The 71,201-nt window shown below is 37.2% G+C and overlaps 5 protein-coding genes and 1 long non-coding RNA gene across 10 annotated transcripts; 5 read left to right on the top strand and 1 right to left on the bottom strand.

The window, feature by feature from the left end:
- Positions 1–28: 28 nt before the first annotated feature.
- Positions 29–5,892, top strand: LOC127442556 (peroxiredoxin-1). Of its 3 annotated transcripts, XM_051700682.1 has the most exons (7): positions 29–85; positions 2,079–2,119; positions 2,316–2,424; positions 2,698–2,851; positions 3,086–3,208; positions 3,399–3,529; positions 5,468–5,892. In XM_051700682.1, the coding sequence occupies exons 3-7, from the start codon at positions 2,319–2,321 to the stop codon at positions 5,551–5,553; spliced, it is 600 nt and encodes a 199-aa protein (XP_051556642.1). In that variant the 5' UTR covers positions 29–85; positions 2,079–2,119; positions 2,316–2,318; the 3' UTR covers positions 5,554–5,892. The 3 variants fall into 3 exon arrangements, with proteins under 3 accessions (XP_051556642.1, XP_051556641.1, XP_051556643.1); XM_051700681.1 differs by lacking the exon at positions 2,079–2,119 and having other exon boundaries at positions 30–85; XM_051700683.1 differs by lacking the exon at positions 29–85 and having other exon boundaries at positions 2,077–2,119.
- Positions 5,893–14,049: 8,157 nt separating this feature from the next.
- On the top strand, positions 14,050–17,509 carry LOC127442641 (uncharacterized). Its single transcript, XR_007897505.1, has 4 exons — positions 14,050–14,070; positions 16,059–16,085; positions 16,169–16,232; positions 16,740–17,509. It is a non-coding gene; the product is annotated as an uncharacterized LOC127442641 (long non-coding RNA).
- Positions 17,510–17,634: 125 nt separating this feature from the next.
- Positions 17,635–25,395, bottom strand: aldh9a1b (aldehyde dehydrogenase 9 family, member A1b). Its single transcript, XM_051700816.1, has 12 exons — positions 25,340–25,395; positions 24,844–25,046; positions 24,492–24,637; positions 24,249–24,378; positions 23,885–24,019; positions 23,432–23,628; positions 23,039–23,179; positions 19,764–19,952; positions 19,548–19,635; positions 19,216–19,357; positions 18,983–19,095; positions 17,635–18,907 (listed from the first exon to the last, which is right to left on the bottom strand). The coding sequence occupies exons 1-12, from the start codon at positions 25,378–25,380 to the stop codon at positions 18,813–18,815; spliced, it is 1,620 nt and encodes a 539-aa protein (XP_051556776.1). The 5' UTR covers positions 25,381–25,395; the 3' UTR covers positions 17,635–18,812.
- A 1,495-nt stretch (positions 25,396–26,890) lies between these two features.
- Positions 26,891–37,804, top strand: LOC127442551 (uridine-cytidine kinase 2-B-like). Of its 3 annotated transcripts, none has more exons than XM_051700663.1 (7): positions 26,891–27,007; positions 28,130–28,289; positions 30,172–30,268; positions 30,440–30,582; positions 30,788–30,885; positions 36,535–36,583; positions 36,735–37,804. In XM_051700663.1, the coding sequence occupies exons 1-7, from the start codon at positions 26,927–26,929 to the stop codon at positions 36,767–36,769; spliced, it is 663 nt and encodes a 220-aa protein (XP_051556623.1). In that variant the 5' UTR covers positions 26,891–26,926; the 3' UTR covers positions 36,770–37,804. The 3 variants fall into 3 exon arrangements, with proteins under 3 accessions (XP_051556623.1, XP_051556622.1, XP_051556621.1); XM_051700662.1 differs by having other exon boundaries at positions 36,726–37,804; XM_051700661.1 differs by having other exon boundaries at positions 36,703–37,804.
- Positions 37,805–37,888: 84 nt separating this feature from the next.
- On the top strand, positions 37,889–40,934 carry czib (CXXC motif containing zinc binding protein). The gene is made up of 8 exons (XM_051700665.1): positions 37,889–37,958; positions 38,035–38,118; positions 38,607–38,663; positions 38,854–38,935; positions 39,603–39,634; positions 40,333–40,410; positions 40,505–40,570; positions 40,655–40,934. Exons 1-8 carry the CDS (start codon positions 37,923–37,925, stop codon positions 40,730–40,732), a joined length of 513 nt encoding a protein of 170 aa, XP_051556625.1. The 5' UTR covers positions 37,889–37,922; the 3' UTR covers positions 40,733–40,934.
- Positions 40,935–42,085: 1,151 nt separating this feature from the next.
- On the top strand, positions 42,086–70,404 carry scp2a (sterol carrier protein 2a). The gene is made up of 16 exons (XM_051700538.1): positions 42,086–42,219; positions 43,630–43,684; positions 44,338–44,409; positions 44,520–44,651; positions 44,895–44,959; positions 45,037–45,163; positions 45,452–45,515; positions 45,740–45,826; positions 49,572–49,722; positions 50,043–50,190; positions 51,332–51,439; positions 61,824–61,977; positions 62,653–62,749; positions 63,616–63,745; positions 63,857–63,936; positions 68,785–70,404. The coding sequence occupies exons 1-16, from the start codon at positions 42,163–42,165 to the stop codon at positions 68,878–68,880; spliced, it is 1,623 nt and encodes a 540-aa protein (XP_051556498.1). The 5' UTR covers positions 42,086–42,162; the 3' UTR covers positions 68,881–70,404.
- The last annotated feature ends 797 nt before the right edge of the window (positions 70,405–71,201 follow it).

The following is a 71,201-nucleotide window of genomic DNA, read 5'->3' as shown; positions in this document are numbered from 1 at the left end:
TTTGGGGAAGCCTTATTTAAACGCCAACCACCAACGTGAGTTCAGTTCACTCATTCATTGACAGAAATCGGATACAGAACGGAAGGTATGCACTTTTGCAAACTTTTACATGTCTTTTTTTTATGAAAATGAGATGTGGAGGAAATATATATTTCGGAAATGTATATGTAGTTTCAGTCTGAATCTTTAGTTTTAAAAATGGAAAAGTGATTTAACACTTGGATGGTAACAGACATTTCTGATGTGTCAGTATTGACTTTATTTAAATGTGAATGGAAAATGCATTGTGAAATGTGACGCTGAGAACTGTTTTTCTCTTGCTACTTGTTGCACTTGAAAGTGTCCATGAAATGCGCGTTCAAGTTCATCTGATTTGATTGAACTTAAACTGAATCATGTGGTATAAGAACAAACTGAAGAGACTATATAGAAATATATACGTCAATACTAAGTTTAATAAACATGCCTTATAAATTGCGTTTCGTCAAAATTGCGCTAAAATACACAGTTTATTAATTTTCCAGTCCTGGCTTTGTTTTTTGCTTTTACACGCGTATTACGGAAGTTTGCTTGAGATCAAATGTTGCTAATTGAGGAAATATCGACGAAACGAAAGAAAAGGACTGTCGTAGTTTCCAGAGAACTAACTGTCAAATTCAATTCTATTCTATTCCTAAATGGTAATCAAGCATCATGTAGATTATAGTATTTTGAATTTACTCTTTTATGTACTGTATATACTATTAATAGCCTACTCATAGAGTTTCTTCCTCTGAAATGTGACATTAAAGGAATATTCTGGGCTCAATACAAGTTAGCTCAATCGACAGCATTTGTGGCATAACGTTGATTACCACAAAGAATAATTTCGACTCGTCCCTCCTTTTCTTTAAAAAAAGCAAAAAACTAGGTTACAGTGAGGCACTTACAATGGAAGTGAATGGGGCCCATTTTTGGTGGGTTTAAACAAAGAAATGTGAAGCTTATAATTTTATAAAAGCACTTACATTAATTCTTCTGTTAAAACTCATGTATTATTTGAGATGTAAAGTTGTTTAAATCATCATTTTTACAGTTAGTTTAAGGTTTTATGGTTTGTTGACATATTGTCATGACAACAAAGTTGTAAAATTGATTATAACTTTACACGGAAAAGGTACACTGTAAAAAAAAAATCCCGTTGTTTAAAAAACAAAAAAAAACAAAAAAAAAAACGCAGCTGTGGTTGCAGAATAATTTAGTAGAAAAATACAGTAAAAATGTAAAACAACAACCTGTAAATTTTACCGTTTAATACTGTTGTTTTTACGGTATATTTTACGGTACAGTACCATTGTTTATATTATTAAATAATAAACTTGATATTTTAACCTTCTGAAACTGTAAAAATCTGCTTTTTACTTTATAAGCTATTGTTAATCACTGTAGTAAATGACATGAAGTTCATCAATAGTGTCTCTTCCAGGAGTAATGACCAATAAACATGTAGAGACAGTGCTCAATGTCACTCACATAAACACTAAACACCATCAGGGTAACACATGTGAAATTAAAATAATGTAATAAACATTAACTAAACTACATCAAATATAACACAGAACACCCCAAAGTACATAACTGATATTAAAAATAAGAAGAAACAGGACTATTCCTATAAAATATAATGAAATATGATGGGTCACACAGGGAATTCGGGGAACGCCCGATTATTGTTTTTTTACTGTAATTTTAACAATAATTTACAGTAAAAAGTACATGTACTCTCTTGTTAAACAATTTAAATTTTAACCATTAATTATATGGGAAAATCATACTTTTTATTTTTAAACAACATTTTACCGTAAAACTACATGTATTGTCTTTTTAAATATATTTAAAAAAAATTAAGTATATATTACGGTAACTACTCGTTAACCAATTTACGTTTTTTTTACTGAAGCTTTTTTTTTTACAGTCTTTTACCGTTAAAATTCGGACATTTTTTACAGTGTAAGTAAGCGATATTATAGATTTGATTTACTCTAAAATCATGTTAACACACATATTGTTTATGTCTTGTGGTTATACTTTTGAAACAGAGTATTTTAACGTTTGCGGATTGGCCCCATTCACTTCCATTGTAAGTGACTCACCCCAGATTTTTGCTTTTTTTTTTTTTAAGAAAAGGTTTTACTTGTATTGAACCTGGAATTTTCCTTTAAACTTTTTTTGTTTGTTTGTTTTTTTTGTTTTTTTTACAAATTTCCTATAATACACGTTTCCTTTCCATATTGTTTTCTAAAATGAAATATATTTTCTTCTTTTCACTTTTGCAGAGAATGGCAGCTGGAAAAGCACATATTGGGAAGCTTGCTCCAGACTTCACAGCCAAAGCTGTGATGCCAGATGGACAGTTTAAAGATCTCAAGTTGTCTGACTACAGAGGTATGATCTGAACACCAGTGCAATGAAGAAGAGATGTCGATATACAAGCACAATGTCCTTTAATATATGATGCATGCCAAGTTAGTAAATTCTTTCAATATGTATTTAGAATGAAAATGTTAATTATATTGTGTAGAACTCTGAAAGAGGACATACTGTAGACCAGAAACTCTTGATCACACAATATAGACAATAATATTTTATTAGGAGTGTACCCAACATTTTAGGAGTGTCCCTAGGCCCCTGTGATAACTGCTTTGCTCTTGTTTGTAGGGAAGTATGTAGTGTTATTCTTCTACCCACTGGACTTCACTTTTGTGTGCCCCACTGAGATCATCGCCTTCAGTGATGCCGTCGAAGAGTTCAAGAAAATCAACTGTGAGGTCATTGGTGCCTCTGTTGATTCACACTTCTGTCATCTTGCCTGGTGAGCAAAGATAAAGATAAATAAAACTTGTCAGACTTAAACTCTTTAAATGTGATAAACTCTATTCTTAATAGTGAATGTTGTACAGTTGCCTAAAAAAACAATGGTCTTGAGTGCCACATTTTCAAATGTTTCTAGGTACAGTTGCATATTGCAGTGCTAAGCTGTGTACAGACAGTGTCCATTTGATATTTATGAATTTAACACTGAATAACATATGTGTGATCATAATAGGATAAACACCCCTCGGAAGCAAGGCGGTTTAGGACATATGAATGTCCCATTGGTGGCAGATTCCCTTCGCTCCATATCTCAAGATTATGGTGTACTTAAGGAAGATGAGGGTATTGCCTACAGGTATGGGCGACTGAATCCAGTATTAGTTTTTCTAGAACCATATATCATATACATTTTTTCTATTACTTCATAGTGATGAGTTTTGAATTAGAATAAAACAACACAGCTCTCTCTCTTAAATCGCTGTTGATTTCTGCTTTTTTTATGAGATGTTGCTTGATTCATTTAGTTTAATTTCTTCCTAACTCAGAGGTCTTTTCATCATTGATGACAAAGGCATTCTGAGGCAAATAACCATCAATGACCTGCCAGTGGGCCGATCCATTGATGAAACTCTGCGCTTGGTTCAAGCATTTCAGTTCACCGACAAACATGGAGAAGGTACAGCACATTTTCTAATCCCTAGACACAAGTGATATCATGATATCAGTTGGCAATACTTTTTGATTTTACAATACATACTACATATCATATGTACAGTTGAAGCCAGAAGTTTACATACACTTAGGTTGAAGTCATTAAAACTCATTTTTTTAACCACTCATCAGATTTAATATTAGCAAACTATAGTTTTGGCTAGTCGTTTAGGACATCTACTTTGTGCATGACACATGTAATTTTTCCAACAATTGTTTACAGACAGATCATTTCACTTTTAATTGACTATATCACAATTCCAGTGGGTCAGAAGTTTACATACACTAAGTTAACTGTGCCTTTTTAAGCAGCTTGGAAAATTCCAGAAATGTCAAGCCTTTAGCCAATTAACTTCTGATAGGAGGTGTCCTGAATTGGAGGTGTACCTGTGGATGTATTTTAATGTCTACCTTAAAACTCAGTGCCTCTTTGCTTGACATCATGGGAAAATCAAAAGAAATCAGCCAAGACCTCGGAAAAAACATTGTGGACCTCCACAAGTCTGGTTCATCCTTGGGAGCAATTTTCAAATGCCTGAAGGTATCACATTCTTCTGTATAAACAATAGTGTGCAAGAATAAACACCATGGGACCACACAGACATCATACCGCTCAGAAAGGAGATGCATTCTGTCTCCTAGAGATGAATGTACTTTGGTGTGAAAAGTGCAAATCAATCCCAGAACAACAGAAAATTGCCTTGTGAAGATGCTGGAGGAAAAAGGTAGACAAGTATCTATATCCACAGTAAAATGTGTCCTAAATCGACATAACCTGAAAGGCTGCTCAGCAAGGAAGAACCCACAGACTACAGTTTGCAAGTGCACATGGGAACAAAGATCTTACTTTTTGGAGAAATGTCCTCTGGTCTAATGAATTTTTTTTTTTTACTGTTTGGCCATAATGACCATCATTATGTTTAGAGGAAAAAGGGTGAGACTTGCAAGCCAAAGAATACCATCCCAACCGTGAAGCATGGGGGTGGCAGCATCATGTTGTGGGGGTGCTTTGCTGCAGGAGGGACCGGTACACTTCACAAAACAGATGGCATCATGAGGAAGGAAAATTATGTGGATATATTTAAGAAACATCTCAAGACATCAGCCAGGAAGTTAAAGCTCGGTCACAAATGGGTTTTCCAAATGGACAATGACCCCAAGCATACCTCCAAAGTTGTGTCAAAATGGCTTAAGGAAAACAAAGTCAAGGTATTGGAGTGGCCATCACAAAGACCTGACCTCAATTCGATAGAAAATTTGTGGGCAGAACTGAAAAAGCGTGTGCGAGCAAGGAGGCCTACAAACCTGACTCAGTTACACCAGTTCTGTCTGGAGGAATGGGCCAAAATTCCAGCAACTTATTGTGAGAAGCTTGTGAAAGGCTACCCAAAACATTTGACCCAAGTTAAACAATTTAAAGGCAATGCTACCAAATAATAACAAAGTGTATGTAAACTTCTGACCCACTGGGAATGTGATGAAAGAAATAAAATCTGAAATAAATAATTCTCTCTACTATTATTCTGACATTTCACATTCTTAAAATAGATTTGTGATCCTAACTGAACTAAGACAGGGAATGTTTTCTACGATTAAATGTCAGGAATTGTGAAAAACTGTATTTAAATGTATTTGGCTAAGGTGTATGTAAACTTCTGACTTCAACTGTACCATGTTATATCAAGGAGGTAGGGAGAAAAGTGTGCACATTTCAGCTTAGAAACCACTGCTACCATCTATGGCAGGGTCTAAGAGGGGGGGAGGGCCCTGCTACCCTGGTCTGATGAAGAGACAGGCACTTGACCACCCTAAAGATCCACCCCAACCCCCAGATCGCATCCTAATTATTTTATTAACCCAGTAAAAAACTCTGCCTTTTTTTGTTGCTTACTCCTTTCCCTAGTTTGCCCAGCTGGATGGAAGCCCGGAAAGGACACAATTAAGCCTGACGTCCAGAAAAGTAAAGACTTCTTCTCCAAACAAAATTAAATGCACAATACTGTGCAGCATAGTCTAAAAGGCCCTGTGCCAGGACTATCTATAGTACAAGAGTAACATAAGGTACTACTGGTTAGTCTAGAACATCTGTGTAGGAATGGTGTTAATTGTTATTTATATTGTTATATATATATATTGTGAGAAGGGAAGACATTAGGACCAAAGTGTATCATGGTCAAAACCAAATGTTTTGTAACATTTGAGTTAGTACGTACAAAGTGCGTTCCTTTTGTTGTGGAAAGAAATGTTTTATAGTGGGGACCAGCTTATTTGTATTGTATTGTCATCAAAATGCTTGCATTTCAAACAATAAACCATTTTTAAGCAATATTTTGCCTTTTTTGAATGAAAATTATTTTATTGTACAATTCAATTAATGTTGTAGGATTTCATGAATTGGAGTTGCTTTGTTTTTAATAGCACGGCAGAGAATAGATCCTTTTCACAGACTGTGATGATGCGTTTCAGCCTTTAGTAGCTTAAATCTAGCATTTAAATCTTTTTATTTTAATTATTTAGTGTAAATTTTATAACATTATGCTTTGTGCTATATTAAACTGGAATTGGTTTAATAATTTAGTTACCACAGCTTTGATGATGTTTCCAATACAGTTGCTGAGGAAGTGACTGTAAATTTGGCATCTTACTAATTTTGACTGTCATAATCCACCACAGCAAATGGGTAAGCAAAAATTATATTTGCTGTGGTCTCCCATTCACCGATATACAAATATACCCTGCAATAGTTTACTTCCTCATTTCAAACCCGGAAATGTTAAAAGGGTCTATACTGATGTAAAAAAGGAAAATCTTTATATGGATAAAAATAATTTTCATATCCGTTCCGGAGCGGAACTTCAATAAATTGCCCTTGAAGGTCTCTGCGCTGTTCTGTCTTTTCTGAGCGCTGAAGTAAATCAATTATTGTTAATTCACACATTTAATTCCGTTATTCATTTTATCTGACTCCAATTTTATATTAATCTGACTCCAATTTTAAGTTGACCTCTATTATTAATTTCTGATCATTCTTTTAATTTAAAATTTTTAGGTTATTTATTACTCTAAATCCTCTTCTATTAATTGTCCTTTTGATCTTTGGAGACTTACGCCGGCCATTATTAAATTACGTAAACCTCCCGAAAATGGATAGCCAGTTCCGTTCTTAGTCAGCGGTTGTAGGGTTAACTAATATCGTCTGGTTTGGCTTTTCTCATAACCAGACGATATTGCCGCTTAGTCATGTACATACAACTTGCAAAGACGGGCGGTGAGCAGTGACAGATTCTTTAAATGGCTTTCTCCTGAGTGGTTTCTCCTATATTAAAGCTCCAGTATGGTCTACTCTGGTCTATTGAAATTCAAATCCTACCCGGCTGTCCTAGGTGGTTGTCCTACCTGGTTGTCCTAGGTGGTTGTCCTACCTGGTTGTCCTGAGTGGTTTAAATTCAAACTGAGAGTCTTTAAATGGCTTCCTCCTATGTTAAAGCTCCAGTAATGATTTCAGAGGAATTCAGAATAAATCAAATAATAACAATTTATTTGTCAGGTAGGATATAAAACATTGTTGCAGAAATTCAAATCAAAGCCAATTTCACATGATCAGAATAAACAAGCATTACTAAAAATAAAAGACAAGTCAAAGAAACATACCTGACAAAACTACATGCAGCGGTACAGCATGGGAGATCTGTATACAGATTCCCAGAGCTTCGTGCCAACTTTCCTTAAGTATCTAGACAGAATAAACATTGTGTACCAAATGGTATTATCCTATGGACAATGAGGATTTGGGGGTGAATGGGTTCTTGACTTCCTGGGGTTTAATCTTGTTAACATACAGGAGATCATTTCAATTGTAGGTCAAGGAGAGGGAGACACCTCCAGAATTATGCAGTATTTGGCAAAGACCTTATAACTTTGTTACCATTCGTTTTATCAACATGGGAAAGAGACCACTATACCAGTCGCACAGAGACCTCTTAAATGATATCAAACACATACAGTTGCATTCTTTGTTTTCATGTTATTTGTTATATTTTTTACATATAAATCTTTTGTCTTTTGTGTTGGTCCAGAGCTGATGAAGGTGAGAAGGGGGAGAGAGAAGGGGGGGCAGCAAGGTGATTTGCAATTTATCACACGTGGTGATATTCAGGTGTAGATTTCAGCTTTTGTGAGAGAGTTCTATGATGTTGATTCTCGCAGAGTTCTTTGACTTTTACCGGAAATGGTGCCTTTTGGTTGTAGACATTCTGGTGCCAGCCTTACACTGACATTTTTTTTCATCAGTCCATAAGATTTATTCTAGAATAGATTTTTTTTTTTTTTTATATCCAAATCCATATTGATTGCTCAATTGGAAACATTTTAGTCTCGGATCACGCCCTGGTGAGTTTAAAGGTGTTGCCATATACAGAGAAAAAGAAATCATATAGTTGGTGCCTTAATGTGTCCCTTTTGCAAAATCCTGATTTCCAACAAATGTTAAAGACTGAAATCAGTGTTTATATGGAGACCAACTGGTCCTCAGAATCCTCTTGGGAGGCACTTAAGGCGGTTCTTAGGGGTCGGATCATACAGTATGCCTCATCCATTAAAATATCCAAGGCACAAGAACTTGTGGAGTTGGAAGGGAATATTAAAAGTGCCGAGGCAGAGCTGAAGCGCCGAATGTCGTCTGATGGCCTCAGAGAATTGACCCGATTGAAATATAGATATAATACTATTTTGTCACGGAAAGTGGAGTTTTGGTTATTCAGGGCAAGACAGTTATACTTTGAGTCGGGGGACAAAGCAGGGAAGCTTTTGGTTAGATATATTAAGCAGAGAGAGTCTCTTTCTATCATTCCCTCAGTGAAATCTGCTTGTGGTGATATATTTACCTCGGCTATTGATATTAATAATGCCTTTAAAGAGTTTTATTTTGATCTCTATAGTTCCAGGTCTTCATCCACTGATGAAGATATTAGGAACTTTGTGGAACCATTAGATCTTCCTAAACTGACAACTGAGCAAAAAAACTCTCTTGATTCTGAGATAACCTTGGAGGAGCTTGACGAGGTAATTAAAGCCTTGCCTACAGGCAAGTGGGGCCTGACGGCTTTTCCTCTGAGTTTTTCAAATCTTTTGCTACAGAACTGGCTCCACTTTTGTTAGAAGTTTATACTGATTCATTAAAGAATGGAAAGCTTCCGCCAACCATGACACAAGCCCGGATCAGTCTGATTTTAAAAAAGGACAAAGATCCAAGCGAGTGTAAAAGTTACCGCCCAATTTCCCTGATCCAATTAGATGTAAAAATTTTGTCCAAAATTCTGGCTAATCGATTAAGTAAAGTTATGACATCACTTATACATATAGATCAGGTGGGATTTATTCGGGGCTGTAGCTCTTCTGATAACATCAGGCGGCTTATCAATATTATGTGGTCAGTAGCGAATGATCAATCTCCGGTTGCTGCCATCTCTCTTGACGCCAAAAAGGCATTTGATATGGTAGAATGGGATTATCTTTTTAAGATTTTGGAAATGTATGGGTTCGGGAGTACATTTATTGGTTGGATTAAGTTACTTTATAGACACCCTGTAGCAGCGGTACAAACAAATGGGTTAATTTCAGATTATTTTACTTTGGATAGAGGCACCCGGCAGGGTTGCCCTCTTTCCCCATTATTGTTCTGTCTTGCCCTGGAACCATTAGCAGCCGCGATAAGAAAAGAGGATGATTTTCCAGGGGTGACGGCGGGAGGTGTGGCGCATAAGCTTCTGCTTTATGCAGATGATATTTTGTTATTCGTCTCTGACCCCACTAGATCTATGCCTTGCCTCCACAGAATTATTAACTCCTTTTCCAAATTCTCAGGATACAGAGTCAATTGGTCTAAATCCGAAGCTTTGGCTTTGATAGCGTACTGTCCAGTAATGGCCTTCCAGCCGGGTGCCTTCCAGTGGCCCAAACAGGGAATTAAGTATTTGGGAATTTTATTCCCAGCAAATTTGTCTGATTTAGTCAGAGTTAATTTTGATTCCTTAATAAAAAGGTTTTCGAACGATGTGGGCAGGTGGGCTTCGTTACACTTATCGATGATTGGGAAGGTTAATGTTATTAAAATGAATTATATTCCAAAATTCAACTACCTGCTACAGTCTCTCCCTGTAGATGTCCCCCTCTCTTATTTCAAGCAATTTGATAGCATAGTGAAGTCCTTCATTTGGAATGGTAAACGTCCCACGTTAAATTTCAGTAAATTACATAGGCCGATTGACAAAGGTGGATTAGGCCTACCCAAGATTTTGTTTTATTATTATGCATTCAGTCTTAGACATTTGGTTCATTTGTCGCTTCCACCTGAGAGAGCTTCTCCCTGGTTTTGTATTGAAAAGGAAGTTATTGCCCCATCTCGCCACTGCAAAGCCTTTCGATTAAACTAGCTGGAGAGGTTAAGTCGCACCCCGTTATTTTGCATTTACACTCGATATGGACAAAAGTGTCCAGAGTGTTTAATTCTGATATTTATTTAAACGTAGCCTCGAGCATATGGCTGAACCCTAAACTATGTATTAATAAGTCCCCTTTCTGTTGGTCAGATTGGATTGTGAGGGGGGTTAATACACTTGGTGACCTGTATGAGGGTGGGGTAATGAGATCTTTTGAAAATTTGATTCAACATTTTGGGATTCCCAGATCTCAATTTTGTAAGTATTTACAGCTGCGCCACCTGCTCTGCTCTATTTTTGGGAGTGGCATACACCCCCCTAGAGCAGCAGATACTCTGGAAGTTGTGATTGCTGCTTTTGGGAAGGGTCATGAGGCATCAGTGTATTACTCCCTGTTAATTCAGAGTCTGGGGGACGAAGCTTTAAATTCTCTCAAAAGATTATGGGAGGAAGATTTAAATTTGTTATTGGAAGAGGGAGAGTGGGCTAGGATCCTAAAAAACATCAGGTCTGCATCTAAAGATGCAAGGGTTCGCCTCATGCAATTTAAGATTTTACATAGATTTTATTGGACCCCCTCTAGATTGTACAGGATTGGTCTTAAAGACTCACCCACCTGCTGGCGATGCCAGTCAGAAGACAGGGACATAACCCATGTTTTTTGGGGTTGTATTAAAATTCAGGAATTTTGGTTGAGGATCCAGTGTTTTGTGTGTGACGTCCTGGACACTTAGTTTTCATTTTGCCCCAGACTTTGTATTTTGGGTGATGGAGGGGTCCTGAATATAGGAGATATATATGAAAAGCTGGGTACTAACCAGCGTGATGATTGGCAGACAGCTAATCCTTAGGGGTTGGAAGTCAGCTGATGCACCCTCATTTCGTGAGTGGGGCACCGAGTTGGGTAAAGTGGCAGCTTTCGAAGAGATGACTTCCAGACGGCAGGGGAATCTGTCGAGTTATGGCAGAAAATGGGGCAGTTATTTGTCTCATTTGGAGAGGTCCTAGAGGGGAGCAGTGGAGGGAGACAATTGTATTTATTTATTTATTTATTTTAATTTTTAATTTTTTCTTCTTCTTTCACTATATGTTGAACTTTGTCTTTTTTTTTTCTTTTTTTTTTAATGTACGATTTGTGTGTCTGTTTATATGTGGGTATTTATTTTATATTTGTGATGGCGGGGAGTGGGTGGGTGGGTGTTATAAATGGTTTTAAGTTGATTCCTAATGTATAATTTTGTGGTTAAATTTATTCTTGTCTGTCTTGGAATCAATAAAAAATGTTAATAACAAAAAAAAAAAAGGGTCTATACTGTCCAATGTAATTACAACACTGGCTAATTAAAGGGTAAATTCACCCCAAAATGTAAATTCTCTCATCATTTTCTCACCCTCATGCCATCTAAGATGTGTATGATGTTCTTTCTTCTGCAGAACACAAATGACGATGTTTAGAAGAATATTTCAGCTCTGTAGGTCCATTCAGTGCAAGTGAATGGTGACCAGAATTTTCAAGATCCAAAATGGAGATAAAGTCAACTTAAATTTAATCTATGTGACTCCAGTGGTTTAATCAATGTCTTCTAAAGTGATCCAGTTGGTTTTAGGTGAGAACAGACTCCTTTTCACTGTACATCTTGACAGCAGTCTCCTTGGCGATCATGATTTCATGCTTGATTACAGTTGCTATAACACCATCTAGTGCAGAAACTGCAATGGCAAGATGTAAAGAGTTATATTTTGGTCTGTTCTCACCCAAACCCAACTGGATCCCTTCAGAAGACATTGATTAAACCACTGGAGTCTTAAAGGTGCACTCAGTAATTCTTTTCCTCATTAAAAAAAGTTTAACACCTAATGACATGAATTGTAATTTTGCAATGTTTATAGGAAATCATGAGCACTCACATTAAAATGAAGACTCCAGTCATATCAGTAACCTTATAAAGTCTGTTTTATTCTACTTGGAGAGGGTCCGCACACGGGGCTGCCATTAGAATTACATGACTGAATACTACTCGCTTAATCTCAGTAACCATCCTGTTATTTGACACTTTCACTCACTGATTGAAGTAATCATGGCTGACTGTGAATGCTAAATTTCTTCAATGGCATCTGTAACTGAAAACTATTGATTTTAAATTATGCTGCATCCAAGCCGTGAGGTTATAAGTCCAAGATGACACAAAGACATAAAGTGCACCTTTAAAGATTACTTTTATGCTGACTTTATCTCGTTTTTGGAGCTTTTGGAGTTCTGGTCACCACTCATTTGCAATACATGGACCTACAGAGCTGAGATATTCTTCTAAATATCTTCGTTTGTGTTCAGCAGAAGAAAGAAAGTCATACACATCTGAAATGGCATGAGGGTGAGTAAATAATGAGAGAATTTTCATTTTTGGTGTGAAATATGCCTTTAATATTAATGTTTGAGGTAGTTATTAATATAGAAAAGATTGACACATTTCTCCTATTTTCTGGTCAAATGCGAACTGTGCTAATATCTGTTATTGTGAGGTTATAGCGCCACGCCACCTCGGGAGTCTGTTCGTCTGTGGACTCGAGTTTGCCGCCAAATGTGCGTGACTGTGACAGATCATAGATGTCGCTTCTGGCGCGAGCGTTCCTCAATACAACGTTCAGAAATTTACCTCAGAAAGTTATCGACTTATTATTTGCACCGTACCTTGCAACTACAGTAATAAACGCTCATATTTATCACATAATACTTTGCCTTACATAAACATCGAGACATCAATTAAATTAGTAACCTATTTTACTTTATACTGGTGCCTGAAGCGTCATAAAGTGGGTCATTTCAGTGTCTGGCTAACTCAGACATGCCAACCAGACAAAACAAACGAACAAATGAGTGCTGAGGTGATATACAAAGTCAATAAATACACACTACAGTGTGAACCTTATAGCAAGTCCTGTCATTACTCAAATACACAACTCTGAAATGCATTAGAGATATTTCGATCTGTTTGTGGTTGACTGGTTTCAGTTTAGTTAACGTTAAAATTTCAGTTATTGTTACTACGGTTATTTGTATCAGAATACTAGCTGAGACTACTGTTAAATAATACGAATATCTTTCTAAAACAGTGTCTGAAGCTTAGAATAGGATACATTATGGTAATCTGGTAATCTTTATTGAGTACCGTACAACCACAGTACTTTTTGTAACGGTATTTATTGTAATATTTAAATTGAAATGTTTTTTAAAACCCACTAATAGTCATTTTATTTGTCTTAAGCACAACACTCATTTTGTCATTGTAAATGTTACTCTAAATTTACACAATATTGCGATTCTTTATGTACAGAAATATAGTTTACAGTGAAAGACTGGACATGTGACTGGTTGATGTTCATTGTGTATTTCACTGATGTTCTTCACACAGTGGACCAGTTTATTTCAGCAGGAGCCGAAGACTGAGGCTCAGTCACTAGTCTTCATCAAACATTGAAGTCTTCATTGGTTGTAGCAGTTTCCTCCATCACCTATCTGCGTGGGATATTTCCAGAGGACTCCTACAGATTCAGATACCTGGAAGGTGATACACATGGATGCATAACCTGGCTGAGTCATTTTTTTCTCCCTCGAAATGTTCAGATTGCCTTATACATTTAATTAACTTATCAAAGATGCAGCATAAAAACATACTGAAATGTGTTTATTAGAGCAATTTGTGAAGCACTTCAGCAGGTGTCTTCCCAATAGTCTTGAAGACAAAATCATATGTCATGTGGCTTAAAAACAGCATTTCTTTAAAGACTGCCCTTTCATTTCCAACAGTGCATTATGTTGTAGTTTTTTTCTGTAAGGTGAGAAAGTGAAAGAAAATATATTGTTACTATATGGCAACACTGTACCATACAGGGTTAAAATGCATTATACAAAATGAATCACATCTATACATTTGTCCTTCAAGGCTGATGGGATGTTTAGATGCTTTGGAGAAGATATATGTAAGACACATGCATCATATTTGGATATAAACCTTTAATCACTACTAATCAAGTTCTTCATATTTTACAGCTTCAGATTGTGCTTATTGGGGTCAGTATGCATAAATACATGTTATTTATTTGTATCTGTCTTGTAAATACACATTATATATAATGGTAACACTTTACAATAAGGTTCCATTCGTTAACATTAGTTAATGCATTAGGTATCATGAACAAACAATGAACAATTTATTTTATACCGGATTTATTAATCTTTGTTAATGTAAGTTACGAGAAATACAATTGTTCATTGTTTGTTCATAGTCCATTAACTAATATTAACTAATACAGCTTTTGATTAAAAAAAAATGTACATTCATATTAATAAGTGCTGTAAAAGTATTGATCATTGTTAGTTCATGTTAACTAATGTTGTGAACTAATGTTAACAAATGGCACCTTATTGTAAAGTGTTACCTACGTACAGGTGCATCTCAATAAATTAGAATGTCATGGAAAAGTTCATTTATTTCAGTAATTCAACTCAAATTGTTAAACTCGTGTATTAAATAAATTCAATGCACACAGACTGAAGTAGTTTGAGTCTTTGGTTCTTTTAATTGTGATGATTTTGGCTCACATTTAACAAAAACCCACCAATTCACTATCTCAAAAAATTAGAATACATCATAAGACCTTAAAAAAAAACATTTTTAGTGAATTGTTGGCCTTCTGGAAAGTATGTTCATGTACTGTATATGTACTCAATACTTGATAGGGGCTCCTTTTGCTTTAATTACTGCCTCAATTCGGCGTGGCATGGAGGTGATCAGTTTGTGGCACTGCTGAGGTGGTATGGAAGCCCAGGTTTCTTTGACAGTGGCCTTCAGCTCATCTGCATTTTTTGGTCTCTTGTTTCTCATTTTCCTCTTGACAATACCCCATAGATTCTCTATGGGGTTCAGGTCTGGTGAGTTTGCTGGCCAGTCAAGCACACCAACACCATGGTCATTTAACCAACTTTTGGTGCTTTTGGCAGTGTGGGCAGGTGCCAAATCCTGCTGGAAAATGAAATCAGCATCTTTAAAAAGCTGGTCAGCAGAAGGAAGCATGAAGTGCTCCAAGATTTCTTGGTAAACGGGTGCAGTGACTTTGGTTTTCAAAAAACACAATGGACCAACACCAGCAGATGACATTGCACACCAGATCATCACAGACTGTGGAAACTTAACACTGGACTTCAAGCAACTTGGGCTATGAGCTTCTCCACCCTTCCTCCAGACTCTAGGACCTTGGTTTCCAAATGAAATACAAAACTTGCTCTCATCTGAAAAGAGGACTTTGGACCACTGGGCAACAGTCCAGTTCTTCTTCTCCTTAGCCCAGGTAAGACGCCTCTGATGTTGTCTGTGGTTCAGGAGTGGCTTAACAAGAGGAATACGACAACTGCAGCCAAATTCCTTGACACGTCTGTGTGTGGTGGCTCTTGATGCCTTGACCCCAGCCTCAGTCCATTCCTTGTGAAGTTCACCCAAATTCTTGAATCGATTTTGCTTGACAATCCTCATAAGGCTGCGGTTCTCTCGGTTGGTTGTGCATCTTTTTCTTCCACACTTTTTCCTTCCACTCAACTTTCTGTTAACATGCTTGGATACAGCACTCTGTGAACAGCCAGCTTCTTTGGCAATGAATGTTTGTGGCTTACCCTCATTGTGAAGGGTGTCAATGATTGTCTTCTGGACAACTGTCAGATCAGTAGTCTTCCCCATGATTGTGTAGCCTAGTAAACCAAACTGAGTGACCATTTTGAAGGCTTAGGAAACCTTTGCAGGTCTTTTGAGTTGATTAGCTGATTGGCATGTCACCATATTCTAATTTTTTGAGATTGTGAATTGGTGGGTTTTTGTTAAATGTGAGCCAAAATCATCACAATTAAAAGAACCAAAGACTTAAACTACTTCAGTCTGTGTGCATTGAGTTTATTTAATACACGAGTTTCACAATTTGAGTTGAATTACTGAAATAAATGAACTTTTCCACGACATTCTAATTTATTGAGATGCACCTGTATATAATGTATGACTCTTGGATTTACAGGCGCACGCAAACCCAGATAACAGCAATGTGAGTTTACAGTTCTATGTAACTTTAATATGACTGTTCTTAACCTCAAATGTTTTGTAACTTATGTGTTTCTCTTGTCTTAGCATGTGATTGAGTCCTCAGCAAGTTCAGGTACTCAGAGCAGGGACTGGAGAAAGACATCCTGAGGTATTATTCTTAAAGCTGTCATGCATTATTTGTGCATTAAGGCCTATTCAAACCAAGCACGAACAGACCTGATATTTCAAGCTTGTTGATGAGTATATAGTGTATCTGTAGAATAGATTTCCTATAGTTTGCATTTCTTGTATGTCTTCAATTGGTGACTGCAAAATGACATACTGTTGGAGGCAATAACATGAGTTAAAACATTCAGGTCTGAGAAGACTTTACTCATCATTTCATATAATCATTCTCAATAAAGTATTATTTTGCATGGATTCCCCAGAATTGTTCATTTTTACTTTCTTAATACATGTTCATAATCTTATTGTACACTTTTTTATCAGTACACATTATTTAAAAGAAAAAGTGTTTGGAATCTTTCATCAAAATGTAATAACATAATAATGTGTCACTACATAATAATAATTTTAAATGAGCTGCGAATGCGCTTTCAAGTTGACTAAGTGCGACGATAGGCAACATTGTCCTCGCCTCTCTTCTTCATTTAAGGAATGAGAATGTTGAAGTAAAAGTGACCATGGACGACACTAAGAATGCTTCAATCCTCCTGATCAGGAAGCTGTTCCCCCTCATGGAGAATCTCGAGGCTCTGCCCGATGCCGTTTACCTCAGTATGAAACTCTACTACAGTGATGATGGTAAAACAAACATCTGCCACTTTGAGCAAACACAGCTGCCTGCACATCCTTCTGCAATATGTTGAGATTCATAGTGGAGGTTTATGTAAAGTTTATTGGAGAGTTAGAAATAGTACTAAATAGCTGTAGTGGCAAAAGCTAAACGTTGAACCTAAAAACTATAATTAGTACTTCAGAAGCTATCCAATGTTAACCTTTTGTGATCAGGATATTGATAAATGGAGGATGTGGCTTTTGTTTCTCTCGCAATTTGAAAAAAATGAGTGACACCCCCTGAATATGAGCCGCCAGGATTTAAGGCAGGTGTATATGTCAATCTGTGGTTTGAGGGAACTGCAGTGCACTTCAGAGTGGGTGATGTGCAGTCTCGCTTACACACCATGAAGCTGCGTGTGGCGGCAGCACAGAGTCGTCTAGGGAAGCTACAGGAGGGCGGTCAGCTGAGCTAGAACAGCAGAAAAGGTGCAAAGCAGAGAAAATTTGATTTTAATTATAGCAGTTATATAGAATAAGCTTTGATATTTGATCAATCGACTTGATTCAGATCATAGAGGTCTTTCCCCTTTTTTGTGACAGGTGACCAGAGACTGCTGTGACCATGATCTGCCATTTGAGGATGGTATGTATTTTATCTAAAGGTTTTCCTTCTGAAGATCTGCTTTGTGGAGTGTTTGCTGAATGTTTTGAAATCTTTTGTAGAGTCCACTGCACAGTTTAAGCTACCCAAAAAAACTATTACAAAGGTATGACGACGTTAAAGTGTGTTTTTATTATTTATTTCATTGATTATTTCTTATTGTTCATTTGCAGAGAAAACATGTGGGGGGCAAACTGGCAAGCAGAAAAAAGAAATCCTTTAAAAAATACAAATAAAACTATAAACAGTTAATAATGCATTTTTTCAGAGATTAATTTAGGGCTTATGTCAATGTTTAAAAACTTGATGGTAGTGCACATTGCATACATTTTTGACCGAGTGGTTAGTTCTTGAGATTTTATTTTTCTCATATTGTGGGAGAATCCATGGTTGCAAAACACATGACACATTAGCTGTTCATTACAGGTCAGAGCATGTACATAAAATAAACAGTACTTCAGACTACCTCTTATTACATGGGGTATTTCTTCATTATACATAAGCTCTCTAATTACATTAATGTACAGCCTCTTGTCATGAGGTCAAAAATATTGTGCAAAAATAGTGTTTCCTTAAACAACAAGTGATAAAATCAGACCAACCAAAGTATCAGTAATGTGACAAATGTCACACCTTTAAATATTGATAAAAAAAGTGTACGATAAAAAAAACATACACTATATGCACTTAATGCCAAAACCTTCAAATTATAGCTATTTAATAATCAAATATAGTGGCACTGTTTCATTAGAGGAATTTTCTGTGTTAAATACAAGTTAAGCTCAATCGACTATTTGTGTCACACTAAATGTACTGTATTAACATGATGTTAGTGTGACTTTAATGTTTAAGTCTTGTGGCTATACTTTTGACATTTATGGCTGGCCCCTTTCACTTCCACTGTAATTGCCATGCTGTAATTACGATTTTAAAAAAAATTTAAAACTTGAATTAATAAGTTACGTTTTTGTGGTAATCAAAATTATGCCACAAATGATGTCGATTGGGCTTAAACTGCACTGAACCTGGAACATTGCTTTAAATTAAGGCAGTTTGCACAATCTTCACTCATTAAGAATCATAGCATCATATCAGCACAGGCACTTAATTGTGATATATTCACAGACAGCTGTCATTACTTGACAGAAAATGATCTTAATAGAGCAAACAGAACTGTGCAAAATCAGGAACTGCGTGTGTGAGTCTTAAAGCTACATGAGTGCTTGACAAAGATCTTGCAGTAAGGTCGAATCATTAATCTATGACCAGAATACATCTGGCCGACATTCAGAAAAGACTATCCACATCACCCATCTCCACAATCACAGTCTTCAACTGAGAGTAAAATTCAATGGTCACCTGGCCATTTTCTCTTCCAATACCTGAAATCAGATAGCAGGAAATGTTAGAGTCAACATGCAAAAACAAGCAAAAAAAAACACAATCAGTAACTTCACCTGAGGCCTTGTATCCTCCAAATGGCACCTCCACAGGGGTGATATTGTAGTTGTTGATGAAGCAAGATCCAGCCTGCAGGTTTTCTATAACACGATGGGCTCTCTTAACATCTCTATTGAGAAAGAAACAGACAGAAAAAGGAAACTGAGCAAATGTTCCAATCTAGCTCTGTTGTCTTACAAAAATTCCACGTCAATGTTTGTTCCACAAATAAAAGCAGCGGTCACTTTACTTAGTAAAGACTCCTGCAGCCAGACCCAGAGTGCTGTCATTGGCTCTCCGAAGAACCTCTTCCTCTGTGTCAAAAGACATTACTGACATCACAGGGCCAAATATTTCCTCTCTGACGCATGTCATGTCATCTGTGCAGCTGCCTAAATGTAAAAGTCATGAATAAAAACAGAAAAGAGATAGTAAGAGGGAATATGGCTTATCTAGATTCATTTCAGGAACATCACGGTACAAAACATGGTTTGGTGATCCAATCAGAGGAATGAGAAATGTTGAATGTTTCTGTAACACAACACCTTAAAACATCAGCTGTCAATAGATTTAACAACTCACCCAGCACACATGGTGTCATGTAGTATCCATCTTTTAGTTTAGTATCTGCAGGGGTGAAGGGCTCCCCTCCACAGAGAACTCTGGCTCCCTATCAGTCAGTACACAGTCAAGACAACTACATTACAACTCATATCATACAGCAAACAATACAATAATGCTACTATATGAATGTTTACTACCGAACATTTATGTGTCGTACATCCATGGCCTCTATACCTCTTTTTTAGCTTGGTTCACATATCCCAACACCTTGTCCAGGTGGGGTTTGCTGACCAGAGCTCCCATACGAGTCTCATCCAGCAGAGGATCTCCTATCTGGATGGCTTTAGTTCTTCTTACCACTTCTTTCAAGAACTGAGGAAGAATTGAGCTATGCACATAAACCCTTGTGCCATTACTGCACACCTAGATGGGGGAAAACAAAGCAAAAAATCTGAATTAAGACATGAATGTTTGGTTAATATTACCTTTTTTATTTCTTTTTTTTTTTTATGAAGCACAATATATCACAATATTGGGGAATTATTTTTTAAAATCATATTAGATGACAATAAATTTCCCATTAAAACAGAGTACTCTTATGCCAGACCTCAAATTAACTAATCATTCCAATCTTGTGAATAATAATAAGCCTTATTCCTTATTAAATCTCATCTGGTGAAATATCTATTTATACAAAACTCTTCATCTGGTGAATATATAGGCTATAAAAAGCTTAATTTGGTAAATACCTAAATATAGAGAATTGTAACAGCCAAGTCTCCATTATCTGCCTTTTCCACCACCTTTGGGCTGAGCAAAATACATTTGAAGTCAGAAGTTCACATACACCTTATCCAAATACATTTAAACTCAGTTTTTCACGATTCCTGACATTTAATCATAGAAAACATTCCCTGTCTTAGGTCAGTTAGGATCACTATTTTATTTTAAGAATGTGAAATGTCAGAATAATAGTAGAAAGAATTATTTATTTCAGCTTTTATTTCTTTCATCACATTCCCAGTGGGTAAGAAGTTTGCAAACACTTTGTTAGTATTTGGTAACATTGCCTTTAAATTGTTTAACTTGGGTCAAAAGTTTTGGGTAGCCTTCCACAAGCTTCTCATAATAAGTTGCTGGAATTTTGGCCCATTCTTCCAGACAGAACTGGTTTATCTGAGACAGGTTTGTAGGCCTTCTTGCTCACACAAGCTTTTTCAGTTCTGTCCACAAATTTTCCATCGGATTGAGGTCAGGGCTTTGTGATGATCACTCCGATACCTTGACTTTGTTGTCCTTAAGCCATTTTGCCACAACTTTGGAGGTATGCTTGGGGTCATTGTCCATTTGGAAGATCCATTTGCGACCAAGCTTTAATTTCCTGGCTGGTGTCTTGAGATATTGCTTCAATATATCCACATAATTTTCCTTTCTAATGATGCCATCTATTTTGTGAAATACACCAGTCCCTCCTGCAGCAAAGCACCCCCACATGATGCTGCCACCCCCATGCTTCACGGTCGGGATGGTGTTCTTCAGCTTGCAAGCCTCACCCTTTTTCCTCCAAACATAACAAAGGTCATTATGGCCATTGTGTTTCATCAAACCACAAGATCTTTGTCCCCATGTACACTTGCAAACTGTAGTCTGTCTTTTTTATGGCGGTTCTGGAGCAGTGGCTTCTTCCTTGCTGAGCAGCCTTTCAGGTTATGTCGATATAGGACCAGTTTTACTGTGGATATAGATACTTGTCTACCTGTTTCCTCTAGCATCTTCACCAGGTCCTTTGCTGTTGTTCTGGGATTGATTTTCACTTTTCACACCAAACTATGTTAATCTCTAGGAGGCAGGATGCATCTCCTTCCTGAGCGGTATGATGACTTTGTGGTCCCATGGTGTTTACTACTGTAGTGTTAACACGCATGGTGTTGCGTACTATTGTTTGTACAGATGAACGTGATACCTTCAGGCATTTGGAAATAGCTCCCAAGGATGAACCAGACTTGTGGAGGTACACAATTTTTGAAACAATCTGTCTGTAAACACTTGTTGGAAAAATTACATATGTCATGCACAAAGTAGATGTCCTAAACGACTTGCCAAAACTATAGTTTTCTAATATTAAATCTGTGGAGTGGTTAAAAAAAATCAGTTTGAATGACTTCAACCTAAGTGTATGTTAACTTCTGTCTTCAACTGTATATCAAATATTAATGATATAACTGTGAGGATTTTGTTGACTATATTAAATTAAGCAATATCGTGTATATCGTAATGATTTTTATGCGCTTTTTATTTGACCATTAAAGGTGCACTCAGTAACTTTTTTGTTAGTTTTATTTGAAAAGCATAATTCCATATAGTTTTCAGTTAAGGATGCTATTGTAGAAATTCACTATTCACAGTCTGCCATGATTAAATTAATCCATGAGTGAAAGTGTCCAATAACTGGGCGGTTACTGAGATTAAGTGAGTAGTGTTCGGCTGGTCACGTGTTCCTAACATGGCAGCCCCCATGATGGGAACCCTCGCCATGTAGAATAAAACAGCTTTTATACAGTTACTGATATGACTACAGTCCTCATCTTGTGTGAGTTTTCATGATTTTATACATATGTTTCAAAATTACAATTCATTTCTTTTGGAGTAAAGTTTTTTAATGAGGAAAAAAAAATACTGAGTGCACCTTTAAGTTTCATAAAAAGTGCAGCAGTAGACTAATCCTTCAGGGCTGCACAATTAATTAAAATACAGTAACATCAAAATGGCAAGTTGGGCATATGTGATTAATAAACTGCAAAAGGCTGCAATTTAAAGACAGATAAACATGTCAGTGTGCGCTTCAGAATACACCGGCGATACACTGATCTGTGTGCGTGTGCGTGTGCATGGCAGCACTCTCATAGCAGTTCACGTGCATTGTGACAGAAAAGTACTTGCAGGTTCGTGGCACAGTATAACATAAAAGGAGGAGATGACAGTGTTTTATCCAATACACTGCACTTCCAGTGTCAAATTAAAAGCCTCATAATTCAGTATTATATTAAAATGATAAATTTGACTTGGTCACACAGTAGTAATTTAGTTTTATGCAATATTCAACTGGATTTCAAAACATAAATGGAGTAGTTTTTGCACACCTTTGCACACTGATTTAAAAAAAAAAAAAAAAGAGCAAATACATAATTAACCAGACATATATTGAATATTGTCAGTAGGCTAAAACAAATATAGAGATAAAATATGTGAAGCCATATTGCCCAGCCCTAGTTATCAGTATCGGCAAAATCCACTATCGGTCTACCTCTAGTCATTTACATTAAAATAATTATTTTTATTGGCTAATCTTTATCTAAATTGCATCCTTAACAACAATAGTACAATCATGGTAGACACACTTGTTGGACATATTTGACTGATTACTGGGTCTCTTTCTACTTATTTAAACAAGTACAGAGGGATAAGCAATGTGCATGCTAGTTTTTGTCTTCAGAACCCCAATACACTACCTGGCCTTGAGACAAGAAGTTGGCCATAAGTGCTCCTCGAACAGCATTTTCTAGGTCACTGTCCTCAAAGATGATCAGTGGAGATTTACCACCAAGCTCCAGTGTCACTGGTTTCACCCCTCTGGAGGCCATTTCCATAATCTGTTGGGCCAAAATGTGCAATTAAACACAGTTGCATAGCAGGATAGCATTAAGTTGTACTGTTAGTAACCCTGTCAACAGGGGGTAACATTTCTGGTATACAGTATACAAAACTAATCACTACCACTGAAATGATTGGGGAAGTTATAAAACCAAATGCATAAATGTGGAGATTTTTCAATTTCAGTTTTCATGCTCATCAGCATCTAGCAATCTCAGTGACAACTACCATTGCTGCTTGAGTACACTTACTTTCTTGCCTGTGGGCACACTTCCTGTGAAAGAGACCTTAGCCACAGTAGGGTGATGACACAGCTGAGATCCCGTCTCTACTCCACCCTGCACCACATTAAACAGGCCCTCTGGAGCCCCAGCTTGTGAATAAATCTCAGCCAGCAGGACTGCAGTCACTGGGGTCACCGGTGACGGCTTGAACACCATAGAGTTGCCTGCAATTGTACTGTAATGTTAGACATTAACAATCAACACCGTAAATGGAGCACTGAGTGAACAAAGGAAGCATTAAGCAAATAAAGTTTTTTAGTTTTAACCAGGAAAGAGAGTTTGTTTAAATCCCCAACCCAGATATAAGTAATAGTATCAGTTATGTTTGACTTAGCAGTTGAGCAACAGGAACTACTAAGGAAAAGAATATACCACTATTGGTATAACTAAACTTCACACCAATAGAACTTCTCTTCATACCGCAAGCAATTGCTGGGGCAGATTTCCAGGCTGCAATCTGGAATGGGTAGTTCCAGGCTCCTATTCCCACACAAACACCAAGCGGCTCTCGACGTGTATAGGCAAATGAACCTCCGGGTAACTGAACATGCTGACCTGAGAAAGAAAAGAGTGTATATTCTCATTAAGTCCAAATACACAACCATTCTTTGAATTTAATGGGATAAAATGCATTCTTTGTTGTCATGCATCTTTCCAATTTGGTATCTGATAGGTTTTTATTGGACTTAAGGCCACTACTTGTGTTTGGAAATGCAATAAACTGCACAGTGGACATCTGAGGAAGAACTGAGATGATGATCGATGTTCTGTCAAACCAACTCACCTGAAAGGGTTGTGGCTTGTCCTGCAAAATACTCAATGCAAAGTCTGGCTGAGTCCACATCTAGACGAGCTTCTGTGATGGACTTCCCATTATTGACCACCTCTAACTCAGCAATCTCTTCTCTTCTTTTCTATTCTCAACAAGGACATTTTCTGACAGATCAGGCTCAAACTTTCTTCAATCAATACAACACTATGATACTGTATTCAGAGGAGGAATGTATTAGGATGCGTTCAGATCTACCTCAATCAGTCTAGCCGCCTCTAGCATGACTCGGGCTCTTTCCATGCCAGCCAGTTTACTCCACACTGTGAAAGCAGCACTGGCGCTCCTAACAGCTATATCAACCTCTGCTGCCCCGCAAGCTTGCAGCTGGCACATGACACGACCTTTCACACACATGTTCATCAGAATATTCACAACAGAATTAAAGCCTGTACTGTTTTTCAATAGAATAACATGCTGTATTGAAGACATCCATTTTTAAAGGTACAGGCACGGCCAAATGTGACCCTGATCATGTGACAGGGCAAAGTCTGAATGGGCCCTTTAGAGGGATGAAATGAAGAAAAAAAGAGTTTTGCAAGTACATTACCTGTTGCAGGCTCATAAACTGGCTCAGGTTTACTTTTCACATCTTTAAGGTTGACTCGGCCACCACACCAGAAGTTCAGTGAATCTTTGATTTGAAGGGTTCCTGAAGATGCACTCCTGGTCCCAGTCCAGTTCAGGGCCGCCCGGAGACCTGGGGCTAGGTGAAAGCTCAGCTGGGGCATCCTAACACTATACTTTGACCTCCTGGAAGAGTGTAAGTCTTTTTTTGAAATTGCACCATAAAATAGCTTTACAATGTTAAGACTACATTCGAGCGTAAGTACAAATACAAAAATATTCTAGAGCAAAACAAAAGTATAATTACAATAGAAAAATTTAAATAACTTTATTTATAATTGACTATCGAGATAATGGTCTGTAAATCTCGATGAAGGCGACTACAGCCGTGGTTAAATGAAAACTGACATGGATCAAGCGTTCAGCAAGTCTTTAAAGCACAGTAAAACAAAATGTTGCAGTCAGAATCGCTCACTCACCCCTTGCAACAGATCTGCAGTTTTCGGATCACTCCAGCCATGTTCGATCATGTGGGGGCGGGGCTAATTCACAAGAACAACTCTCATTGGTCCATTTTGACGTCATTTGACATGTTTCCGTAAGCATATTAAAGTGACATTTTTACGCTTTTGATATAAATGCAGAGATGTGTTTGTTTATTTTGAGTCCAAAATTGTTTCTGTGAATTTCATTATGAACAATATGATTTTATTTGGTAAAGTTGAGTGGAATTTAACTGAAAAATAAGTATTTAAATTGCACTTTTTTTTTTTTTTTTTGCCCTGTTGTTATGTGGATGTCTTTGGTTTGTATGTGCTTTGCAATAAAAATTAATAAATAAATAAATACATTTAGATTATATGAAATTTGAAAATGTGATTATTGGTTTTGTAGGTTGATTATATATATATATATATATATATATATATATATATATATATATATATATATATATATATATATATATATATATTATTAATGTTGTTTAACTTTTTGCAAAATATTAGTTATAAAAGTGCAAATTGAATATGAACAAGACACAAAACAAGTTTCAATCTTAATATTACAGATTTAAAATCTAACATAAAATATAATTATATTAAATTATTACATATTTATTTATTCATGCTCTTCTTACATGAAATATTTTCTGTAAAAATCTTTTCATATTTGTACTTCACCCATCCATCCATCATCTATTGCCGCCTGTCCTATGCAGGATCGCGGGTAGTGCTGGAACCTATCCCAGCTGTCTGGGGTGGCCAGGCCATCGACAGCACTTGTGGCATAATGTGGATTACCACAAAAAATAATTTCGTCTCGTCCCTCCTTTAAAAAAAAGCAAAAATCTGGGTTACAGTGAGGCACTTACAATGGAAGTGAATAGGGCCAATTTTTAGAGGGTTTAAGCACAGAAATGTGAAGTTTAAAATTTTATAAAAGCACTTACATTAATTCTTCTGTTAAAACGCATGTATTATTTGAGCCGTAAAGTTGTTTAAATCATCGTTTTTACGTCGTCATGGCAACAATGTTGTAAAATTGTCTATTAGTAATGGATTTTATCACATTAAAGTCATGCATATTATTCACATCTTGCTGCTTTACTTTTGAAATATTGAATATTTTAATGTTTACGGATTGGCCCCCATTCACTTCCATTGTAAGTGCCTCACTATAACCTAGATGTTTGTTTTAAAAAGGAGGGACGAGTTGAAATAATATTTTGTGGTAATCAACATTTTGACACAAATGCTTAACCTGGAATATTAATTTAAGAAAAATGAAATGTACAGAGTAAAAACACTGATACTAGACGAAACAAGATAGCATATTGTGTTGTAAATTGTACATGATTTTCTGTGGGTACAGACGCAGGAGGGAGGAGCTAGTGGTGCTCACTGCAGAGCAAATGGGTGGAGCTTATGTCTAGCTCCCCCTCGCTAGATGTCCAGCGAGGAGGAGCTACTCGTAAGCTCCACCTCTCTTAGCCTTTCGGGAGGAGGGGCGCTGTATGTGTGTGTTATTAGAACAGCAGCGCGCGCTCTTTTACTCCCACTGCAAGTATGGCTGGAGACAGCGAAATACATCATACCACCCAAAAGCCTTTCCTCATCGGTGTGACCGGAGGTACCGCCAGTGGAAAGGTTTGAGCTTTATGTCTGCTTAAAAGTAACTGTACAAACTCGGTTATCCGGGGTTTAATCGCGATGTCAGCCAACCATTCTCTCCTTGACTTCAGTCAATTTATACGGAAATATAAAAAGTTTTATTGTAAATGCGACATCTGATTTTTAAATGAATTCACAAACCCAAAACCTTCTTGAACCAAAGTCTTATGTAAAACACTTAAAATATACGTTAAATCGGTCCCTCATGGAAGTCTTTTGTCAATAATTCCTGTAAACACAAGAGAAGAATTACGCGATAAGAATTTAAACCCCTCGGGAACTTTAGCTAACAGTTCCAGTGTCCAGTTAGGATACGTCTAGATTTATCTAGAATCGTAATAAATTTCGATAGCATCATGTTTTAGCTCCACGTGGCGCGGCAGGTTGAAATATTGCGTGTGGCGTTGCCGTTTGTTATTGTGCACGTGCGACCAAAAATATCTGAATCGGAAGTTGACGTTGTCACGTTGGTGACTTGATTATTTCTTTCCATTTGACTTAAAATGGTTTGTGGTGTTAAAAGATAAATATGCCACTTCCTCCGTTGACTCACTCGTAGGCGAAATAAAATTCCGGGAACATGACGTCATAATTACAGAGACTGGTTACATTTGCACTGTGACCTTGTTTCAGCTAACCGGGTTAGTTAGTCTACAGCTGTCCTTTTATGTGGCAAAGCAATACATTTGAGCTTCAGCAAAGTTTCTTTAACTCTTTTGGCTAGCTAAATCCTGTTACAGTAAAAATTTAGCATTTAGTCCCATCAGCCCCTTTTCATTTCAGTGTAAATGTAAGATTTCCAGGACTGTCCTTCAGAGAAACTTATTACAACTGAACCGGATTATAAAGGCAAAGTTGGACAGTGAATGAGGGCCATGCTTCCCTGCTGATTTTCCTTGTGGTTTGACCCATACACCGCACCATAGTTCACCGCACATGTCTGGAGAGCAACTGTCATTTTTCAGTGATGCAATATGTATATTTATATGTTGTAAATATAATTACAGATATATGGCTTCATTTGATAATCGGATATTTGAACTACTTCTCTTAAAGTGTTTGGCACTTATTAAGTGGGTTTGTTTCCTGTCCTCTCAGTCCTCAGTATGCGAGAAGATCATGGAGCTCTTGGGCCAGAATAAAATTGACCATCATCATCGGCAGGTGGTCATCCTCAGTCAAGACAGCTTTTATAAGGAGCTCACTCCTGAACAGAAGGCAAAAGCGCTCAAGGGCCAGTTCAACTTTGATCATCCAGGTACTACACCGTACCTCAGTTTTGTGTTCTTTAAAAAACAAAAACAAACTAAAAACACAGTTACAGTAAGGCACAATTAAAGTACACACGGTCAGGCAATAAGTTTCAAAGTTTAGATGGCCACAAGATTTAAACTTTACATGTGTTAACATGAGACTAGTGTGATAGAATCACTTACTGACCTTGTCTGTGTAAAGTTGAATCTAATCTGTCAACTTTAGTGTCATGACTGTGTAACACCGGTATACCCTGTGATTTTTGTATAATACACACATGGATACTCAAACTCCACTCACAGGAATTATGTTGATTATGCATAACCAGAAGCCTCCTAAAAGGAGTATTTAGACCAGGGGTTTTCAAACTAGGGGGTTCGAAAGAAAAAAGTGTTCATAAATGTAAAAATCTAAAAACTGTATTTAACAAATTTGACACTTGCCATTTCAGTTTAGTCAAAATTTTTCTCTTCAGATAATTAGGGATGCTCCGATATGAACAGTTTTGGCCTATATAATGCCGATTTTAACAAAAAACTATAAGCCCTTATCAATAATATGCCACTTACTCAACTTTGTCATCAAATCACTGTTTTGCTTTGTAATTGTGCTTTAAAAATCTATTTTATTATTCTATCCATAAATAATTTCCATTGAACATGGATCGGATCTGTTTAACACATGACAGGCCAAACATTTAAGAGCCACAATACAAGGGAAAAAAGTATCAAAAAATTATAACAATGATTTACATTACATGATTTACATTATGATAGAAAATTACAAACTAATTTCATGCATTTTCAATATGCTTTACTTTTACGATTTTATTTATTGTGGTAGGTATATCTTTATATCACACAGAAAAATGATTATAAACTTAATCCAACACTGTAAGTTATGTAATTAATTATAAATAAACCATAGTTTCTTGCTTGCGTGATGACAAGCATGCAAACGGCGATATAAACCATCGATGGGTATAGCCGATGGTTGTAATTTGGTCAATAGTTGGCCAATACATTGATGCATACCTACAGATAATATTATAATTATTTATTTTGGATTTAGTACAATAGCAATATTAAAGCTAATTCTTTAAATTGTCTTTAATATCATACATTTTTCCCCAAATTTTTCTCTGGTCTTTATGCAAAAACTATATAGCGACCTTTTTATATTTTAGGAGGGGGTCTCTCGCAAGTTGATTGTCATATTTGGGGGTCCTCGGCATCAAGAAGTTTGAAAACCCCTGATTTAGGGAGCCTGGGTAGCTCAGTGGTAAAGACGCTGGCTACCGCCCCTGGAGTTCGCTAGTTCGAATCCAGGGCGTGCTGAGTGACTCCAGCCAGGTCTCCTAAGCAACCAAATTGGCCCGGTTGCTAGGGAGGGTAGAGTCACATGGGGTAAACTCCTTGTGGTCGCTATAATGTGGTTCGTTCTCGGTGGGGCACGTGGTGAGTTGAGCGTGGTTGCCGCGGTGGATGGTGTGAAGCCTCCACACGCGCTATGTCTCCATGGCAACGCGCTCAACAAGCCATGTGATAAGATGCGTGGGTTGACTGTCTCAGACGCGGAGGCAACTGGGATTCGTCCTCCGCAACCCGGACTGAGGCGAATCACAACACGACCACGAGGACTTAAAAAAAAGCACATTGGGAATTGGGCATTCCAAATTGGGAGAAAAAGTAGAAAAATCTAAAAAAAGAAAACCCCTGATTTAGACAACTTTACTGCTAAAATACTAATAGAAACATTTATATAAAATGCTTCAACGAAATTATAAGCTTCACATTTTGGCTTTAAATCATTAGAAATACTGGTTTGTTTACTTCTGTTGTTAAATAGACTTAAGTCTGTTTTGTCTACGTTTTCATCCTGCATAGATGCTTTTGACAATGATCTCATCATGAATACTCTGTGCGACATCCTTCACGGGAAGACCGTGCACATCCCCGTTTATGACTTCGTGACTCATTCCAGGTCAGCCCTGATCTACTTGTACTTTCTAAAGTGTTGATTTCAAAGCCAAAGAACAATTGAGAATTTTTTTTGCTATTTTTGTGTGTTCTCAAAGCATGTACTGTAAAAGATGGGTGAACCACTGTTTGAAGTTTTACCTTATGAATCATATGTTCCCCAATCCTTTTAAAGGAAGGATGAGTTTGTGACGGTTTATCCTGCAGATGTGGTTCTTTCTGAGGGAATTCTCATGTTCTATTTGCAAGAGATTAGAGATCTGTTCCAAATGAAGCTGTTCGTAGATACCGATCCAGACACAAGACTCTCACGAAGAGGTACGTGAGATGAGTGATGCTTCTATGTATCTTTTTGTAATAATTTGGAGTTATCAGAAACTAACTGCATTTACTGTTTAACAGATTTTGGTTAACGCTCATTTTAAATAACTACAAATTAGTGAGACAACGTTCTTGTGCTTCTTTATTGTTATTTCCCAAAGAATTAGTTTTGTTACTGATCATATTTTCTTGTTCATTTCAGTGTTGCGGGACATTGGTGAGAGAGGCAGAGAGTTGGAACAGGTTCTAACCCAGTACATCACTTTCGTAAAACCAGCCTTTGAAGAGTTCTGTCTTCCTGTGAGTGTCTCTATCTGGGTAGGTTGATGCATAATGTGTCCAACTTTTATGGAGCACAACAGTCTGGTTCCGGAATTTAAAATCCCATTAATTTTCTCCATAGTGGAATTGATTTTTAATGATAACTTGTAAACGTTTAAAGACAGACCAACCGTAAGTTCTGAGGTGCTTAAGCGATGGTATATGCTTGCTGAAGCTGTCAGTCCGCGTTATTTCACCTTCTTCTTTTAAAAATCTTATTTAATAGCGGAATTTTCTGATTAAGGACTATATTACCCATGATCCCAAAGCGCCAAACTTAGCGCGCCAAAAGAGTTCTGCAGCGTGCGGTCACATGCATTACGTAATTATATTGCTTGTATACATATAATCAACAACTTTATCTCCATAGTTTTAGATTTTTCCATTGTTTTTAGTCGATAATGTAATTCCCAATGCTTAAAGCTACACTATGTAACTTTTGGCCCTCTAGCTGCAGGTTACTTGCAGAGGAACATTGTTTTGGTAATTACGTGAGTTGGGCTTTGACTTCTGCTCTGATGAATCTGATGGTTTGAGGAGTTATCATATCAGAGCGAATGTCACAAATTACAACAATACTCGCCCCCTCCCCTCAAAAAATAAATAAATAATGAAAGAAAGTGAAAGACGGATATCCGAAAATATGTCTTATGAAGTGTTGTCAAAAGTACCGGTACGTCGGTACTAAAATAAAAGATGTACCGATATCAGTGATTCTACAGTACCGTTAGTTCCTAGCACCGACATAATTTGGTACCTGCACAGTGTCTTACTGACACACGACTGCTTTCAAATGCTCTGTTACTCTTTTTACACTGAAATGCACAAGTAATCAAATTAAAATCGTGATATGTCCTAGTGTGATTATTAAACCGCGAAATGCTGCAGTCTTAGTCTGTATGAGCTGCATGAGCTTTAAATGAATGTGTGAAGCAGACCGCTCATACACTGGAAACTCCACAGACTATGAGAATCATTCATGTTGTATGAGAGATGACAGAGCAGAGCACTAATCCACTCTGAAGCGTTATTTTTATATAATTTATATAATCACAGCATTTGTGCTTTAATGATCACACTGTGCCATTTAGTGAACTGTTTATCCAGAGAAGTTAAACTTCCATCAAAAATACACGTCAAAATAAAAGCACGATTCATAATAAAAGCTAAACACCTGAAATTGAAGAAATTGCAACAGAAATATATTATAACTGTATAGTAAAATGTAATCCACACTGTAGAAATAATAATAATAATTATTATTTTTACAGTAAAATAATAATGAATAATGATTGTAATAATAATAAAAATTAAGCAGTATATCACAAGCAAGAGTTCTTTTGTACTGAATAAATGTTTGTCAAACAATGCAATGGTATGTTGATAAGTAATTGTTCTATTTTTTTAATTGTTAAAAGTTGAAGGAACAATTTTTGATTAGACACCATTTTGATAATGAAATTAAACTAAACTTTAAAACATGGAATTCTATCAAAATAATACATTAAAAAAAGGGAAAAAAGGATTTGGGGAAAATGTAAAACAGATTTCTGTAGGGTCCTGCTTAAAAACAAACAAGTGTTAGAAACACTTATTATTTACATTGGAACTTAACTTTAGGCTAAACAGGTGTGTTCAATAGCACATTATCATATTAGCAAATTTTTTCTGTGAAATTGGTAATTTCACGAGAACCGTGAAATTTTACTGGTATCGGTACTGACTACTGAAATTTTTTTACCGTGACAACAGTAGTCTTATGAGCAGGTAAGTAGCATATCTTCTGCTGTTGTTTTGACTTTATGAAAACAGACATAACATTAGACATAACGATTGCTAGTCATATCAGATCAAATCAAACGGTGGAAACTATTATAACTTGGCTATCAGGCAAATAAACTAAAGTAGTACTAGTTTAGAGATTGGAATTGTTACCAGCATAAAAGTAAAAATTCTTCAAATTCTTTCCCTAGATTAAAGATGTTAAGTACACAGTTGTTTACCTTTTGTCTTTTTGTCTGATTTTTAAATACTTTTTTGCTTCAAATCAAAGTTTGTAATGTTGTGATTCACCTGGTGGTTTGGTTCATGTCTTGGAACTCTTTTATGAAGTACTTTAAGAAATCGCTGTGGAAAACAAAAATGAATGGGGAAAAATGCTCCCAGAACCAAGACAGCTAAAAAAGTGGGTTGGCACTGTTGCGCTCTATTTAACATCAGTAATTTATATGAATGTATAACTAAGGGAAAGTGTATATCTTAGATCCTGTAACTGGTCACCACTTCCGTAGTTTTTGCATAAGGTGACCTTTTTGTGGTCACTAGTTTTTCCTTCATGCATTTTAAAGGTGCAGTATGTAAGATTCAGAAACCCTTGTTATTAATGACACCTGTGGCCGTAAAGTGAACTGCAGCCAGCTACCTGTTGCTCGTGCTCACGCTCGTGCACACACTCCATTGGGACGCGAGCGAGCATTGACCAAAACAATGACGTAACGTACAAAGAGACTGAACGTGATTCACCGGAATCATGCTGACTGATGAGGTAGCATAATTAAAATTACACAGTTATGATTGTTTTACTACAAACTTTGAGAATGCATATTATATTTGACTCTCCAGTGCTGGAACAGGGCTAAAACAAAGTGTGGATATAGGTCTGGCTATGCGAGACTGTAGTTTGAAGTAATCACTTTTCTTTGCATGATACATAGGCTATCATATAAATGAAGTCAATGTCGCCGTTAGCTAGCTAGCCAGCTTTATCAATAGCTGTTAGCTAAATTTGGTGGATGATGAAAGTAGCTGTTTATAAAATAGACTTTACAGTATAAATATGTTGACACAATTCAGTATTCCATCACAACTGTCATTTTGATATCGATGCGCTATTGTTTTATAATAATAGAATGTATATATTTTTTGTATAACCAAGTTACGTTACACTAATGAATGGGTCTTTTTGCATTATCTTGAACATTGTCTAGCATTAATTTCATGTGTTATTGTAGTTTACCTTGCTGAATAATTACAGATTAACATTGACATTAACTTGATGTCAATGTATAAAGAGTATAAAGAGAATCATTGAAATTATTTGAAAGTTACGAAGCAAGGTAGCTTGCAATTCGTCAGTGTTAGCAGACAAGATCAAGTTAGCTAAAATTACACAGATAAATTCTTATGGCACTATATTTCACATGCTTTGCAGTTATGTAAGCTTACCTGTCCAATAAGAAGAACGCCAATTCAGGGTCGGTTTTGATCCGCAAAACCGAACGAAGGTCCCTCCAGGAATCAAATATCCTGCTGATGTTCACTTTATTTTTCGCTCGACCATGATCACGTTCCTGCTTAGCCAGATGGGATTCAGTAGATAAATGTTTATTTTTATTTATTTTTTTTAAATTTTTTTTGGCTTACTCTGAGTTTGTGTAGGAGTCGGTGTTGTGCTGGTAGCTGGACGTTTGCTGGATTCCATCTCTAAGATAACGTTAACTAGTGTTGCGGTTTGTTATCGCTGTTGAATAGCGGAAGAGAAGCACTGAGGCAAGGCTCTCGGGAGCGCGCATAAACGTCACATCCTTTGGATTTTCCCGGCAAAAGCGACCCGCTCCCTTCGCATGAAAATCAGTCTACAGGCTTTAATAGGCAACCTAGGAAGTCCGGGAAGGGCTCATGTAAGTTGCGTTACAAGCCATTCACACATTGGCCAAAAAAAAAGGCGAATATTACATGAAAATTATTACATATTGCACCTTTAAAGGGATAGTTCACCCAAAAAAGAAAATTCTTATCATTTATTCATACCATCCTAGGTGTGTATGACTTGCTTTCTTCTGCAGAACACAAAGATTTTTAGAAGAATATTTCAGCTCTGTAGGTTCATACAATGCAAGTGAATGGTGACCAGAACTTTGAAGCTCAAACAGCATATAAAGGCAGCATAAAAGTAATTCATATGACTCCTGTGGTTTAATCAATTGCTGTCTGAAATTGCCCCCTATCCACTATATATATATATATATATATATATATAGTGCACTATTTCGGGTGTTGTCCATTTTGTAGTAGGTCCGAATTCTGAGTGAACTACTCGTTTCTTACATTCGTTCACTCATTCTTACCCACAATGCACTCTGATTTGAGTGTACATTGGATGCACACCTGCCGGCGGTTTATTGCCCATAATCCACTGTGGGGAGGACTGACAAGCTGGGAGATAGAGCACGAGCGAACGAGAGATGCCAGTTTACAGCTGTCTTCATTCTTGCAATGTTTTATTTCATGCTCACTGTATTGTTTTACTTGTTGAAAAATCAAAATAGATTTTAATGATCCAAATCATTACTTGATTAAAATAACAAAATGTAGTGAACCAAAATCATACAGATACATTTTAAAATGTATAATGTATTTATATAGATGATGTTATGATGTGTTTTATTTTGCCATTAAGATTAAGAATTCATTCTTCACTATATAATTCACTGAGGTGATATTATTGTAAATCAGGAGACTGCACACAGCGGAAATGATAATTTAGTAGAGGATTCAAATATTCGGTTATCACATGTAGGTTATGATAACTTCAGTGCTGTTTTACGGTCATATAAAGGCGCTATGTGCCCATGGTTGTCAGATCTCTGCATCTGCACCCAAAAACGCTACCCAGGTTGGATTGGAGTTTAAAGATCCTAAAACACAATAAATAAATACAATATATAGTTTTAATTAAATAATTTTGAACATATTTAAAAATTACAAACATAATGAAGATTTTTGTATTAGTACACAGTCTTATTTAAGAAAAACAAGTATTATTATTTTTGCAAAGTAATGTACATGTAATATAAAAGTACATATGTGATGGAAGTCATTTCTGCGACAGCTCCATCACTCTCTCCGACGCCCGGCGTACACATCATCGTCGAAATTCACTCACTCATTTCGTTCACTCCTTGCTGATAAAGAGCACTCACTGTCATTCACTATATAGGAAACAGTGAATGATTTCGGACTCGGCCCATATCTTCAGAAGCGATATGATAGGTGTTTGATAGTCCTTTTTTACTATAAATCTCCACTTTTTTTTTTTTTTTTTTTTGTCAATTCTCATTCTTCGTGCATATCGCCACCTATTGGGCAGGGAGGAAAATTTATAGTAAAATGTGCTCATTGGACTTTCAAAATTCTGGCCACCATTCATTTGCATTGAATGGACCAACAGAGCGGAGATCTTTTTCTAAAAAAATCTCTGCGTCCTGCTGAAGAAAGTCATACACATCTGGTATGGCATGATGATGAGTAAATGATGAGAGAATTTTCATTTTTGGGTGAACAATTCATTAAAAAATGTTTAAGTACCAAAATATTCCATGTTGTCTTTCAATTAAAATTAGGTCATTAAGACTGCATGCGTTATTATTATAAAAACAAATTGGCCACCCATTTATGTTATAAGTCCTTTCGATAACTCATCTTGAAATGCCTCTTTGTTTTCTTGTTTTTGCTGATTTTGTTGCTGTACTTTACTGTAAGTACAGGTATTTGGCTAAAGCAACTCTGCACCTGTCATGGCACTCCCTGCTATGTGCCCTTAGTGATCTTTATCATTTATATTCGCAGACCAAAAAGTATGCAGATGTCATCATCCCTCGTGGAGCAAACAATCTAGGTAAGTCCGTAAAATTTGATATATAAAGCCAGCTGATCACGTGAAAGAACTTTTCTCATTATGTTCATAATTTGTGTACATTTTACTTGTATGTAGCTACTGTTTTCCTCTCTCTGTAGTGGCTATTAACCTGATTGTGCAGCATATACAGGATATCCTGAACGGAGGATTCTCCAAACGACATGAAACACCCAGACAATGGCAGACGTCTGAGTCCAGTAGACCTCACTGACCTCACTGTGGCTTCTCCCGCCATTGAGGAGAGGGTGGGACTGAATAATAACAGTGGTCATCCCTTTTGTCAAATGAAAAATGAGGGATGCATAGCTGAAAATCCTTTGTTATTGTTACTATTATTTGCATTTGAAATTTTGTTTTTATAGATAACTGTTTGCTTTTACAGTTTTTTTTCTGGGGATTTCGAAGGTGCTGTCTAATTGTAAGGTTTGATTATACACTCACCTGTCCTGTCAGTGTATCCATATACTTTCTCAACTACTCGACAATAAATGAATAGTATGAAATGTTTTTCAGACTGGAAGTAGAGACACCATCACAGTGCCATTAGCACATACTTGAAGTCAGAGCTCAGGTTGGGTGGGTTTTCCATCTGCAAAGAAAGAAAACCTAGGACCTCATATTTGAGGGCCCTTTATGTGTGTATGAGTGAGTTAAGTGTGTCTGTTACATTCTATTTCTCACATTTGATTTATTTTTTTGTTGAATCCCAGTGTTTTTTACTTGGTTCTTTTCTAACAAAGATACTGTACATGATACTTTAAGATACAGTTTTATATGTCCGTGCCTGTGAGGTGGGAATTGAAAGCAGAACGTGAGCTTTCTGTAAAACGATTATTTAGTGATTTTACCCACAATATTCCATATACCCTTTAGAATAATGTTTGATACACAGTGACTAGCATCACGTTAAACCTCATCAAATCAGGGATTGTGGTTAGATCTCTATGATTTAACTGTTAAGTGTTTAATAAAACACCTCTAAATGACAATTATCTTCAACATTAAGAGATACAGTATATATTAATGCATTATCGCATGTAAAACAATACTATCAGTATGCCTCACTGATCACTTTTCCCCCCTTCCTACTTGTGGGCCTATTTTATTCCATGAATTTTAACCGTGTGCGCTTTATGATCTAGTTTTGTAGACGAATTATGTATTATGATGTGAAAATAATAAAATTATTTTAAAATCCTGCTCCTATTTGCTCTTCTATTTCTTTACGCTTTACCCATCGTTTCACACATGTAATAACATGCATGTCCACTAGGTGTCGTGACATCTGTCGCATTCTTTATACGTAACCGAACGCCAGATGACGTCCTCAAGAAAGGCGTGTCTCAAGATGGGGGTATGTGTAACTGCGGTTTATAAATCAAAGATAAATAATCAAAATAACATAAATAATCGCTTAATTGTCTCCACAGAAATTTGGATTGCAGTTTAAAGCCACTTTGGAGAATGTTACAAACGTGAGGCCGGTGGGGGATGATTTTCGCTGGTATTTGAAGGTAAACTGTTCAGGTCGCTTGTTAACATGCACATTATCTGCTCACAGAAAATGCTTTTTCTTCAAGCAAACTGCGTAAGCTATATTGAGTCCCTTTCACGCACATCTGACAATGGCAACACAATAGTATATGCCACACATCACTGCACGTTATGTATACTATGTATACTGTGCTTAATTCAGTTCAGTGTAATTGCCTCTAACTGTTCAGTTTGTATATTGCGTATTGTGTTACATGCAAACTGTGTGAACATCTATGTATTGTTATTCTATATAGTGTTATATTGTCATTCTGTACATTGTTATTCTGTTGTGTGTACTTATTTATGTATGCATGCACGCACATAAGCTTTTCACACATCATTTCACTTGTGTAATAGCATAGTGACAATAAGTGAGTTGAGTTGAGTTCTGTACGGTAAGTTGACATTGGCCATGTGATAAAACATGAATAAAACGTCTTTTTATTTACCATCTCTATCATTACAGCTCAAATGTTGGAATTGTGGTGAGGTGTCGGATAAATGGCAGTACATCACCTTATTGGTAGGTTGCAATGTATGGGGAAATAAATATAGCCTGGCCAGTGATTAAAGTATGTATTTAACTTATAATGCCCTCTAAGTGAAGAAGTGTGACCAATTGAAAGGGTGAGAATAGAGGATGTGTACTATATTATATTAGTGCATATAATTAAATGTCTGCATAGTGATCACTTGTCCTAACCTCACTTCAGGATAGCATGCCACTGAAAGGAGGACGAGGAAGTGCTAGTATGGTTCAGAAGTGCAAACTGTGTTCCCGGGAAAACTCAATAGGTAACCAACCAATATTATCAATGTAGTAGCTGTTAAAGAAATGTTTCTGGTTCAGTAGAAGTTAAGCTCAATTGATAACATTTGTAGCATAATGTTGATTGCCACAAAAATAGTTTGAGGTTCCATTGAGGCACTTACAATGGAAGAGAATGGGGCCTGTCCATAAATGTTAAAATACTCACCATTTCAAAAAAGTGTAACCACACAACCAGCGTTGCGTCATCATGGCAGTGAAGTTGTAATATTGGATATAGCTTTCAACAGATGACTTTAGTAAATGGTTTTATCACTCTAAAGTTATGTTAACATGATGTATAATATTCACGTTTTGTTGTTATACTTTTGAAACTGTGTATTTCAACATTTATGAACTGGCCCAACTCACTTCCATTGTAAGTGTGACACTGTAACTGATTTTTGCTTCTGTTTTTAATAAAGGAGAGATTAGTCAAAAAAATGTTTTTGTTGTAATCAACATTATATCACACATGCTGTTGACTGAGCTTAACTTGTATTGAACCTGGAATACTCCTTTAAATGAGCTTGTAAAGTGGAAATTGCACAATAATATTTTGTGTATTGGTCTTTCTGCATTTTTTAATTGGTCCATGGGTCAAGTGCACATGGATGTCGTATTGGACTAAACTGGATATCTTTCTGTTCTTAGATATCCTGAGGGACACAATTACACCTTACAATGTGAGTAAGATTTTTAAAGAATATTCCCTTGTTCAGTACAAGTTAAGCTCAATCGACAGCATTTGTGGCATGATGTTGATTACCACAAAAAATAATTTCGACTCGTCCCTCCTTTTCTTTAAAAGAAACAAAAATCTGGGTTACAGTGAGGTACTTACAATGGAATTGAATGGGGCCAATTTTTTAAAGGCAGAAATGTGAAGCTTATAATTTAATAAAAACACTTACATTAATTCTTCTGTTAATACTTGTGGATTATTTGAGCTGTAAAGTTGTTCAAATCGTTGTTTACCGGGTTTACGTCATTATGGCAACAAAGTTGTAAAATTGGCTTTAACTTTACACAGAAAAGGTTAGTAAGTGATTTTATCACACTAAAATCATGTTAACACACATGTTGTTTCTGTCTTGTGGTTATACTGTTTCAAACAGTGAGTATTTTAATGTGTATGGATTGGCCCCATTCACTTCCATTGTAAGTTTGCTTTTTTTTTAAAGAAAAGGAAGATGAGTCGAAATTCAATTTTGTGGTAACATTGTCCTACAAATGCTGTCGATTCTGCTTAACTTGTTCTGAACCCGGAATATTCCTATAAGAATTGTGTTCTAGTTTAAAAGTCACAATGTACATAAAGAAAGATGCAAAAACACATATTCTCTATGCATAACTGTCAGTATATGTCTTTTCTCTACTGTAGGCCGAAGACAATGAAAGGTTTAAGACAATAGTGCAGTTTGAGTGTCGAGGGCTGGAACCAGTTGATTTTCAGCCTCAGGTGGGATGTGCCCTTAAAGCAGTTTGCTGTAGGTCAGTTTCAGTCTGTAACCTCATAAATATGCATTGTAAACATTCACCCTGTTACTCTACAGGCTGGTTTTGCTGCTAAAGGAGCAGAGACCTCCACCCAGTTCCCTGAGATCAACCTTCAAGAGAAAGTGAGTAGCAATTTTTTACAGTGAAATCACACATTCGAAAAGTTCATTCATTCATATTTAAAAAAATATATATATATGTTTCAGGACTGGACGGACTACGATGAGAAGGCCAGTGAATCTGTGGGTATCTATGAGGTCACACACCAATTCATCAAGTGCTGAGAAATGTTTGAGAAGACACTAAGATTGAAGAACAACTGAGTGACCCCTGAATGATGACCAGTTTCAAATGGGTTGTGCCGCTGTTCTCGATTAATGGTGATTGGCTGTTGGTAGTTGGGAAAAGAAACACAATTATCTACACAATGGACATGCTTGCTTATGCTGTTTTTCAACGGCAATAAAGTATGGAATGATTTGATGATCTCTTGTGTGTTTGTGTGCATCAGCCATATGGAAACTTGAAGTAGCTAAAATTCAGCCATCTCTTTTTCAAGAATTGTGTTAAAGTTTTTGGTAAAATGATGAAGAAAGCCAGAGTCGGTGGGAGATTTTAAAACTTTAACAGTAAAGTGTATAAAAACTATCAATACATGGTAAACCTAACGCTGAAAATTATCAACAAAACATATTTTGAATGGAGTCAAGCTGAATTAAATGCAGAAACATGTAAGAAGATCAATAAATGTGGGTGATTTCAATCAGTGCCTAAATTGCAAGTACTATAAATGTATAACTTACAGGAGATGCTGGTCCACAAACTCTTATTTTGTTCTCTAGAACAAGCCACAAAGAAACAGCAACAGATTTACTAAAGTCATACATATCAATCACCATAGACGGCCATAAATCAGTGTCCATATCTTGTGGTAAAGGAATTGTAACTTGTTCAATACAAGTTAAGCTGAATCGACAGCATTTGTGGCATGATGTTGATTACCACAAAAAATAATTTCGACCTGTCCCTCCTTTAAAAAAAAAAAGAGCAAAAATCTGGGTTAAAGTGAAGCACTTACAATGGAAGTGAATGGGGACAATTTTTGGAGGGTTTAGAGGCAGAAATTTAAAGCTTATAATTTTATAAAAGCACTTACATTAGTTCCTCTGTTAAAACTTGTGGATTATTTGAGCTGTAAAGTTGTTTAAATCGTCATTTTTACGATAATTTTAGGGTTTGTTGACATTACATCGTCGTGTCAACAAAGTTGTAAAATTTTATATAACTTTACACAGAAAAGGTTAGTAAGTGATTTTATCACACTAAAATCATGTTAACACACATATTATGTCTTGTGGTTATACTTTTGAAACAGTGAGTATTTTAATGTTTACGGATTGCCCCCCATTCACTTCCGTTGTAAGTGCCTCGTAGACCAGATTTTTTTTTTTTTCTTTTTTTAAAAAAAGGAGGGTCAAGTCAAGTAAAAAAAAAAAAAAACTGTTTTGTGGTAATCAACATTATGCCACAAATGCTGTTGACTGAGCTCAACTTGAACCGGGAATATTCCTTTAATTTCACTGATCAGTCTGTAGAGCGCCATCTACGGGCCGTTGACTGTATTGCACACAGTGGTAGGTGTGTGTTATGATCAGCTGTGGTTTAGTACCTTGTGTGCACAGCGAAGTTCAGTTTCACTGTCACAGTGCAAACCATGATGATGGCTGCAGCAAAAAACAGAGTTTTTGTCGTTGGGGTGGGAATGACAAAGGTAAACACGCCTGATTTGTGTTTATATGTTTGCGCTATATAGTTTGGCTTGCTAATTTAAAATGATATAAACAATGCTGGCTCGCTTGCTCGTAACAGCTCATACTGTGGTGAAATATGGGAGTACATTTCAAAGGATTTAGAGTTGAATAATTAAACAGAAGCTTTAAGTGACTTTTAACGTAATATATTTAATTAAACTACCGTAGTTAGCATGTTAAATTATATTCTGCTGTACTAGCCATATTGCTATAGTCATATAGCATGATACGAGAGATGCAGTATGATGAATAAAGTATATTATATGCATGCCACACAATTCAGAGGAGTTATGCAATGCTATAAAGTTTCTTATCGGAGAGATTCAGTGTGTGAATGTGACCTGTGTTGAGTAATAACTGCAGGACAGTGCTGAAGTCCTTTCATACAGACGCAATGCCAGTGCTCTCACTTCTAACTGTAAATATGAGCCTGAATGATATGTATCAAAGGTTACTGTGCAAAACGACTGAATCTGGGTTGCAATTTGCACAATCTGAGGACAGATCAAGGCTACATGGTGGTCGTTGTTTAAGTAGATGTAGTTAGTATTGCGGCCCTTAGTGGTGTGGAAGTTGAATTGCACCATGTGGATCTTCATGAATGAATAGGGTCTTTGCTTTTTTGGTAAACTTTTTAAAAAATGTTTTATTATTGTTTTCTCCTCAACATAGACGTACAGACACATAAAAGATATCTAATGTTTGCAATAAAGAAAAAGCATGTGTAATAAAATCAGTTAAACAGCCATGAAGCAACTGAGACTACATATCGAGGTTATTTTCTAGAAATAAGCATTGAATGAATGAAAAATTTATAAACGAATTTATTAATGAAGTTTCTAATAAAATCCAGATGATGTAACAGGGTTGCAAGTATAAAAGTTGCAGATTTAGCCTAAATTTATCATTCAGCAGGACCTAACTAGACTGGGACCAAACGTTGGTTTGTTGTTGATAAACGTATATTTGCCTATTATTAAAGTTTAAAAAAGTTTAAATGTTTTATTTAAAAAAAAATTTTTAAATAATTTTTCTTACAATAAATTTGGGAACAGAGCTGAATGCTTGAAAAATTAACTGAATGCGAAGACAGGTATTTTTTTTTACAGAGTTTATTTTTGTGGGTTTATAACTAGCTACTATTCATGTTATGTTTGCATTTATTGCTTTAAAAGTCAACGGGACATTAATTTGTTCCCTATTCATAGAAAGTGCTATTTAATAAATATGATAAACCCTAAATATCCGAATTAATGTAAACCTAACGTAAAGCAATATCCAAAAGTTTTTCAACTTTTAAAAATGTACAACTACATTCCTGTAGTTCCAAAAAAGTCATAATTCAGCCATACTTTTCGCATGTTTTTCAGTTTGAAAAGCCAGGTGTGAGAGACATCGATTACCCAGACATGGCCAAAGAAGCAGGTGCAGTTGATAAACCTTCTCCAACTATTCCAACTCTTTTTAAATTAGTTAAAGGGGTCATGACATTCCTTAATTTATATTTGAATATGTTCCTTGTGGTTCACGTATAATATTAGTAAAGTTTTTTTTTTTTTTTTTTTTTGGCACAATAAACAGTCATATATTTGTAAAACATGATAATTTTCCACCCTCATTCTGACCCTCTGTGCTGCTTCTCCTTTAAGACTTGACAGTAAACGCCCACTGTTCTGATTGGCTCTCTGCTCTTGACTGATCTGCTCTCTCTACTTGTCATCTCACTGCTCACCGCTACTAGGTGGGCTACTGAAGTGATTAAAGATAAAATAGGAGTTGATGTGTTGTTGTGGAGGTGGTCAGATGCAAATGTCTACCACAGTGTGACATCACAATGTGAAGGAAGTAGAGAATGAGTCGTTTTGGCAGCGTGGTTTCAACAAATGCTCTTTTTGCACTGAGGAGAAGTTTTGAGTTCTGAAACTTACAGTATGTTTTTATTGTACAATGACCTCTTAAGATCAAAAAGATCAAGGAAAATTTGATTCTTCATGTCATGACCCCTTTGAGCAATTATCAGCACATTGTAGCCAATAGTATTAATGTTCTGTTGTCTGATCATGTCTGTTGTGACACAGGAGAAAGAGCTCTGGCAGATGCTGGAATCAAATATTCTGCCATCCAGCAAGCATGTGTAGGCTACGTGTATGGTATGTCATATTATTGGCAATGTTTTATATAATATTTTATATAACATGCCATATACATTGACTTACATTTAAGCTGGTGGGTTTTTGCTGTTTTTTCTCTGTTTATACAGGTGACTCCACATGTGGTCAAAGGGCTATTTATCACAGTCTGGGTCTGTCAGGCATCCCAATAGTGAACGTCAACAATAACTGCTCTACTGGCTCCACAGCACTCTTTATGGCCCGTCAACTCATTCAAGGAGGTGAGATGTTTTACTGCACTGTTGTTGTTTTTTTTGTTTGTTTTTTTTTCAACAAAAGTTGATGCAGTAGTATTAAACATGAATGGTCAAAGCTTTTGCTGCTACCCAATTATGTAAGGGATAATATATAGTCAGCAGACTTCATTCATTATCGCAAAATTGGTTTTGCAATAGTTATTCTGTTTATTACATGACCACTAACTAAATAAATGCATAAATGGTTAATGATGCTGTTCCTGTCAGGACTGGCTGATTGTGTTCTTGCCTTGGGCTTTGAGAAGATGGAAAGAGGTTCGCTGTCTTCAAAGGTATGCTGGACAGCTCGGTACAGTATCAGTAAGAAAGCACATCAGCCTGTGTCTCACGTGATCTCTTGGGTTTGCAGTACATGGACAGAACCAACCCCATGGACAAGCACATGGAGGTGATGATCAACCGTTATGGGATAGCAGCGGCTCCAGCTGCCCCTCAGATGTTCGGCAACGCTGGTAGAGAACACATGGAGAAGTATGGTAAGACCTTAGTGGAAGTGTTGAATATTTGAATACTTTGGATTATTTGGGACAACTATTTTTCTGTTTTCAGGCAATGCATTGTAACAGAAGCCTGTTTTCTTGGGGGAATAAATGCTAATAAATGAGGCCTAACTGTAGGCTGCTTGCAGCAGCCAAGCAACGTAGCAACTTGGTGCATTAATATAGGATGAGTGATCATTTTACATCAGCTTCGAACGTGGCTCATCCAGTCAGAATTTAGACTCAGAACTATCCATTTTACAAAATGTTGTTTATGTTTTCAAGGCACGAAACCAGAGCATTTTGCCAAAATTGCTTGGAAGAACCACAAGCATTCCATCAATAACCCGTAAGTTTGACCAACAGGGCAATCCCTGTTTTATTTCTGTACAAAAACAGTTCTAGTTGTGTAAGACGTGAATAAAGTAACTGAAAAAAAAACAAAAAAACTACACTACAGATAATAGTTTACAACTACAGATTGTAGTTTACTAGTCTACAGTTCAGCTTTGCCAATGCTGAGTAATGAGAAAGAAGTGTTTGTTCATTCTCCACCTTCATGTTCCCCGTCAGATACTCTCAGTTCCGGGATGAATATTCTCTGGAACAGGTCATTAACTCCAGGAAGGTCTTTGAGTTCCTCACACTCTTACAGTGTTGGTAAGTGCACCAGACTGTGAGTAGAAAGAGCGCTGATGAATGTTCTTATTGTTATCATTTGAACATCCACAGAAATTTCAAAATGTTATAAAACATTCTGTGAGATCAGAGCCATGGTGCGGCAGAACAGCACATACTCAAGATGTGGAGACACAGGTTTGAGTCAATTCTGCATAATTTCCGGGACCCATTTCCTCTCAATCTCCAAATTATTTCCATTTTTGTTTTTCATGTATCGATATTTATCACATTCATTTCATACTATTTATGGGGAAGAAAATGCATTCCAAATGTTTGTTAGACCTCAAGAATTAATGTTAACATAACTTGTTTGTTTACTGAACTCCACAGGGTAAACCAACTTTTTAAGGTTTAGTTCACCCAAAAATGAAAATTCTCTCATCATTTACTCACACTCATGTCATCCCAGATGTGTATGACTTTCTTCTGCAGAACACAAATTAAGATTTTTAGAAGAATATCTCAGCTCTGTAGGTCCATACAATGCAAGTAAATGGTGGCCAGAAATGTGAAGGTCCAAAAGCACATAAAGGCAGCATAAAAGTAATCTGTAAGACTCCAGTGGTTAAATCCATATCTTCAGGAGCTATATGATAGGTGTGGGTGAGAAACAGATCAATAAAAATATTATATCTGTTATATATTTTACTGTAAATCTCCACTTTCACTTTTCTTTTTTTTCTTTTTTTTCAATTCACATTGTATGTGCATATCACCACCTACTGGGCAGGGAGGAGAATTTATATTAAAAGGACTTAAATATTGACACATGGATTAAACCACTGAAGTCATATGGAATACTTTTATACCAACAGTGCTGAGATATTCTTCTAAAAATCTTTGTGTTCAGCAGAAGAAAAAAATTCATACACATCTGGGATGGCATGAGGGTGAGTAAATGATGAGATAATTTTTCATTTTTGGGTGTATGATCCCTTTAACCTTGCCAAGACGGGCATTTTGGCAGAATTTTGAAGTGTCTTTGACCATTTAGGTGCATATCCGCAACCCGAGTGGTCTCAGAGCACATGCGCAAGTAAAGCGCACGCACATATGCCACCTGTCAGTCAAACAGCATGCGGCTACAGAAGCAAAGAAATAAAAAGTCAGTCTTTTAAGATTTTATCGAGATTGACCAGTGGTTGTCTTGCGTTCACGATTGACGTTACGATCACTCCTGGTCTAGATGTAGATCATAGGCTAAATATAGAAAATTACTCAAAATTCGATATCGAGGATTTTTTCCCCCAATAAATATTGAGATTGTTTTAGGGCTGGGCAATAAAACAATCTCAATATTTATTGGGGGAAAAAATCCTTGATATCCTTGAATAATTCTGCTGTTTCGGAAGGAAATTGGTACTTTAATTCACCAAAGTGGCATTCAACTGATCACAAAGTATAGTCAGGACATTACTGGTTTGAAAAAACTCCAACACCTTATCCTTGAGTAATCATACTAAATTACTAATTTGGTACTAGAAAATCACTTGCCAATATATCAAACACATTTGAAAGCTATTTTGTTCGTTAAATGAAGCTTAACATTGTCTTTGTGTTTGTTTTTGAGTTGCCACAGTATGCAATAGACTGGCATGTCTTAAGGTCAATATTAGGTCAAAATGGCAAAAAAGAAACAGTTTTCTCTAGAAACTCGTCAGTCAATCATTGTTTTGAGGAATGAAGGCTATACAATGCTTGAAATTGGCAAAAAACTGAAGATTTCATACAAAGGTGTACACCACAGTCTTCAAAGACAAAGGACAACTGACTCTAACAAGGACAGAAAGAGATGTGGAAGGTCAAATGTACAACTAAACAAGAGGATAAGTACATCAGAGTCTCTAGTTTGAGAAATAGACGCCTCACATGTCCTCAGCTGACAGCTTCATTGAATTCTACCCGCTCAACACCAGTTTCATGTAAACTCAGCAAAAAAAGAAATGTCCCTTTTTCAGGACACTGTATTTTAAAGATAATTTTATAAAAATCCAAATAACTTTACAGATCTGTATTGTAAAGGGTTTAAACAATGTTTTCCATGCTTGTTCAATGAACCATAAACAATTAATGAACATGCACCTGTGGAACGGTCGTTAAGACACTAACAGCTTACAGACGGTTGGCAATTAAGGTCACAGTTATAAGAACTTAGGACATTAAAGAGACCGTTCTACTGACTCTGAAAAACACCAAAAGAAGGATGCCCAGTTTCCCTGCTCATCTGCGTGAATGTGCCTTAGGCATGCTGCATGGAGGCATGAGGACTGCAGATGTGGCCAGGGCAATAAATTGCAATGTCCGTACTGTGAGATGCCTAAGACAGCGCTACAGGGAGAGAGGAAGGACAACTGATCGTCCTCGCACTGGCAGACCACGTGTAACAACACCTGCACAGGATCAGTACATCCGAATATCACACCTGCGGGACAGGTACAGGATGGCAACAACAACTGCCCGAGTTACACCAGGAACGCACAATCCCTCAATCAGTGCTCAGACTGTCCACAATAGGCTGAGAGAGGCTGGACTGAGGGCTTGTAGGCCTGTTGTAAGGCAGGTCCTTACCAGACGTCACCGGCAACAATGTCGCCTATGGGCACAAACCCACCTTCCAGACAGGACTGGCAAAAAGTGCTCTTCACTGACGAGTCACGGTTTTGTCTCATCAGGGGTGATGGTCAGACTCGAGTTTATCGTTGAAGGAATGAGCGTTACACCGAGGCCTGTACTCTGGAACGGGATCGATTTGGAGGTGGAACTTGCAAGTGCCTTGGTGGAAGAGTGGGGTAACATCTCACTGCAAGAACTGGCAAATTTGGTGCAGTCCATGAGGAGGAGATGCACTGCAGTACTTAATGCAGCTGGTGGCCACACCAGATACTGACTGTTACTTTAATTTTTTTACAGGGACACATTATTCCATTTCTGTTAGTCACATGTCTGTGAAACTTGTTCAGTTTATATCTTAGTTGTTGAATCTTTTTATGTTCATACAAATATTTACACATGTTAAGTTTGCTGAAAATAAAAGCCGTTGAAAGTGAGTGGATGTTTCTTTTTTTGCTGAGTTTACAACAGTAAAGAGAAGACTCAGGGGTGCGAAGAGGCCTTATGCGAAGAACTGCAAAGGAAAAAGCCACTTTTGAAACAGAAAAACAAAAATAAAAGGTTAGAGTGGGCAAAGAAACACAGACATTGGACAACAGATAATTGGAAAAGAGTGTTATGGATCTTAACCCCATTGAGCTTTTGTGGGATCAGCTAGACTGTAAGGTGCGTGAGAAGTGCCCGACAAGACAGCCACATCTATGGCAAGAGCTACAGGAAGTGTGGGGTGAAATGTCACCTGAGTATCTGGACAAACTGACAGCTAGAATGCCAAGGATCTGCAAAGGTGCCATTGCTGCACGTGGAGGATTTTTTGATGAGAACTCTTTGAAGTAGTTTAAGAAGTTCTGAACATTTTTTTCAAATTGTAATAGTAATTTTTCATGTTATTACTGTCCTAACTATACATTGTGATCAGTTGAATGCCACTTTGGTGAATAAAAGTACCAATTTCTTTCCATAAGAGCAAAATCTGTAAATTTCAAACTTTTGGCTGCCAGTATATGTCAAGGAAATATATTCAGTAAACACTTTTGGTAAACTTTGAATCATATTATAGTGGGAACATTATCTTCTATTAGGATGTTTTAATGTTGTCTTTCTTATCCGGTAGCCCTACGTCAGATGGAGCAGGAGCTGCAGTTTTGGCCAGTGAGACGTTTGTGAGGCAGAATGGACTGGAGAAAAAGGCTGTGGAGATCATTGCTCAGGAGATGGTTACTGACCTCTCCTCTACTTTTGAGGAAAACAGCTGTTTGAAAATGGTAAGAGCAGGTGACACTGGCATCTTGTTGAGAAGCATTCAACCCCCATAACCTCTAGAACTAAGAATCTGTGAGAATTAGTTCCCTAATACATTCATTCCGATCAGTCACAACACATGAAGTGACCAGATTTAAATAACCCAATAACGAAGAGGAAAGAATGTGTATTATGTGTGTAAATAATGCTTTATTTCACATTTTTTAGTCTTAATATATTTCTCACTATGAATTTCCATCCATGTCTTTCAGTTTTGTGTTTTGAGGACTTGTCAATTTACAGTTGAGTTGTAAATGTGTTGTCTTTTACTCTCTAATCATAGGTTGGTTATGACATGACCCATCATGCAGCTCAGAGATGTTTTGACAAGGCTGGTCTGAAGCCGTCAGATGTTGACGTCATTGAGCTGCATGACTGCTTCTCTGCCAATGAGCTCATAACATATGAAGCTCTGGGACTGTGTCCAGAGGGTGAGACTGACCGTCTCTAACTCACAGCATGCATACAAGATATATCTTGAAAAGTATTTATTTTAAATTTAATGAACAGCCCACCCATTTTATTTGAGGCTAGAATCTCTAAAGGGGTTATATCAAACAGTTTTTTTAATTACAAGGTTTTTTTCTGCTGAGGTCCACTAATGATGTTGTAAATTTAGCTTTTTCACAACCATTTTCTACCCACTTAAATGGCATTTTTTTGCTTCTGTGCCCTTTAAAACACTGATGTAAACACCCTCTTCACATGAGGAATGAGTATCAGCACTGTTTTGCTCTCGCTCAGGAGCTGCGGGTTTGCTGTCAGCTCAAAATATTAGTTTTGAACTCCCCCGTGTTTCAATAACATTGTGGCAGTTTCACAAAACAGTCCGCCCTGAAATGTGCCACTCAAAGTGTTAAGATCAGACTGAAATGATCAGGGAAATGGTTCAAAATTGAACTTTCTAATGTTGGAAACCTTCAGATTAATATGCAGAGCGGCAGGTGGTACACACAGCCAGGAACAGCACGAGGATAAGTGAACTTCCATACATTTTCACACACTGTTTTGGAATAAGAGTATCTATTCTACTTGCTCCTTATTACTTAAACATGATGGGGACAGCCAAGTTCTGAATATCGAGGAAGTGTCATTGATGATAAAATGTGGGCATTCAAGTCTATTCATCTGTCTGATTGTCAGAATGTTGCAGAAATTCAGAACGGGCTGTTTTTGCCGCTTAGTTTAAATAAATTGTCTTTTTTCACTGAGGAAAAAGTTTTGAAATCTGAAAGTTAGATTATGTTTTCATAGTGCAATGATGTTTTTATTTTTTATTTCAGAATACCTAGTAAAATCATGAATTTATCCTTAATGATATGACTCCTTTAAACTGTTCTCAGATCTTAGCAGATTTAAGCATTAATAATGATTTTTGAATAATTCATCTAAAGCCACAGGCAGTAGAACTGAATTAAAATGTTGCATTATTGCTGGATCTTTTGTCTAAAGTTGATATTAATGGGTGGGTGAATGAAAGATTTCATTTAGCACCCAGTATTATATATTTCCTTCTGCATTTTGGGTCCTTTATTGGCAGTGTTGACAACATTCTGTTTTTCACCTTTGCAGGTAAAGCTGGGGAGCTGATAGACCGGGGTGATAATACATATGGTGGTAAATGGGTAATAAACCCCAGTGGAGGACTCATCTCAAAAGGACACCCGCTTGGAGCTACAGGTATAGTTTCATAAACTCTTTTTACACAACCCTGATGTGAAATTACCTGATGTTAGATCATATTGATTCATTATATTGATGTCTGCATGCAGTTCTTACCACCAGCCAGGCATGATGCTAGGGGTGGGCTTGCCAGGCTAAAGCCCCGGATGTTTCAGGAAAAGCCCTGAATGTTTTTATAACCTTGTAAAAATCACTGAGTTTTTATGCGCACAGTAAAATAAAATATTTGTCTCCTTTTACATTCATTCACTCCTGACAAGAAATGCCCACTCAGACAAGAAGTACTGATTGACATGTAAACTGGCCAATCGTCAATGAGAAGATGCATATGATCCAGCCAATGATATTGGAACTTTTGGATGTAATTACCTCGAGAGACAAATGGTTCATAGGTGTGCACTTGTCTTGGTGAGGAGAATTATTAGAATATTGAAATGGACATTTAAAAAAACGTAGTAGTAAAACAGCCTTAGTCGACCTCAGCAAGATGTATTCTGCTAACTACTTCAGATATGTGTAACTGCTACTTATTAATCGCATTGTCAAACGAGGCTAACTATTTGTCCCTTAAGAAATAGTTGTGCTGTAGTAAAGACACCTCCGCTTAAATCTCCACACTCTTAAAGGCAACTACGCTTAAAAGGGCACCTTTACATTTGTGATGGCACCTTTAGATTTGTGAACAAAAGGGGCAGGGGCGTGTGCCCATGTAGCCCCCATTCTGTGCACGTCAGTGTGTGTGTGTTATGTATCTACATGTTCGTGTATAATAAGAATAGATTATATCAAATTAATTATGTGATTGATGAATGGGTTAGGAATCTTTATTTATTATAGATAATCTTTATTTAATTATGCATTTATTTATTCTCACAAAAATAGCTTCTAAAAATTCATTGCTTGGAAAGAAGTTTGGATTCACTGTATACATAATATGAAAAGGATGGACTGATTTTTCTGTCACCAGTGGCTGCAGCAGTGCACATGTTAAACCTTACCTGTGCTGTACTTTTGTTTGTAAATATAACATTTTGGAAAGTCTGGTATTCTCACTTTGTGGTCATGCATTTTTGTTGATTAATATGATATAATTTGTGGATGTTCTGTTGGTAGGTTCCTAATAGGAATAACAGCTTGGGGTCATGGCTCTGGATTTGTAGGTTTTAAACATATACACTGATCAGCCACAACATTAAAACCATTGACAAGTGATGTGCATAACATTTATTATCTCGTTACAGTGGCACCTGTCAAGGGGTGGGATATAATAGGCAGCGAGTGAACAGTTAGTTCTTGAATTTCATGTGTTGTAAGCAGGAAAATGGGCAAGCGTAAGGATCTGAGTGACTTTGACAAAGGCCAAATTGTTATGACTAGACAACTGGATCAGAGCATCTCCAAAACCTAAGGTCTTGTGGGGTGTTCCAGCATGCAGTGGTTAGTACCTACCAAAAGTGGTCCAAGGAATGACAACCGGTGAACCAGCGACAGCGTCATGGGTGCCCAAGGCTCATTGATGCGCGTGGGGAGCGAAGGCTAGCCCGTCTGGTCCGATCCCACAGAAGAGCTATTGTAGCACAAATTGCTGAAAAACTTAATGCTGGCCATGATAGAAAGGTGTCAGAACACACAGCTTGCTGCATATGGGGCTGAGTAGCCGCAGACCGGTCAGAGTGCCCATGCTGACCCCTGTCCACTGCCGAAAGTGCCTACAATGGGCACGTGAGCGTCAGAACTGGACCATGGAGCAATGGGAGAAGGTGGCCTGGTCTGATGAATCACGTTTTCTTTTAGATCATGTGGATGGCCGAGTGCGTGTGAGTTGTTTACCTGGGGAAGAGATTGCAGCAGGATGCACCATGGGAAGAAGGCAGGCCAGCGGAGGCTGTGAGATGCTCTGGGAAATGTTCTGCTGGGAAATCTTGGGACCTGGTGTGGATGTCATATGGATGTTACTTTGACACGTACCACCTACCTAAAGATTGTTGCAGAGCATATACACCCCTTTGTGGCAACGGTATTCCCTGATGACAGTGGGCTCTTTCAGCAGGATAATGCGCCCTGCCACACTGCACACATTGTTCGGGAATGGTTTGAGGAACATGACAAAGAGATCTCAATCCGATTGAGCATCTATGGGATGTGCTGGACCAACAAGTCCGATCCATGGAGGCCCCACCTCGCAACTTGCAGGACTTAAAGGATCTGCTGCTAACGTCTTGGTGCCAGATACCACAGGACACGTTCAGAGGTCTTGTGGAGTCCATGCCTCGATGGGTCAGAGTTGTTTTGGCGGCACGAGGGGGACCTACATGATATTAGACAGGTGGTTAAAATGTTGTGGCTGATCGGTGTATAGCCTATATGTTCATTGAGTTTGATTACATATTATCACAGCATAGAGTAGTATTATTAAGGAGGATTGTGGATGATTGTCTATAGTGGTGGAATAAAGCAGTTGGTAGATCTGAAATATTTTCAGTCCAACTCATTTTATGCTCAGGCATACATTTTATGTTTTGTATTCTTTAACAAACAATATTGAAAGATATTTACCTAATTTAAAAATGGACTCTTTGCCAATGTAACTTTTAAACATATTTTAAAATGTATTTAGTGTATTATGATGCATACATGGATGTCTGTGGGCTAAGCCCCAGATGTCCAATGACCCTAGAACCGCCCCTGCCACCAGCAGAGGGAGGCATTTCTCTCAAATAATTAATTAATACATCACAGTCATCACATTACAGTTACTCACAGTCAGGTTGTTCAGGTCACATATGTAAACTTTGCTCTTCCAAAACAGCACTTCGATGGCATATGGAAGTTTGACATTCAATAGAAAATCTCTCAAATTTATAAAAACAAATTGATTGTGAAATCATAATTACTTATAGTTACTTTTTGTAGAGACATATTTATCTGGCCAAGTGTAAAGTAATGTGCATACACAATTAGATAACACTCTGATTGAAGTGCATATAGTAAATAAGGTGCCTGGCAGTAGGGAAGTGAAAAAGACAAAGAAATAGGGAATTTCCTACCATGTGTATTTAATTCTGACTAAAATCACCTGAACGCAGATCACATTGCAACTAGATAGGTAAAAGATAGGTAAAGTTGTCAAGACAAACTTTGATATTGGCTTGACAAAGCCTTTGTCTGAAAGTAAAAATATATATACTATAGATAGATAGATAGTCAAGCAGACCTTTAGATAAAACTTTCAGAATGATAGATAGATGAATAGATTTTGTATTGTAACCAGGGCTGGAGTTGAGGTGGGATGCGAGGGGATGCCATCCCCCTTGTTGCAAGAAATACCAAAAAGCATCCCCCTTGTAAAACCACCATCCCCCCTTACCATCCCCTTTAGATTAATTGTGTCATGTATTACATAGAACTAATCATGCAAGTAAAATATTTAATATTTAATTTTAATACATTTGATAAATAACGGACTTTAAATAAGGGCAATTAGCCGGTCAGAATTTTGACATGTCTGAGGTTGCCAGATTTCTATAGATGAAATCCCCCAATCAGATCTGGACACTTGTACAGTTTGGAAATATTCTGCCAGTGTGACGCTTTAATCACGCAATCTGGCAACCTGGAGCACATGAGCTCTCTCTCCTACTCACTGTAAAACAGGTATGTCGGAGTTTGCGATGGGTTGATTTGTCCTTCCTAGTGTTCACGTGAAACTTAAGCCACAAGTTTTCAAATGATTCATGTCTATGGAATTTTTCAGATTTTTGATTGTCCGCTGTGCGAAAACTGTTATTCCGTTTAGTTAGAAAACGTAAAGCAACGTGAGTCAGAACAGTCTGAAGGACCATGCCGAGTTTAGTGGATGTAGCTTGAAAGCTCAAGGAATTACAATTGATAATTTTGGTCTTGGTTTAGAGATTTAAGAAAAACACAAAAAAACAAAAGTCTGTAGAATAACAGTATGTTGACTTTGTCAAGCCAACATAATTACTATTTCCAAAGTCATAAGAAAGAACTTCCTAGGCGGGCTTGAATAAAGCATGAACAGATGGAGAGCTCTGGTGGAGGAGGTTAAAGGTCACTTGATTTCTCTTATTTGGTTCATCATTTTGTGGTAGTTTTAATTATTTTTTGGGAACATGGATCAAACAGAATCTATTCATATTTGAGGTGTTTTGTGTTGCCATCTACATCATCATCTCTAATGCCTCATTGGTTAAGTGGTTTGTTTTAGTCATCTTCCTCACAGTGTTGACATACTGTGCTTTGTCTGATCTCTGTTGTGCACCTGTGAGACTTAAGCTGTGTCTCATTTGGAAGGATGCGTCCTCCGGAGGTCGCATTTGTCGGCCGCATACGTCATCGAGGCTGTCTCATTTCTTTTATTTAATTTTTTTATTGGGAATGCAAAAAAGGTTAACAATTGTATAAATGTAAGTGCATATACATAAAAGGCATTGACAATAGATAAAAAATAAGAAAAAGAAAGACAAAAAATAAATAAAAAATGAAATGAGACAGCCTCGATGTCGTTTCCGGCCGACAAATGCGACCTCCGGAGGATGCATCCTTCCAAATGAGACACAACCTTAGTAAATGTCTCTGTGACTCTTGAAGGTCTAATTACCTGCCTGAATCTATCCTTCATCTCTGAATATGTATATTTTACCTCCAATCACAAACGTTTTAATATCACAACATTGACAGTTTTCACAGTCCTCTCGATCCTCACCTCTTTCATGAGGAGTTCTGAGCTACACGCACTGGCTGCCTGCAAAGGTGTTATTGTAAGTCCCTTATCTTGTTGGGATAATGAGCAAAACTGCAAGGAGTTTAACCCAACAGGATACATAGATCAGCCTGAGTGGTAACACTAGAGTCAGGACTGAGGGATTAAGGTGGGGTGTCAACTAGGGCTGTCAACTAAATTCAAATTTTTCACTGAAATATTACCAAAATTAGAATAATATTAAATTTTAAAGACATTATTTCAGGTAGGGGAAAAAATCTATAAGACATCTGGTTTTTAATTCGACAGTGTCTCCTATGTCCACAAGAGGGTGTAACGAATCAAAATAAACCTTTCAGCACCATGCCATAGCTTTTGTCTATTGCAAAGAACATATCTGGCTGTTAACAATAGTGCATATAATGATAAAGACAAAAGATTTAGCCAGTTCATATTCTCAAATCTTAGGTAAAACAGTAAAACGAGAAACAAACGCTTCAATAGACGGTTCCATGTTGACTTAGTGTTGCACAGTAGCCTTTACCGGTGCAATAGTACAACCACGGATTCAAGCTTCACAATACCACAATACCACAGAGTGAGCCCTGCATCCAATTGCTCTTGAAGAAATGTAAGAATTTCAGGTATGGGGCAGTTCACTGGGTCTTTGCCGTGGGAAATGCACCAATTATTGAAAACATTCCATTTCAGTGCATAAAGGCGCCTTGTAGACAGCACTCTAGCCTGTAAAATGGTGTTCATAACCGTCTGAGTCAGTTCTGGTACGTTTAGTGCGCTCCATTCAGGGACCACACATGCAGGTTCCACAGCTTGGACTGGGGATGCCAGATTATGCCCTGCGCTTGAGAGAGGAGATCCCTCTTCAGCGATATTTCCCATGGAGGGCCGTCCAAAATCTCTATTTCTGGAAACCAGGACTGATTGGGCCACTTCGGCGCAACCAATAGAATAGTTTCCTTGTCCTCACGGACTTTGCATATGAGGAAGTGGGAGACGACGAATCTAACTCAAACGGTATCTTTTATTTCTTTTAAACTCAATATTCACGTTTTTCAGTGGTCACACTGAGAACTACGCTTTTCAGCAGACCTAAATCAATTCAGTCTTTCTCCAGCTCCTGTCTCATAACTCTTCTCTCCTGACTGGTGTCTGGCTCACTTTTAAAACCCATCTCCACTCTCACTGCAATGACAAACAGCTGTTAGAGACAATCATTGCCAGGTGATGATCCTCACCACTCTCATCTGCTGATCTCGCTCTCCATTCATAAGCCGGCGCTTAACCACACCCCCACCACCACACCATGTTAGATCGTTTTTAGCACCCAGTCGGAAATGCCCGTAAGGGCTTGCCACGCGTCCGCATAATGGGACAGAGGGCAATTTGGTTTGTTCATTGTATGATATAATACGCCACTCACCATTTGGAAGCAGTTGTGCATAATGTGTGGGCTTTGAAGTGGAAAAGAGCTCTTTATTGAAAAAGTGTGAGCGTCTCGTGCATGCGCATGAGCGATGTACTCTTTTTTGCATTCTTTATTGCATGTGATTGAATGTGAGACACAGAAACCAAATTTTGAACAACATGTTGCTGAGACGTGACATAGCGTTCAGCAAATCTCTCCACAGAGGCCAGCTGGAAAAGACCAGCTGGAGACACCGGAACATCACATAGAGCGGCTTTTTCTGCGTCACGCATTTCCGTGGGGGTCAGCCAGATGTGACAATCCAAAACCACCAGGATGCCCATTGACTTGCCAGTGGCCTGTGCAGTGACTTTCTTGGCTCGCAGTGCTAAGTCTGTAGCGGTGTGGAGCTCTTTGAATGTCTCTGGATCGTAGCCTTGTTCTTCCAATTGCTTGAGGAGCTTAGAAAACTTGGAGCACCGTCATCGCGTGGAGTGCTGAACCAGCTTGGCCCACCGCTGAGTATGCTTTTCTAGCCAGTGCGGACGTCAGTCGACACAGCTTGGAAGGATGAATGGGGTGTGATTTCCACGCCCTGCTACTCGCCAGGAAGAGATGTGCCGCTACCGGCCCTTCCACAGGGGATAGTTGGGCATAACCTTTGTCTATCCCTTTGTCCACTTTAGTGAGGAGAGTGGAATCGCTGTGCGAGCGAGCTGAATAGGGAGCACGCTAGGATTTTGTCAGTTCGTTATGAACTTCTATGAAGAACGGTGCAGATCTGTGGAACGCAGTCGCCTGACGATGTCTGGACCACAGGAACCATTCATCAAGGTGAGATTTTTCAGGTTCCTCTGGAGGAGACCACTCGAGACAGAGCTCTTGACCACCCTTGAAAGGACGCGAAGCATCTCCTTGTCAGTGGTGCATGCACACTCCTCGCCCTCGCTGGGGGAAAGTGCGGCAATGTCCTCCATTGATCACTCGCCAGATGCAGCAAGAGACATAACATCATCATCCCCAGCGTCAGAACTGCAGAACGTGATGAGGCTCATCATGCACATACTGTATCGGCATAGACACAGTACATGGAGATTGAGTGGCTCGTGGGGTGTGACACTGGCACAAGGTCCAGCTCAAATTCATCCTCGACCTCGCGGCCCTGCCGTGCCTCCTTGTGTGATGGGAGGGCGAGGGAGGCTGAATCGTCCCTCAAAACGAGGGCGATTTGCGAGTGAAGTGTCTTGAGACTCATACCCTCACAGTGAGGGCAGTCTGTCTCCATGAGAGCTGTCTCTGCATGGGCACTGCCCAGACAGCGAATGCGGCTCTCATGCTGATCTGACTGCGGGATTTGTCCCTCGCATAAGGAACGCTTACGGAACGACATCTTTAAAAAGACGACAACACGTAAAAAGTTGCAAACACGTGTGTATGTATATATATATATATACACACACACACATATACACACAATATCAACAATAGCTTATAAGGATACAAACCTCCTGTTGAAGCGCTGCGGGGAATCAGGATGCTGAAGCGGGCCTTTCACCAGCGAAGCGTCAAGCGGCGAGGCAGAGTAAATGTTCGCCGGAACACTGCAGGGGAGCGGAGAGTCTTCTTGTTGCCATGAAGATCCCGCCCGCTGACTCGTGTATGTTGATGGCAAAGTAGTAGAGGGCTTCTAGATGAGAGATGAATTGAAGGAAGAAAATTCTGAGGAATGGTGTTTGCATGCCCGCTTTTATACCAGACAACTTTGCGCCAAAAAGGTTGGGGCTTAAACACCATAGCCAATCCTGGTGTTATTGTAGAAGGGTTTCAACTAGGTTGTGTAGAAGGACACTCCCCATAAGCGTCAGCTTAGTGACGCAATGTCAAGTGAACTGAATCGTAAGGTAATTAGCCATTCTACTTGTTACTCCGGAAGTGGTGAAATAACTGATGGATGAACTAGGAGAAGGCTCAAATGGACTAACTTGTTATCTAATACATTCTTAGTATGATGTTTAAAAAAAACTTAGCATCGCAAGCTTAAGTTGATCATAGAGACCATTGGCGTCAATGCTTACGATGCTTTTGGGAAATGCAGCCCGATCCTAAGTGCAAAGATACAGCCTCCATGCATTTGTAATTGGAAAAAAATAAACGAGTTTAACGTTAGATTTTTCAGAGAAACGGTGAATCTATAAATGTTAAGATAAAGCATTTAGGTTAAATGAAGTTGCATTAACTGGTGTGTATTCTGCAGAAGCAGTGGGATGTGTCCGAAGGTGTTTAATAAGCTTGCTGGTGTTTCCCCCTTTGGTTTAAAATGTTTGTAGGCATTCATGGCAGATGGATTTTCCCGGTCTCATCAGGCAAAACCCAAAATAATTCCAAATCTCTTTACGTGAATTGTGTTTTTTAAAAAGCTTCTCACTGTCCAAAGTTTTATTTAAAAACACATTATCCATTAGGAGACACAACTGCCAAATTAAGATGCTGGGATTTAGACGTGTGTGTGTTTGAAGCATGGGAAAACCACACATTGAAAAATAAACAATACCATTTAAGGGGCAAATTCTAAACAGCTTAAAGGGCACTACGTGAAGGGGACCCCACTCGAAAAGACTACATTTTTAATGTCATTGCAAACATATGTCTGATTCAAATGAAGGTTTTAGCGAAAATAATATTTACTACCGCACATACAACATAACTTACGTACTACCGTATTAACGGTACTACCGTTTAAAAATACTGTGGTACCGGCAGTATTTTGAAGCTTTAGAATCGCAATACTACCGTTGCACCGGTATACCGTGCAACCCTAATGCTTATGCAGTGAGACGCTAATGAGAACAAGCATGACACAACTTATTAAGACCTCCACTTAAGGGGCCGTTCACACCCATCTTTGTCTGTAAGTATGCTCCAGGCTAGATGGACATCTTTGACCGTTGCGTCGTGTCTCGCTATATTTTCAGTGTCTCATGCAGGAGTGATGCATTTGTTTAGAAGTCAATTTAAAGGAAACTCAGCCTTTAAAACACCTGCATTCTGTTTTATTCTTTGCAGTTACGTTTGTTTAAGCCCAAGAATGCAATTGGTGTGAACGACCCCATAAGTCATCATCAGTGCTTGGCACACATCAAAATTCTAATGCTTTTTAGCATTAGAATGTCTATTTTTATCTTAAATTCGACAAATAATTGAATTTTTGAATTTTAATTTGACAGCCTTGGTGTTAAGACATCAGCCATCCAGCTCTGCACATATTAATTCAGTGCACTGATGATAGAAGAGAGTAGCCTCTGCTCTGCATGGACAGCATGATATCTTGTTGTGAAGAAGTTGTCCATCATTCATTACCAGGCGCTTTCCACAAATAGGGCCTTCAACTCTTAAAATATTATTTTTTATTTTATTTTTTTGTCAGTGAAAGGAGGTGCTTTATCTTCTGAAAATGTTGTTCGTCAACCTCAGGAGGTCAAACTAAGTATTTTATGAAACATTTTATTTTCTATTTTATATGATGTACACAATTTTATCAACCCTGTTACCAAAATTGGGGACAAGATTTGTGGGATTTTGTTATTGTCTAGCATTGTCTATATTAAGTAAACATCAGAATTAAATAGATAGAAAAAATAAAAATGCCAGAATGCGTTACAGGGTTTGAAGTAACAGGGTTGCAAATTTAGCCTAAATTAAGCTGTCACTCAGCTAGTTTGGAATTAAAAGTTAGTATGTAGTTACTGTAAAACATTTGGTTTAAAGAAAAATATTTTTGGTATTTTTTAAGTATTGTTGCTTATTTTAATATGAATTATTTAATTCCAAAATTATTTATTAAATACAATTTCAATAAATAATTATTTAAATTATTAAAATAATTTATGAAAATGGTTAAATAATACATAAATTATTTAATTAATTAATTAATTAATTCACTCATTATTTATTGTCTGGAATGCCACAAACACAGACAAGCGGAGTGATACAAACTGTTGAAGTGTCCCAGTGCTGTTATACTAAATATCAGCACTCAGGAAAATAATTTGTCCAATCAGATTAGAGGACCAAAACTTACTGTTGTATAATAATAATTATTAAAATTAAATTAGAATTACCAGATCATGGAAAACAGAGACATTATTATAGACTCAGAGAAGGCAGATCACTGTGACATTAATGCAGAGGTAGAGAAGGCGGTGGATGAACTGTGGCCTATTTTTCTGGTTCAGGTTTGGCTCAGTGTGCAGAGCTCTGCTGGCAGCTGAGAGGGGAGGCAGGGCCACGGCAGGTCCCTGGGGCAAAGGTTGCCTTGCAACACAACATTGGTCTCGGTGGAGCAGTGGTGGTCACTCTTTACAGAATGGGATTCCCTCAGGAAACAAGGTAAGAGTGTTTAAAACTAAAACATGCTGACAAACATTTCTGGTCCATATATATCCAGCTGAACTCTTAAATCAGTTTTTATCTATACAATTCAGAATTGTTTTCAAGCAATGTGCAAGTTTGGTCAGAAATCCAAAACTGATACAATATCTGTTTCAGAATGTTTATTTTGACACCTGCTTTAAAGGACATCACTAATGGCCTTTAGATTTCTATAATATTTCAGATAAAAGTCCCTTATCTTTTTAAATCACAGTTATTTTTATTTAACTTTTTGTGTAGAGTTTTGAAGATAGTGTTTAAGATGGTAACCTAGGCTTGAACAATTTGGCTTAGTTACATATTTGTACAAGCATACTGAAATAGGGTACAAAAGCCAAGTCTGATATGGCTATATGACCTTCATACATGAGTACATATGATTACATGTGTGAAAAAAGCCAACATCAGTGCCCTCATGCATCATGACTGGATGAAACACACAGAGTTAGCTTAACCATATGTTCAGTTGAGTTATTTTAATATTCAATCAAATGATTTTAACCATTTCTCTCTCTTATATTATGTATTTTCGTCAGACATGTACTGTAAAGCCAAACTTTGGACTCTGTATGTGGCATATATGCACCAGTTCATACACATACACTCTGAACTTTCTGTTCTAAACTTTCTCAGCTCTCGGATCGCTGCAGTGCCCACCAACGCGTCCAGTGACCTCGAGGGGTTCAAAACTCATACTGTCTTCAAGGAGATAGAAAAGAAAATACAGGAGGTAATTCATCAGGAATGGGGTGCCAGTTATATCACACAAAAAAGACTTTGTGCTTTGGGATTCATCTCTTTGTGGCTTTTGCTCACCTATTAGACCTAAAAAGCAGAAAGACAAGAATGAGCAATGACTCATGTGACTTATTTCCTAAACAAAATAATATCCCTGGAGGACATCTAAAATGCATCTCAAATGACTTTTTAAATTAAGTCAGCATAATTGTAAATCTTTAATGCTGTAAAATAAAATAATTTATGCTTATTTAAAGGTATATTTCACCCAAAAATGAAAATTCTCTCATCATTTACTCACCCTCATGCCATCTCAGATGTGTATGACTTTCTTTGTAAATGTAAGAATTGAACTGTAAGATTAATGACTTTGAAGTCCATCCTGGATTAACGCCAAAAAACAGAAGAAGAAGAACTCTTGTGAACACACATAGTAGGGCTGTTTAAAAGTAGATTTATAGAAAAAAAAAGTACTTAAATATTGATCTGTTTCTCACACACACACCGATCATATCACTTCTGAAGACACAGATTAAACCACTGGAGTCATGTGGATTACTTTTATGCTGCCTTTATGTGATTTTTGTGGCTTCAAAGTTCTGGACCCTTTTGGCATTGTATGGACCTACAGAGCTGAGATATTCTTCTAAAAATCTTTGTTTCAACATAAGAAAGAAATTTAATTGCAATTATTTAGTTTATTAAGTTAAATTTTTTTCTTTTTGTCATCATTATGCGCTATGCATATCAATTATTTATTAACAGCATATTTTGTTCTCTATAAAATCAAGTTGCGCATTCATACGTTTTTCAAGTGGGCTTGAAAAATCCAATTTCCCACTGATTTATTTTTCGCAGGAGGGAGAGGAGTTTGTGAAGAAAATCGGTGGCGTTTTCACCTTCAAAGTGAAGGATGGTCCAGGTGGAAGTGAGGCATTGTGGGTTGTGGATGTGAAAAATGGCAAAGGCTCGGTGACAAATGATCCAGGTATGTGAGGAGTTTTCACTGAAACCTAGTCTCTCAAACAAACAGTGACTATAACCAAGATAATGTGTTTGTTTTTTTATATATATAATTGACTGTTTACTTCCCACACAGGTAAAAAGTCTGACTGCACCATCGCTATGTCTGACGCAGATCTTCTTGACTTGATGACGGGCCGAATGAATCCACAAACCGTAAGTTTTGATGAAGATTTGTTTTATGTGGTCTGTTAATTTCTGATTTTGTGTTTCTAATTTTGAAAAATAATGTTGAAGCTTTTCTGGTAAGTTGATGTGTATCAGTGTAGTTTGTGTGCTAAATTAGGTTGGAAAGTCTCTTGGGACAGAGCCAGCATGAGGATTAGTCCTTCTTAAAGCTCGTCCCGTGGCCCACAGACACTAATTGTTTGTCTGCCCTACTAATTTGGCCTCCTCAAGACTTAAATGTTATACACTAGCTAATACAGCCTTTGCAGACTGTTGAATTCATGTTGTCACCACTCATACACTTTAAACAGGATTTTGTTTTGTGTCTCAGAGGAATTTCTAAACTGACAGTGCAAATGGTGTAGTTTAGCTGTAAAGACCCATGAAATCAAAATGTTATGGGTCTTCGTAATTACATATGTATATTGGTCTGTGGATTTACGGCTATGAAACTTTAAAAAAAAATGTATGTTTCATCATTAAAGGTACATGTTAAAGATTTTCTAAATCATGCCGGTCAAGCTAGATGACTTAAATTCAGATTTCTATTGGGTTGGTCAAGATATTATGCTGGACAACATATGACTGACATCACAAAATAAAGTAAAACTGATGAGTTACACACTTCAAATAACTCCAACATGATTTTGCCGAATGCCTGATGTCCACAAAGTGTGACATAATTTCATAACGTTTATCATCAGTTAAATGTCACATTATCATAACATAACAGGGTGGACAATTAAATCAAGGGACACAGAAATCCTCCACCATCAGTGTTAAAATGAAACATTTACCCCAAAAGAATACATGATATTAAGAGAATATAATACTATGTATAGAATGTATTGAACATTTTTAGAAATGTTATTATTTCGCTCTTATTTTAGTCAAAGATGTTTGACGTGCAGCTCTGGGGACATGAGGAAATTACATTAGTGCAAAAAAATTAAAATTATATCAATTATTTAAAATTGGACTTTTAGGCCCACAGCAGTGTGTAACATTATAAATAGTCTTTATTCTTTTTAACAAACCTATTAATATTGTAATCGATTGAAATTAAACATGAGAAATGCCACAACTTCTACTAAACTTCTTCAAAATCAACAAATTGTGAGAATGACCCATAAATGTGCACATCAAAAGTTTGACCTAGAAATTGTGTGGAATCTTAAATATTTCTTATTCATTTTGTTATAAATATGTCAAAATCGTGAAACTTTTTTCCCCAGGTTTTATTTAGATTTTTAAGCAGACTCTAATTTTTGAACCCCATGATGTGCGTTTATGTTTGGTCTTTTCCCTTAATAGTTTGATAGTCACCGTCATTGTGGTTTAAGAAGGGTGTATGCTGTGTTGAAAATCTCAAGCATTGATAGCGGTGTCTTCTTATTTACAAGAAGTGTTAGTCTTAAAGCAAAAAGCAGCAAATAAAAGCCAAAAATATACTGTCATCAGCTCTACAGCACAGCCCGATTGATGCAAAGTGGACACGTTTACTTGCGTGATTCACCAAGAGAATTGCCTGAATTGATATTAGCACCCCGTAGTGCGTGAATGGTTTGTACCTGCTGCCCTGTAGCGCAGTCTTGTCACACTTTAATAGTGTTAGTGTTGAGATTCCCATTATGACATAAAGAACATGAAAACATCAAGAGGTAGATTGGCTTGCATGTGCAAGGGATTTCATTTAAAGAGATAGTTCACCCAAAAATTTAATTTCTCTATTCATTTACTCACCCTCATGCCATCCCAGATGTGTATGACTTCTGCTGAACACAAATTAAGATTTTTAGAAGAATATCTCAGCTCTGTAGGTCCTCATAATGCAAGTAAATGAAGACCAGAACTTTGAAGCTCCAAAATCACATAAAGGCAGCATAAAAGTAATCCATATGACTCCAGTGGTTAAATCCATGTCTTCAGAAGCGATATGATAGGTGTGGGTTAGAAACAGATCAATGTTTAAGTCCTTAAATGGCCACCATTCACCTACAGAGCTAAATATTCTTCTAAAAATCTTTGTGTTCAAGTTGTAGAGCTTGTTGAGGATAGGTGCGCTATTACTTTGCACTAAACTATTAGACTTAAACTATTATAGTTTAAACTATTAAACTATTAAACCACCCAGCCACACATGAGAAATGTAAGCGTAAGCGTAGTTCTAGCAGGAAGATCTCGGGATTCATTCTATCAGGCATCCCCTCCAATCACAATACAGCCTCCACTTTATGAGCCCTCTCAGCTGTCTCTCATTGTTGGCATACTTCTGTTGTTTTCACCCCCCTCCACCCCATCACTACCAGTTTAGGTCCCGTCCTGGGTGGGGGTAAGCTCCACTCCCCTGCCGTCTATTGCTTCTGGCAGGATCTGACGGTTCAAGCAAGCTGAACCGTAGGATGGGGTTTACACCAAATTATATAAGTATCTCTACGTTCGTATTAATCCCAATTATCCCGAGTCTTTCTGATAGAAAATGCATAGCCCCTAAGCAACCGTATAGAAATTCTCTGGCAACCACCCACAGCATCCTAGCATCATGGTATTGGGTTTTGCACAGGCAAGCACCACTCATTTTCTTCAAAAATAGCCTCTCAGGTGTTCACAAGGATGCCCTTTTTAAACCAAGGGTTGCATCTTTTAGCCATAATGTAGGTGACTGTCAGTGTGATGGTAGCCTTTCAGATGTGTTTAATGTCAGGGTTGACCTTTAAACTTTGGGCTTGAATGTGCTGTCAATAACAGTGACTGATCTCTGTGGAAAAAAAGATTAACATGGATTTACTTTTGCATTCCCTTGTCCTGGCTTTAGCTACAGGTTAATTCATAAACAACTGATAAATAGTTTCCTGTCAGGGTAGACGCCATATTTAATTTTACACAGATGAAAATGAGGCTGTGAGGGAACTTAGTCTTTCCAATGGCATGCGGTGTATAAAGCTTTATAAAGGTCCTAGATCACATCTAATTTTCACATGTCATGTTTTCTCGAGTTATTTTTTAAGTTAAAATTATTTGAAAAAATCTCTTTACAATGTCCAACCCATTGAAGAGACTGCAAGTCTACTATTCACAGCCTCGTTTTCATTCCCTTCAAAAATTAAAAATGACTCTACTTTGACTGAGGTCCTTTAATCAACAAGGTAAACCACACTACCAATTGTGTCATGAGAAAATTCCTTTAAAAAAACCATTACGATAGGAGACACAGATTCAAGACAAATGCTGTTTTCACCAACGCACTGTATCAATGCGGTTTCAAATTAGGCTAATGGCCTCTGATGTTTTCTCTATTGAAAAATAGATTGTTATCATAATCTGTTATTCCCTAAAATGTTATTCCCCTGTGATTTAAAGTCATCTGTGTTGACTCAACCAACTTCCATCATCTCTGTCCATCTGTACAATGTTAACAGTAACATTAGATGGTTTGACAGCAGCTCCTTCTTTGAAAAATTAGCCACTCTTTTTACTATAATCCTCCATAAAAGGACTCATTTTCAGTTTAATCTGAAAGGCAAAAGCCGAAATATTTAGAGCTCAAATCCATCATGCTCAAATGGTCAAAAATCACATCAAATGCAAGTCTAAACATTTTCATTCAAGATGAAGTGTGTATTTTCTGTGCCATTAGTGCCACCAGATGTAATAATAATAATAAAAACATTGAAACCAGCACTATTTTTAAACTGTTTCCAGAAAACTCCTTCTGTCTTCCACTGGTTGTACAAACAGTTAGCCTTGGCCTAAACTCACGCCATTGGTCAAGCCAATATCGCTCTTTCGGGCTGGACAGTCAATCAAACAAACAGTGAAATATTTTGATAGCGCCACAGTGTTACACTTTTAGGTGAAACCTACCTACAAATGGCTTACTTACAGTCTAGTTGATGCTGAATATTACAGCCTGATCTCATGAAATGTATGTGACAATGGCTACATTTTTGCAAACCAAAATAACGTGCTTTATTACACGTTTGGCTGCAGTTTCACAGTGAAATGTCCAGCGGGGGGCGCCAAAAGAGAGTGAAATGATGTTGTAATCAGACGAGATTTTTAATGTGAATATCAAATGGATGTTTTAATGAGTAAAACATACCTCCCTAACCTAAAACTTTTACCTAAACCTAACCAATAGTGTTCAAAAAGATAAATGAGAGGTGAACAAAACAAACATTGTTACCCTAAATCAACACCTAAACCTAACCGACAGTGTTCTAAAAGCAAATTCAACTTTTATAGCACATTTACTGAAGCAACCATGTCATTTCATGTCCCTTCTATGATACTTTCGCTTCGAGCGTCCTTAGATGGGCTTGAAGCTTGGTCTCATGTTAGCTCCTGTGGAAGTTAATCACACTGGATTAAATTGTCTGTAAAAAAGTCTGTAATACAAGCATTAAAATTGAACAGTTTTTAAATGATGCGTTAGACTAAAAGTGTTTTGATATAATAACATAGCAGGGTGTGAGTAATACAAATGTTTATTAAGTCCTAAACAGCCAAAGTACCATGTGTGAAAGTGAATAAAACGCACAGTTGTTGTAGCGCCTCTAATGTTCATTTCACCAGGAAACTGCAGCAAAATGTAAAAAGTGGCACGTGAAACTCTGTTTGCAAAAATGTAGTTATAATAACTTTCTGAGACTAGGTTGGTATACTAAGCTGGGATACGAGAAAGAATTTTAGTATTGCAAAAATTAAACGTAAATTTAAAATGAGAAATATTCTGATTTCATGGTGATATTTTATAGCAAAGGTTGTACACTTCACAGCGTGATTGTCATGTCTCTCTCTACCAAGAACTGATATGTTTTTGTATTCTTTTTAAAGGCATTTTTCCAAGGCAAACTGAAGATATCTGGTAATATGGGAATGGCCATGAAACTTCAAAACCTACAGCTGACGCCAGGCAAAGCCAAACTATGAAAAAGTATCTCTAGCCGGATGGGGAACAGTCACAAAAAATCCATGCTAATGCATTTTGTGTTGAGAGATGTGAAAGTAGTCAATTTCTATAGATATTTTTTGTAAACATTTTTATGAATTAATATATGTAATGGTGCATAATAATTATGAGACTATTGGTCATTGCATTGCATAAAGGTAACTGCATAAAACAGGTAGTTTATTTTAGGGTTAACAAGGACTTGCCATTCAACAATTATACTAATAATGTAATTGAAAGACTCACTAGCATAAGAAAAACATCTAAAATTGTACATGTTTACAAAGATTGTGTACTCCGCAGTAAGAGAAGCCTATTTTGGGTGCAGATAATGTTGCTGTCATAGATACAATATTTTGTGGAGGTTGCCGCAATACTTAAACTACAAATCAGAGAGAACAGTTCACAGGCATGTCACAGTATAGTCAAGTGGCCTTCCTCAGACTTTGTGCAATTGTAATTAATCTTCACCTGAACCATGCAGATGAACAGTGAGGCCGTCTATTACATGACTGCTTTATAATGTGCCTCTACTCACTGTTATCACCCTCATTATTGAAATTCATACCATTCAAAGACTAATATAATATGTAAAATTATTTTGGACATTTATATCTACTATGTAGTGGCCCAAAAAGATCCAAACAGAGGTTACCATAGACTTTGATGTCTGATACTGGAATGAACTTTTTCAATTCACATAGCTTAAAGAAATAGTTCAACAAGAAATTAAATTTCTCTCATCATTTACTTACCCTCATTCCATCCCAGATGTGTATGACTTTCTTCTGCAGAACACAAAAAAAAGATTTGAAGTAGAATATTTCAGCTCTGTAGGTCCATATAATGCAAGTGAATGATGACCACAACTTCCAAAAATCATATGAAGGCCATAGGTGTGGGTGAGAAACAGATCAATATTTAAGTTCTTTTTTTTTTTACCATAAATTTCCACTTTCACATTTTTCTTTTGCCATTTTTGTTTTTAGCAATTTGCATTCTTCGTGTATGTCACCACCTACTGGGCAGGGAGGAGAATTTATGGTAAAAAAGGACTTAAATATTGATCTGTTACTCACCCACGCCTATCATATCATTTCTGAAGATATATATTTAACCACTAGAGTCTTATGGATTAATTTTATGCTGACTTTATGTGCTTTTTTGACCTTCAAAGTTGTGGTCACCATTCACTTGCATTGTATGGATCTACAGAGCTGAGATATTCTTCTAAAAATCTTCATTTGTGTTCAGCAGAAGAAAGAAAGTCACACACATATGGGATGGCATGAGGGTGAGTAAACGATGAGAGAATTTTTATTTTTGGGTGAACTATCCTTTAAGCGAGTTTCTCTAGTGATTAAAAGATCTTTGATCTCAGAACTCTAGGTGTTGGGTATGTTGTGATATATTTGAAGCATTTGGTATAATTGTATATTAATCAAGTTTGTTAAAATGATCACAACTCTGATTTCTAATAAATATTCCTTATACATTCCAAAGTATACAGTCATCTTCTATTTTGTATTTTGATGACAACACATTTTAAACACTAAAATATAAACATTAAAATATAAATTTTAAACATTAAAATATAAATGTTTTAGATTTTTAGTGAGATTGACTAATAATTTGCCATTCTTACCAACTGAACTAATGAAATCTCATTTTATAATCTGTTTTTAAGCAATTAAATGTCCTTAGGCCATGTACACATTAATGCGGATTAATTTGGCTACGTTAACACACCTCATCCACACAGCATTTCGAAAACACTCTTTATTAACATATACTTCGGAAAACAATGTTTTCAGTTTCCAAATGAAAATGGATTAGTGTGGATGTGGCCTTAGATTTGACTAATATTATTTGTATTGCTATTTATGTCTATTTAAATGCTTTGATTGAGAGTAATAATGTAAAAAGCCTGTACAACAACATTTAAAACATTTTTTTTTTTTTTTTTTTTACAAATAATAATGATAATAATAATAACTGTATTTACTGCCATTTTTGCATTGACACCTATAAAAAGTATTGTTTGGTTTTCAAAGTTTTTCATTCCTCCAGGTAATGTGGTTAGGTTCTGGTCCAGATCTGGCTTTGAAGGTTGTAGTTAATTTGGAACTGCAATTTATTTTCCATAAGAAGACAAAGATATACTTCTTTATTCACAAAGATTTGGCATGTATGTTGCAGAGTATGACATCTAACACGAGTGGGCAACAGTTTACAACTTTGTTTCTACATTTCAGTCTTGAATGCAGCAGTTTTACATTAAGTAAATCTGCCTTCCATCTTT

This window comes from Myxocyprinus asiaticus, chromosome 6 (assembly GCF_019703515.2).
Source record: "Myxocyprinus asiaticus isolate MX2 ecotype Aquarium Trade chromosome 6, UBuf_Myxa_2, whole genome shotgun sequence".
NCBI lineage: Eukaryota > Metazoa > Chordata > Actinopteri > Cypriniformes > Catostomidae > Myxocyprinus > Myxocyprinus asiaticus.
The sequence above is the reverse complement of the archived record's forward strand: the minus strand, read 5'-3'. Positions and strand labels throughout refer to the sequence as shown.

Coding starts and splice junctions, on each gene's coding strand:
- scp2a (XM_051700538.1), top strand. CDS start 42,163: ATGATGATGGCTGCAGCAAAAAACAGAGTTTTTGTCGTTGGGGTGGGA. Junction 49,723..50,042: donor AAAACAGCTGTTTGAAAATG/GTAAGAGCAGGT, acceptor CTCTAATCATAG/GTTGGTTATGACATGACCCA. Junction 62,750..63,615: donor TAGAAAAGAAAATACAGGAG/GTAATTCATCAG, acceptor TATTTTTCGCAG/GAGGGAGAGGAGTTTGTGAA.
- aldh9a1b (XM_051700816.1), bottom strand. CDS start 25,380: ATGGCTGGAGTGATCCGAAAACTGCAGATCTGTTGCAAGGG. Junction 23,180..23,431: donor GTGTGCCCACAGGCAAGAAA/GTAAGTGTACTC, acceptor TTGGCCCAACAG/ATTATGGAAATGGCCTCCAG. Junction 19,636..19,763: donor TGAACCAAGCTAAAAAAGAG/GTATAGAGGCCA, acceptor ACTGACTGATAG/GGAGCCAGAGTTCTCTGTGG.
- czib (XM_051700665.1), top strand. CDS start 37,923: ATGACGTCCTCAAGAAAGGCGTGTCTCAAGATGGGG. Junction 39,635..40,332: donor ACACAATTACACCTTACAAT/GTGAGTAAGATT, acceptor TCTCTACTGTAG/GCCGAAGACAATGAAAGGTT. Junction 40,571..40,654: donor AGATCAACCTTCAAGAGAAA/GTGAGTAGCAAT, acceptor TATATGTTTCAG/GACTGGACGGACTACGATGA.
- LOC127442556 (XM_051700682.1), top strand. CDS start 2,319: ATGGCAGCTGGAAAAGCACATATTGGGAAGCTTGCTCCAGACTTCACA. Junction 3,209..3,398: donor GATGAGGGTATTGCCTACAG/GTATGGGCGACT, acceptor TTCCTAACTCAG/AGGTCTTTTCATCATTGATG. Junction 3,530..5,467: donor CACCGACAAACATGGAGAAG/GTACAGCACATT, acceptor TCCTTTCCCTAG/TTTGCCCAGCTGGATGGAAG.
- LOC127442551 (XM_051700661.1), top strand. CDS start 26,927: ATGGCTGGAGACAGCGAAATACATCATACCACCCAAAAGCCTTTCCTC. Junction 27,008..28,129: donor GAGGTACCGCCAGTGGAAAG/GTTTGAGCTTTA, acceptor CTGTCCTCTCAG/TCCTCAGTATGCGAGAAGAT. Junction 28,290..30,171: donor GTTCAACTTTGATCATCCAG/GTACTACACCGT, acceptor CATCCTGCATAG/ATGCTTTTGACAATGATCTC.